The sequence below is a fragment of the Parasteatoda tepidariorum genome, chromosome 3, assembly GCF_982258835.1.
Source record: "Parasteatoda tepidariorum strain Cologne lab strain chromosome 3, Ptep-v5.0, whole genome shotgun sequence".
In the NCBI taxonomy this organism is placed as follows: domain Eukaryota; kingdom Metazoa; phylum Arthropoda; class Arachnida; order Araneae; family Theridiidae; genus Parasteatoda; species Parasteatoda tepidariorum.
Genome location: NC_141757.1, coordinates 5289259 through 5361347, shown reverse-complemented (window position 1 = coordinate 5361347; position 72089 = coordinate 5289259). Strand labels below are relative to the sequence as shown.

Sequence of the window (72089 nt, the reverse complement as noted above, 5' to 3'; positions counted from 1 at the left end):
GTTCAACGACGGTTATAAAATAAAATAAAATCTTAATGGTTCGAAGGGGTGACCGAAAATACGCTAATTAATCAATACAGACGTTATTTTAAGTTATAAAATATCAGAAACAAAAACTTTCTTTCTCTGAATAAACATACCTTTTTTTCAACTGATATGGATTTCTGACCCCAAAATATAGGGGATATCAGCAATCTGGGAAATGCGGTCCCACTGTTTTGGTCAGAAGAGCGAGGTCCAAAGTTTAAACCCCTTATTTTAAATTTGTTTTCTTTCTCTTTTTTCATTTTTTTTTTTTTTTGTGTGAATATTTTTCTATATTTTAAGAACTTTTAAAGCGATTTTACCACACAATTATAAAATTCACCTATCTACAGAGAATTACAAAATTATTTCGATTATTATTAAATAAATGAATAAAAAATAATAAATATTTAGTCAAAATTATTTTTAGTTATCTTTGGAAAAACAGATTTTATAATTGAGAGCAAAAATTTTTCGATTCGCTGAAAAAGTCCTCGAAATGTGGCAAAATACGCAAAAGAAAAAGAAAAAAAAATTATTTTAAAGAGATTTAAACTTTGGACTGATCTCTTGACCAAACTATTTAGACCATATTTATATGATTACGGCTATCCCTTCCCTTTTTCTTTAAGTTAAATAATGAAACGAAGATATGTTTATTCAGAAAAAATAAGTTTTTGCATCTGATTCAGTAACTTAAAATATCGTTTGGATTAATTAGCATATTTTAGGTCACGTCTTCGAACTGTTATGATTGAAACCTAGAACGTAAAGATCCGATCATTAAAGCAAAAGTTCTTCAAAGTAGTCTGTTTTTTTCCTTCTTTTTTTCGGCACAGCATGGAAAATAAAAAATATGCCACCTTAAATAACTTGTTCTAATCATCGAATTTTCACAAACTAAGTGTCAATCTTAATAGTTCAAAAGGGGGAATTAATTAATTGATACTTTTATTTATAATTTATAACCGTCGTGATTACATTCTTCAAATAATGTTTTATATTTTTCATTTTAAAAAATAAAATATTTTTTAAAGGGCGCTGAATCGAGATTTGTCACAGGCACTGTTTTTCGCTAGATACGTCCCTGAAGATTGCTCAATGAATTTCGACGATGATTCCATCTAATTTGGAAAAGAATTTGTAGTTATAACTTTATTACTAAATTAATTATATATATATACACTGGTTATCATAAATTAAGGAAAATTCACAAAAATCGCGATAACTCAAGAAATTACACATGGAATTTTATGAAACTTACCCACAATATACAACACATAGTAAGGTATTAAACAACATAAAAAGAAATTATCAGACATTAATAGTAGTATAGAAATTAGCACATGTATAAAATAAACAAATTGGAAGTATCGGTTTGCAATAGAAAAAGTACCTTTAATATGGAATATGATTGCCTCTAGAAGCAATACAGCACAAACAGCGATGTGTGATGCTTTCAATTATGCGGTCTATCAGTTCAATAGGAAGTGAGAGCCATTGCTCTTGTAAAGCAGTTGCAAGCGTGGCAAGGGTCTGAGGGGGCGGATTGATGGCAGATACACGCCTCCCTAGAGCATCCCAAACGTGCTCGATAGGATTCAAGTCCGGGGATCGAGCTGGCCACTCCATGCGAGTAATTGTTTCCTGTTGAAGATAATCATCAACAATGCGAGCTCTGTGTGGTCTTGCATTATCGTCCTGTAACAGGAAGCAATCACCAATTGCCCCGGCATATGGGCGCACATAAGCATCAAGGATGTTGTCTCGATAAACCTGAGCATTCACGGTTCCCCTTGGAAAGACATGGAGGTATGTGCGCCCTCCTAAGGATATGCCTCCCCAAACACAGACACTGCCTCTTCCGTATGCATCTCTTTCACGGATGTTTGATGGATGATAACGGGTCCCAGGTTCTCTCCATATCAAATAACGTCTACTGTCACTTTCTAGACTAAACCTGGACTCATCCGTAAAGAGAACAGGCCTCCATTGATCTGACGTCCAGTGGACATGTTGTCGGGCCCACTGCAAACGGTCTCTCCTATGGCGTGATGTGAGCGGCACGCAAATGGCTGGTCGTCTCGCATACAGACCACCTTCGTGGAGCCTTCTGCGCACAGTTGACGTTGACACCAACCTTCCGGTGGCTGCAGCAAGAGAGGATCTAAGATGTGTCGGAGTAGCGGTTCTATTCCTGCGTGCACTTAATGTCAAATATCGGTCATCGGCACTGGTCGTAACAGTTGGCCGTCCTTGACTGAACCTCCTAGATGCCGAATCTGTGGTTTGAAATTGCCTCCAAAGTCTATGAACCACAGATGGACTCACATTTAGCCATCTGGCCACTTCTGATTGACTCTGCCCTGCCTCTAGTCTCCCGATGGCTCTCCATCGTAGTTCTTCAGGCAAATGATGCCTAGAGGTCATTATTACGAATTGGCTATCTCAGATTTTCAATGTCGCAATCACAGTAAAATTTGTGTGCTTTCTCTCAAACTTGGACTTTTATGCTCCAGGCAGATGACGTAAGCCGAGTGCAGCGCCACTAATTTGCATATTGCAATTTTACTCAGCTACTCTTAGTGGACAACATATGCAAATTTTGCACGGTTTGGCTTACTTTTGAAAGAGTTATCGCTATTTTTGTGATTTTTCCTTAATTTATGATAACCAGTGTATATATATATATATATATATATATATATATATATATATATATATATATATATATATATATATATATATATATATATATATATATATATATAATGTGACTTTAACGTTATTGCAATTGCTCACACTCTACTTCCCCCTTGTGAGCAAAATTAAGCAAATCCCACATTTAGTGCTTACGCAATGTTTGAAAGATCAACGTGCTTTGGTAATACGTCTGAGACAAAAAATTTAACTATAAAACATTTGAGCATACTTATTGGCCCATTAGAAATGGCATTTTTTAATTTAAAATTTTTTAATCCCACTGGGGGGAAGAGAAAAATTTATATAGTGTAATCAAATTAAATGAAAATAAAATAATTTTTTTTACATTTAATTTTTTAAATATTAAATCAAATAAAAAAAATATTTTCACCAGTCCTCAGTCAACTATCTGATAAAACGGTAAAATGTTAGCAGTTTCATTTACCCCAGTGTGATACAGCTTGGAATAATACAACTCAATATCTGCCCAATTAGGTGGCCCAAAATCAACGGAATCCACCGCCTGCGGTGGGCGTGTCGGCGCATGCTCAGTATCCTTTTACACATGGACGATTAGACAAGAAATAAACGCCGGGGGAATGGAGAAATGATCTTCTTTGTATTCTATGCCCTTAACACATACTTTTAACGCTTAAAATTATTCAGTAACCAGGACTATGAATTCTTAAATAATGTAACTAAAAATTACAATAAATGACCTTAAAATGAAAAAAAATCCTTATAAAATTTCGAAAACAAATTTTATGTAGGTTTTTTTTTAATCGAAAATGTTATAAGAAGTTGTAACTTGTAATTATAATATTTAGTAAAATAAAAAGTAATAATTAAAATAAATATGTAATTTATAAATAAAATAAAATGTACTAATACCAGATAAAGATAAATAGGAATTTATTAATTTTTTGTTACAATTTACAGGAATATCAAAACATGCATTGTGTTTTCTGTTGCTTCAGGCTCATAAAATGAAAAATATCACTCAAAATTCATAAAAAATCGAAGAAAAATAGTAAATAACTAATCAAGTATACTAATATAGTAACTAACATTGTAACTAATAAAGTAAACGGAAATATCTAGCCCTGCTAATATCTAATTTTTGCCACAATATTTTAAATTAAGTTTAATAAAATATTTGAAAGTTAAAATTAGTCTTAATGAAACAAATATTTAATTTAAAAGAAATAATCAAATAAATGTTAGTTGGTTTAATGACACAATTTTAACATGTTTGAAAGATTTCAATTAAATAATATTTGAATTGATTTGATTTGGATGGAGTTAGAAGTAACGTCAGAAAAAATTAAGCAACTGAATCCCTTTCAAATAAATACTCTTCATTCAAAATGTGTTCTAAATAAACTAGCTTTAAGACTAAATAGTTTTAAAAAAATATATTCCTTTCATAACTTTATTCTTTTATAATTATCAGATGGAAAATGTAGTGATTTTTGCTTATTTAGATTGAGACTTATGCAGCGCTCAAAAAAATAAATAAAATAAAATAAAAATATATCACTTTGAATCTAAAGCAATGAGAAATTTTTTTTATGCACGTCATAAACACATTCGCTTATTCAAAAATAATATCATAAACAAAAAATTTTTTTATTATTATTTTATTTAATAAGAATCGGAAAAATTTTAAATTTTGAGGCATAAAATTTTTTAAATCTGCGCAATTTAAAATCTAAACGATGGCTTTTTGAAATTAGTAGCAGTTCTCCTGGGTGGTGAAAATTCAGAGAAATCACGATTGCAGCTTGATTGAAAGTATCAACCCATTAATTCCCCCCTTTTGACCTATTAAGATTGACTCTTAGCTTGTGAAAATTCGATGATTAGAACAAAAGTTATTTAAGGTGGTATCTTTTTTTAAAATATTTTTCATGCTGTTCAGTATGAAAAAAAAAAAAACTAATTTGAAGAATTTTTGATTTAATGATCGGATCTTCACGTTCTAGGATTCAATCATAACGGTTCATAGGGGTGACCTAAAATATGCTAATTAATAAATTCAAACTATATTTTAAGTTACGAAATCAGACACAAAAACTTACTTTCTCTGAATAAACATATCTCCATTTCGACGGACTCATAAATTTAACTTAAGAAAAGGGGGGTATCCGTAATCTGGAAAATATGGTCTAAATAGTTTGATCAAGATATCAGTCCACAGTTTGGGCATCTTTAAAAATTATTTTATTTTTTGCATATTTTGTCATATTTCGAGAATTTTTTCAGCGAATTGAAAAATTTATGCTCTCAATCATATAATCTGCTTATCCAAAGATAACTAAGAAAATAATTTTTACTAAATATGTATTATTTTTATTCCTTTATTTAATAATATTCGAAATAATTTTGTAATTCTCTTTGGATAGGTGAATTTTATAATTACGTGCAAAAAAATTTTTCAAATCACTTTAAAGTTCTCAAAATATGGAAAAATATTTAAAAAGATAAATAAATAAATAAATGAAAAAAAGAAGAAGAAAAAAAAGAAAGAAAATTAAATTAAAATATGGGATCTAAATTTTGAACCTCGATCTCCTGACCTAAATAAAGGGGACCGCATTTTTTTTAGATTGCTGTATATATATATATATATATATATATATATATATATATATATATATATATATATATATATATATACAGTAGAGTCCCGATTATCCGAGCCCCGGTTATCCGAGTTTCCGCTTTAACCGAGCTATCAAATATTTCAAGGATTTTTTTTTTGTTCTAGTTTATTTTTAAAAAAGCCGCTGAAAAATAAATCTGAATTTTATCTTCCAAACACTCAGAAAAACAAAATCCAACAACTTGGTCTGATGAAATTATCGTTAATATCGTCAATAATGCTAATGAATCTAGCGGAGATGATGAAGACAGTGATTATTAAAATCAACATATAAAAATCTCTCATACAGATGGACTAAAAGCTATCGAATGTGTACTATTGAATATATAGAGCAACAAAAAGAGGCGACACCAGCCTTCCTGTTATCCCTAAAAAAGGCGAAACATTACTACAGAAAAGCGCCTAAGTTACGTAGAACGAAAAACGATTAAGGACTTTTTTTAAGTAAAAACTATATAATTCTCGTAAAGTATGCTTTTTAAATGTTTTTAAGTAAGCTTTTTAATTATAATATGAATTGTATGTGGTATTCTCGTATACATTTCGTATTTCTTAAATATATTACATATATACCTTCTCTTTTTCTTTCCGTTTTTATACTCTTCGCTTTAACCGAGTTTTTCAGTTATCCGAGTTTGTTGCGGTCCCCATTAACTCGGATAATCGGGACTCTACTGTATATATATATATATATATATATATATATATATATATATATATATATATATATATATATATATATATATACAACAGTTTTTAGGATCACATACGTGCACACACATGCATGAGCGTTTATGGATATTTGTATTATTTTTATCACTATCAAGTTCGTCCCATTTCTTTCGCCATTTTTTTTATTTTTTATTTTTTTTCTTCTCTGGTGTGTCCTCTAAGATTTAATGAAAAAATTTTTGCATTCGAGATTTTAAGATTTAAGAAAATTTACGAAATCACCACACAAATAGATCATTAAAATTTTGCTGTTTCTTCGAAATTATGTTATTGAATGGTTCTAAAAGCAAAACAGTTTTCTAATCAATAAACTATAATAGAACTTACGGTAAAAATCACACTTAAAATTACCTTTATTAAAAATTTTTATTTATATCAATTTAATTTACTTTACTTTTACAGAAGCTCTCAAATTTTTAAAAAAAAAACGCAATTTAATTCATTGTTGCCGAATTTTCGAGTTTATTTTTTTTATATATATTATTTCTCTTTTCATTAAATGTTCAATCAATTGTTATTATATTTTCGCATCGTTGGTCGTAAATTAATTTATCTCGGAACGCAATTACTCAAAATTTAATTCATTATTCGTCTATCAATTGGTTAGCATTGTAATGCAATACGTTAGAAATAAATATAAATAGGAAGTATATAAAAAAATCTCCTGAATAAAAACCCATTACATGCATGCTTAAATATAAAAGTATTCCATATAAACTTGTGCAAAACATGTCATTATTAAAACACTATAATGCGCCTAATGATTTCATCTAATTAGTATAATATAATACCTGATAACATAAGTATTCTATAGTTGGACCTTTATTCAATGAACTTCCAAATAGCGAAGTGAATTTTCTATTTAACGAACTTTTCTTCGCGAATCCGCTTTCCTTATTTCCCAAAATATTTCGGGACATTTCAAATTTGTTAACTCATTTTATGGGGGAAATGACTTTGAATTGATTTTTGCAGCCACTTAACTTTTAGAGAAAGCAGTAAAAAACCTTTTCCTTTTTGTTTGCATTTCAAACGAAATTAAAGGATTTTATCAGTAGAAATTAAACTTAAGAACGCATGTGGTAATGTATTATTAGAATTACTTTTATAATAAACGCAGCTCTAATTTTATACATAAATTTAGCTTTTTTTAGTTGAAAATGTATGTAGCATGATAGTGTAACACTGGATAATGTTTTACTTCGTTCTTGCCTTCCATGTAGATTTCTTTTCTGGTTAAAATTTATAAAATAAATAGTAGATACTAGTTAACAAGACAAAGGCGTAATCATTGCTATTTTAATTATGTCTAGTGTTTATGAAATTATAACCTGTTTTGTGTTGTTTAACACTAGAAAGACGGAAAACTAGTATATACCTTGCCTAAAAGCAGTCAAAATGACTAGATTGTAAATGCGTAAATAAATTTGTTTTTAAATTAATTTTTAAAATTTTTTGTATTATTTACAGTTATATAACAAGCTATTAGTAAATATTAAGAATAAAAAAAATTATGTGTTGTACAAAAAGTCACAAAATTCTAAGAAATTGTGTCATTATATACATCATTGTTTTTCTAATTGAAATTAAAAGCAGTCAAAATGACTTCCTTAGGCAATCTAGTGTTAAGAACTTACAAAAGTGATTTTCTACTCAACGAATTTTCCATATAACGAACTTATTATCGGGATTTAGCGACTTCCTTAAATAGAGGTCAGACTGTATATCATTTAATTTAACCAATCGTAGAATCGTTCAATTTAACCAATACTTTAAAAAAAAAAAAAAATGACGTAATTTGATTTATTGTTGCCGAATTTTCGAGTTAATTTTTTATTTCTTTTTTATTAAATGTTTAATCAATTGTTTCGCCATCGTTTGCTGTAAATTAATTTATCTCTGAAACGCAATTACTCAAAAATTTAATTCATTTCTAACTGTGGTAAAGTTTAATGATGTCTGCAAACAATAAACTTTTATGAGAAAGCTGACCCCTAAATAATAAATGCTTATTATAATTGCAATTTCTTCTATCCATCTCCTGACATCAGACAAATTTCCCTTTCTCTCCTTAATTATCCCCCAATTACAGACAAATTCCCTTTGACCACGTCCAACAAAGAGCAAAGCAGTTTTCTCTCGGAGTAATAGGAGGATAGTGACAGGACATATTAACATGGGTGCCTCTTGACCCCTCCCCGGTCACCATGGTTACCGCATGGCATCTTTAAAAGATGGCCCGCTTCTCTAATTGGACGCCACTTTACAAGGAGTCCAACGCAGACGATTTGTCGAACTCCTTGTAGTAGGGAAAAGGAACATGCCTTTTAGTTAGAACGACAAACGATGTTTTAAACGAACGATCTCCCCCCCCCCTTTCCCCTCATGAGGGGGGTGGGTTAAGAATCTCCGTCGAATGTCTCTGAAAGTAGGATGCCGATCATTAATTTGCGAGTTTATTTCGACACAATAGAGGGAGGGGGGGGGGAGAGATTGGAATTCTAGATTCGGGAATTTGTGTTCTCTGATGGAAAACGAGAAATTGACATTTTGTTCCTTTGAAATTCGGAAGATCATCTCGTGTGACTTAACGCTTCTATAATTAACCATATCGTTCTATGGTTAAAGAAAAACTGAATTACATTTTGAAAATAGAATATTTAATTAAAAAATATAAATAAGACAAGCAATAAAAAAAAAAATAAAGTCAGTTCCTACTTACAACAAATAAAAACTTTATTGTAGTTACTTTTTATTTAATAATTAAAAAATTTTCTCTCATATAAAAGTAAAATTAATGAATTAAATTTAATGAATGAATTAATATTTGAAAACACTGTATTAACATCAAGTGTCATCCACTACAAGTTTAAAATAAATGTATTTGAATTTGTAGTGGATGACTAAAAAGTATTTTATTTAACGATTGAACATTTGAATGAGATATAGGGAGAATGTCAACTAATAGTAGGAATTGAAAAATAAATTATAAAAAATTATATTTGTTTAGAAGACAATACCCTTATTTACGAATACCGTACTTGCCAATTTTAATAGCATATAACTCAGTTAAGAAATTCGAAGAATTCAAATAATTTTTTGTGAAAATAAGCCCTGATGCATTTTTACCTAACCCAACTTTTAAAAGTTTTTTTTTTTAAATTTAAATAATAAAATAAAAACTAATTTTTTCATAATGTGCTAACCGAGTTTTCAAAAATGTATTAAATTTATGAAAGTTACTAAATATTGGAGCAAACATTTTCACAAAAAATGTTAAATGAAATGTAAATCGAGGAATTGCCCCCAAATTAAAATTTTTATTCTGTTATTTTTTCCATTGAAATTCATTGACTTAAATATTTCTTTATTGTTTAAATGAATTCTTTGAATACCGCGAATTTTTCCTCTAATTCGAACGTGAATAATTTAAATTATTAGACAATTCGAATGATTCCTCTAAAGTTAATTGAAATGTTAATTTTAGTAATAATTAGAACTGTTTTCTTTTTTCCAGAGAGAAAGAGGGACGAAAGGTTAATTGGACCTAAATTTTAAATAATAAATAAAATCCAAATTTTTACAAAAAGTTTTTAATAATAAATATAATTTTAATAAGAAATATAACTCTTAAAAATAATTTAATAATAAATATAATAATAAGTTTTTAGCTTCGAAAGGTGGATCTAAACTTTGAAGCTGTGAAAACAATTAACTTTAATTTATTTAAAAAATTTTAAAGAAAATTTGCATTTATGTGTATTGATAGGAATTAACATAAATTATTGGAAAAGCTTTTTACACGTACGTATCTTAAAAGATTATTATTTTTTAACAGAAAGCATCGAATTTGGGCATTCCTGATGAGCAAATGTAACACTTTAGAAACGCTTATATTTATTATTTTTATAAACAGTTTCCGGGTGTTTAAAAATAAAAATAAGAATACTAAATTTACTATTTAACGACTGCTTGATAACATCTTCAACGAAAGGTAGACCTAGATTTTCTTTTTTAAGATTATATAAAAGTAATTAAGTATTATAAAAAGTAAATAAGATATTATAAAAAGTAATTTTGTATTTCTAAAAATCTTAAATACATATCTAGATGTAACGAACGAAACAGCATGATTATTTTAACGGAGGAAGAAAAATCAAATATATACTTTAAACAAAATCTTTCATTGTTTTAATATTATAATGTTTCTTAAAATCTTTTTATATCTATATATATATATATATATATATATGTAAAATCTCTCTCTCTCTCTCTCTCTCTCTCTCTCTCTCTCTCTATATATATATATATATATATATATATATATATATATATATATATATATATATATATATATATATATATATATATATATATATATATATACTATATATATATATATATATATATATATATATATATATATATATATATATATATATCATAATAAAACAATACAAAAAGGACAAAGAGTAAAAATTATTAATTGCCAACTTCTTTAAATTATCCAGTATAATATTACTTGCACACTTTCATTTTCGGACCCATCCTTGGTAACTAACGAATCAAACGCACTTCAGTGCTGCAGTAAAGAACGCACTATAAAACAAAACACCTCTATTTACGCTTTTACCTCAATTTGCGCTTCTACTTTCATATTTTGAAATCTGGCAATCTTGTTACGAAAATATTTTAAATCATTCCTGAAAAACTTCCTATTCATGTAAGTTCATTTAAATTCGCCACTCGCTTTATGAAATTGTTGTATATTTTGTTCTGTTTTTTCTTTACATTTTATTTTTTGTTTTTACATGATATTTTTACTAAATGTGTTCTATTTTATTTGTTGTAAATTTTTTTAAAAGTGCTCCTCACACTATTGTATTGATATATTTTGCTTTGGCTATATTGATACAATATTCAGAAGCTTTCGTTTTTTTCCGGATTTGTATTATTTTTCTTTTTCTCCTTTTTCCATTGTTTTGTAATTTTTTCCATGTTTTCTCTACATTTTGATCTAATATATATATATATATGTGGGAAAAAAATCAAATAAATACTTCAATGTTTTTATATATCCTTAAATTAATTTTTAAAATATTGCGTACTATTTTTTAAAAATTATTTTTGCGATAAAGTGCCAGCTTTTTTAACACATGAAATTGCGAATAGTCCAGATTAACTCAATACCCATAGTTTCTCGATGAATTAATCTTTTTTAACCTCCTGAAATCAAACTTTTAACGAACGACTGAATACGCGATTTTAACTTATGTAGCTTCAAAGAAGCTAAATTCATAATTACTATTAAATAAATTTTTTTAATATAATAAACTAAACTAGATTCAAATAATAAATCCCACAGCAATCTCCGAAAGGTCTGACCTTTCCTATATTTTTTCATTGTAGTTAAAACCCAGAGCATAGGTGTATCTTATAATATTGTTACAGAGATTTTGTTAATGCAAGGAAAAAAATTATTTTTTAAATGATTGCCATTATATTGGAGATAATCTAAAGCCGCCATATAAAAACAATTGAAATCCATCCCGCAAAATTTTTCATAATTTTTCTATGAATGGAAGTAATATAGCGAAAATAAAACAGATTCAAATACATGTCATAATTGGAAGACGAAATTTGCATAAATCAAAATGTAAAAGAAAGTAACTTGCAGCGACATCTGTCGAAAAATACTGGAACTAAAACTCCGCAAAAGAAAATGTATGCACAGCTACATGAATTTACAATCTTTTTCTCTTTTTTTTCCTTCCAATTCCTACTATTAGTTCACACTCTCTCTATATCTTGCTCAAATTTTCAATCCTTAATAAAATACTTTTTATTCATTCACTCCAGTTAAAATTCTTTTTTTTTTTTTTTAAACTTGTAGTGGATGACACTTGATGTTAATACAGTTTTTTTTAAATATTAATTCATTCATTAAATAGGTTGATGGGTTATGCATTAGTCATTGTTTTACATTTTACTATAAGCAATTCAGTTTTTCATATATTTTGAAGATAACATCAGTGATAATTTCTAACTTATAGCTCTATTTGAACAAAAAAAATAGTTTTTTGCACACATTTAAATATTTAATATTCGCTGGTTCAGATAAATTCAATAAAGAACATTACGTGGTAGCATGTGTGGTCCACGTCATCACACTCTCCCTATATATATATATATATATATATATATATATATATATATATATATATATATATATATATATATATATATATATATATATATATATATATATATATATATCAAATTTCGCTCAAATTTTCAATCGCTAATAAAATACTTTTTATTTATCCATTCAAGTTCAAATGCAGTCTTTAAACTTGTAGTGTATGACACTTGACGTTAATACAGTTTTTTACAAATCTTGATTCATTCATTAAATTGAATTAATTTTAGTTCTATACGGGAGAAAATATTGTAATTATTTTATAAAAAGTAACGAAAGTAAAATTTTTATTATTATTATCTTTTCGTTCACACATACTAATGAAACAAAATACAGCCAGACTTGTATTCAACGAGCTTCCATTTTGCGAAATGATTGCGATTTTTTTCCGAGGAACCAAGAACATTTTGGAAATATCATGGAAAAATAATTTCCTAATAGCGAAGTGAATTTTCAATTTAACGAACTTTTCTTTGAGATTCACTTTCCCTATTTCCCGAAACATTTCGGAACATATCAAACTGTTTAACTCATTTTAGGGGGAAATGACCTGGAGTTGATTTTTGCAGCCATTTTTTTGAGAAAGAAGTAAAATCCCCTTCCCTTTCTGTTTGCATTTCATACAGGAATTCATGCCTAAAATTAATTTATGAGAAGGGATAATAAAAATTTATAAAGCATGGATCTATGATGTTCGTAACAGTTTTGCTAAATCTTGATTCTTAGTCAACGCAGAGGACGAGGTTGATATTCCTTTAGAAGAAATTAAAAAAATATCAGTGCAGCTTAGAGAGAACAGCGAAATTAACGATTATATACTGATTAATGATTTTCTTTTTATTGATTCTGAAGCTGCAACCACAGAAACATTAACTGATTCGGATATTTTGGACAGAATGAAAAATAAAAACAATTCAACAATAAATTGTGAGGAAGACGGAAATGATGAAGAAATCACCAAACCTTCGAATGATAAAATGTTAAAATCATTCGAAACATTTCGATAGTAGACAATAATTTACAAAACAAAAGTGTATCCATTGCTATTTTAATTTTCTCTAGTCTTTGTGAATTTGAAACCTGTTTTGCGTTATTTAAGTATTTCAGAAGGTAATTTTTCTATTTAACGAATTTTCCACATAACGATCTTTTTATCGGGATTTAGTGCACGTTTTTCTTTTGGGCAGGGCTCGAAAAACTGCCCGTCCGCCCGTCCTCGGCGGTCAAAAATTACCCGCGGACAACAAATTTCTCGAATTCAGCGTCCGCGCGGACGGCCATTTTCCCGTTAATGTTCTTGATACATTTTCAATATTTGTTATCTTACAAGAGTCTAGCGCCTCACTTCTAAAATGACCCTCTAATCTCGAAAAACAGCAACATGGTGGAATTGATGTTTTCTCTGTCCGGGAGTACTGCAGCGGTTGAAAGGGGCTTTTCAGCAATGAACTTACAAAAAAACACATTACTTACTGGTCTTAAACGGGAAGCGTTAAACGCATTTATGAACATCTACCTAAATGGAAAACCTCTTTCAGATTCCTGAGCAGAAACCTCTGTAAATCATTGGCTTGATTATGGTACTGGCAAACGTTATATTTGATTCATTTAAAAAACGCAGTACCATCGGATGAATTGACATGATAATTGACAGATAACTTAACCTTTGTTATTTAAATTATTTCATCAAAGAAATAAATTATTTCATACTAGAAATACTATGTTTTACTATTAGTAACCTAGTATTTCTTTTATTACTGTATAATGTAATCCTAGTAACTACTAATTCATTGTGCAATTTATATAAATGTTTGTAATAAATCAGAGAAAATTATATTTTTATTTATTTAGAAGCGACGGGTTAGTTTCAAAGGAGGACGGGTACATTGTTGGACAAGCCGTCCTCGGGGACGGGTAAAATTTCTGAGTTTTTTCGAGCTCTGCTTTTGGGAATTTTGTTATCTTCTCTTAAGTAAACGAAAAAAAAATTAAGTAATTCATCGGCGAAATATCGTACTTAGTTCTCAAATATCATCATTCCATTCAAGAATAAGGATGGAATGATGGAATAAAGATGGATGAAGTTGTAGTTCTTGCCAAGAGACAGTTTCCATAATGCGAGAAAAGAAATTCCTGCTTTACGTGACGTCATTTCCGCATGAAACTTCATTCCAGGGAGCTCATGGTAGGTTCCCATGGGGAATTTACTGATTCCTAGGGGGGAAATGAGGTCAGTTTCATTACCCTAGCTTACTACTCGCTATATCTTTAGAAAATGAAATTTACAGAAAATTTTCCTGAATTCTTTTTAAATGAGAAGATCGAAATCCCTCAGAAACTTTTTTTTCTGTTGGTAATTCTGTTGGTTCTGTTGGTACTAATAGTAAGAATAGAAAAAAAGTCTAAAAAAATAATTTAATTTTGGTTACATGATTTAAGATTTGAAAGAATTGCATTTCAGCAATAATATAGTTTGTCTATAGTTAGAACTCCCCTCTCCCCAAAGTCTAAGGCTGTGGAAACAAGGATAGCGCATTTTTGAGAAGGGGATCTTCGATGATAGATTTGATAGGAAGTTGGCTGACTCAGCTGCCAGTAGGAGACTTATTTAATAATAATTGCGCTCGCCTCCATATGAGGAGACCCGGGTCCAATCCCCGATTTGATTTCCGCACAAGGCTCTCACCGACCACAAGGCTGACATAAAAATATCTTATCCTCTGTGGTAGACGGATCATGGTTTAGAGTCCCCTTACCGTCAGGCTAACCGTGTAAGTTTTTCGTGGTTTTTCTCTATATATAATGCACGGAGAGTCTTCTGCCGGCGGGGATCGAATCCACGAACTTTTGGACGTGGGCCCAGTGCCCTACCAACCAGGCTGACCCGAGGCTCCACCAATTTTATTTTATTTTGTAACCGTCGCTGAACAGCCGAACCAATTTTATGGGTTTACGACTACTAATGTTCAACTCCGTAACATTGTCCTTTTGATTCCAATTCAGAAGACAAAGGAACTCTTGGCTTAAGTATTGGGAGAAATTTGCCTTCGAGGAGGACTTTCTGATAGAATTAACCCGCATTTGCGTTACATGGAGAGGAAGACCACGAAAATCTGCCGTGGTTAGCTTGACGGCAAGGGAACTCTAACCCATGATCCGTTTACCACTGAGGATATTTCACGTCAGCACTGTGGTCGGTGCAAGCTGGAGCCTCCTTCTTTCGAGGCGACCCTGGCTGGAGGCGGAATTCGTATTGACCAGCCATCGCCGGGATCGAACCCGGTTCACCTCATTGAAAGGCGAACGCTTTATTCCCTGAGCCGCCGCGGCTCAAGGTTCTGCCAATTGCAATTGTCACCGAATGTGGTATATCTCGCTTAGGGTCTCTCTAATCACTGAATAAAGTCATTATTTCGTTCGCTCTGTCGAACAAAGAGGCCATATCTTGTTTAAGGACGCATTTTTTTTTTTAAAACTGAAATTAGAGGGCAAACACACAATGCAGGAGAGGAAATGACAAATGAAGAAATAGGTTTGAAATACACATATCAAGAGCAATAAGAATCGATATGCTATAGTTATTGAATACGCAATCAGTAACGTAACATATCAAAAAGATAATCGCGATATATTCTTTAATATTAATATTTTCTTGACAACGAATTGCGATATTAAGTTTTTCACTTATTTTTTTTACAGAGACCAATGTTGGCGATCACTCGCCAACTCATAATCCCTTTAACCTGTAAGTACCGAAATTTCAGTGACGAACTTTTTTCTCTTTCTTTTTTATCCCTTTTCTTAAAAACACAAAATCGAAATTTAAAGGGAGCCAATCACGTAACTTAAGATTCAACCATTGAGTTCTTCAAATAAGACAGAAAATGGAATGAGAAAGGGGTTGAGCATCTCTCCAAGATTTTTTTTTTTTTTATTCTAAAAAATGTTGTTTTTAGTAAACACAACAGAAGAAGAGCAGACGATGAATAAAAAAAAATGTGGAATCCAAAATGTTTTACTCGGAATGAGAAGCAATATTTCGTTAGCGGCAAAATGCAGCACGCTTTCCTCGGCATTTTTATTTATTTATTTATTTATTTTATTATTATTATATTTTTTTTGTTGAAAAATAGCATCTCCAAGAAGCATTCTTTTTCATAGAAAACTTTTTGAAAGTCGGTATAAAGCAATTGGTAGGGGAAAGTGGAATTCAACTAGGTAAAAGAACGGTACAAAATATATTAGAAGTTCCTTTCCATAACAATATGCGGGTGGGGTGGGGAGGGGTGGAAACGAAGTTTTTGTACCGGGTCTCGAAGTGAAGTGAAGTCAATCCAACAAGTAAAAATCGTAAGAGTAAAAGGTCCTCTCGTGCGCTGCAGTAAAAACGTTCTAAACCATTTTTAACTGGCAATTTAGGAACCGGGATGATATAATGGAAGGCCCCCCTAAAAGGTTTCGACGTCACTGGCGCAGACGATAAATTCGGAGTGACGGGACCCAATGAGGAGTACTAAAAGCCACTGATTAGGTTCGACGGATAAAGGGGAGTTGGTTCCGATTTTTCGAAGAACGTTGGAACATTTGCCGGGAATGTCAAAGCAGAAATCGGTTGGTAATATGCTTTCTGTGGACGTTATAGAATCTTTCCTTTTCCAAAAGAATCTTATTTTTCTGGAACCCCTTCATCCCCTCTCCTGCCGCATATCTTGCCGTGAAAAAGCTATTAAGGGAGAAATGAATTCTACCATTCTCAGAATGCTGCCTTAATTAAGTTTACTATCGCTTGTTTATTATCAGATAAGAATAGCCATTTTTTCCCTCCTTCATTTTTACGGGTGCAATTGTTTCTTTCAATGATTTCGAAATATTTTATCTCTTAATTAAATAGGAATTTATTCTGTTTACGAGACTAAGAGGGTAAGACAGTTTGAAATAAAGTAATTTTTAAGATCGAATATTACTAGCTTTTAAGAGTTATTTTTGACATATTTTCCAATGAAATTAAACGGAAAGTAATTTAAATTTAACGTGGCTTTAGGGTATGAATTTTCTTCCGCTATTTTTTATATTCTCATCCTTTAAAAGCAATCTATGATGTTTTTTCTCCATAAAATATTTTTTTTTAAAAAAATAAGTATACTTATATAACAAAGCTTTCAACTAAATTTAAATTATCTTTATCAAGATTATGCCATTAGTACAGTATAATACTCCCTTAAAATATAAAAATTGTCAAAATTATTTTCAAAATGAGCAACCAATATTTTCGTAATCAACATTAGGTAACATTAAAATCAAAAATATAATGAAAAAAATTGCGATCGCTTTATTGCTGTTACCCATCGGTCAAGTGCTTCCCCCCCCCTGTTTGACTCCGTAAAACGACATATTTCAAATCATCCCAATTGATGTTTGTCGTCGGATCGGTTTTCAAATCCTGGCTATAAAAGTGTTTCAAGACGTCACAAAATACTTTTCTGTGACGTATCCTTCAGTATTCATATTTATATTGAAATCACCGTCAAGCCAGTAATTATAAGTTAATAATAAAAAGAATATAAAAATACTTTAAATTATTATTATGCCTTAAATTATTATTATGCCTTTAAATTATTATAATAATTACATTAAGAATGACTGCCGGTGAAAATAAAAAAAAAATAAAAAAAAAGAAAATTAACAAACAGCTCAGTCGCCATAGCAACGCATACAATGGCGACGCATGCGCACTGTTTACTATTACTCTTGAACACAGTTGAAAAGTGTGATGAAGTCCAAATAAAATACGCACGCCATAAAACACAAAACAAGACCCATTTTGCTAATGGGTAATAAGCGCATCTGTGACCAAAGATGCATACTTGCAATAGATATACCATCTTTTTGTGTTACAAAAGAGGTATATTTTTAGCAAGGATTGGGGAAAAAAATCTTAAATAAGAACTTTATTCGCTTCAAAAATAGACAAATTGGAAATAACAGTCGACATGTTTCAAGCACTCAAAAATAGGCGGACATTTTTAAGATTTGCAAGACATGCATGAAAAGCGCCAAAAGTGATTCCAAATATAAAACGCAAAATTACCGACAAAAAAAAAAGACAAATAAAGGTGGGAAACAAAACTAGAAAAAACAGAGTAGCTAAGAGAGAGAAAAAAAAAGATGAAAAACAGAACAAAAAAACCTACAGTGGCTGAACGGGGCAGATCAGTCGTAAACTCTTAATTGGACTAAATTAAACAGTTGTTCAACGGCTCTTATAAAATAAAATAAGATAAGTAGACATAGTTCGTCGTCTATTAAACAGTTTAATGACTCATAATATTATCATGCAATTTAAAAATTGCCTCTTTAAAAACAAAATTCTTAGTTTAGTTCTAAAATTTCTTTCACATTTTACTTACAGTCGCATCTAAGAATGTGTAATCAAAAGTATCTATGATCATATCTATGAAAGTGTCAATGATATTATGTTCACGGTGCCATGCTTGTCAAAACATCAATCTAGTATTTAAACAAATACTAATTGAAATCAAACTATTAAAAGACCTCTCATTTTAGGTTAAATTTCTCATTATATTGAAATACATATTTTTTTTGTATTTTTAATGGTAACACAATATCTCTCATAAAAGGTGGATTAAATAAGACCTGGTTTTGAGTAAAACAGTTTTTTTTTTCTGAGAAAAACCGATTTGGATTAGCGTGAATTGCACAAAAACAAGGATAAATGAGTCGCTCAGAAGCCAATGCGGTTAAGTCCAAAACACAACAATTGAGAAAATTAATGTTTTTTGATACATTAGTTTTTAAAATTCTTGGTTTATTAATTTAATTAGAAAAGTGTATAAAGTCTTTTTTCGAGGTGTAAACTCTGCAAAAAAACAAGATATGTACAGGATGTGTAAATAAAAACGTAAGTATTTATTAAAATAATGACAGCATCTTAAAAATTGTAGGACTTATACCTTTTGGCAGCTGAAAAAGATAAGAAATTTATGCCTAGTAGTCTACTAGTACAAACGAACTTTTATTTTTCTCAATCATCACTAGATACAGTGACTAATAGAAAATAAACTGTTGGATTATTTCAAAAATTGTTTTTTACTTCAAAACTAGAATGGCATTTTTCTTTGTTTTAGGAAATGAAAAAAAAATTAAAAAAATTAAAAAAATACATTTTAAAAAAATACTGCGAAAAATACCATACCCCTTTTTTTGATCAAAAAATACTACCGTAGTATTAAAAATACTACGTCTGGCAACCCTGAGTTACTATGAATTTCTTGTTTTTCAATGTGACCAACAAATATCGAAAGAAGAAGAAGAATTTAATTTTTATTTCAAAGTTTATGTAAAAAAATATTGATAAAAGGTGGACTTATTCACAATGGCTTCTGAAATTATTATACAATATATTCAGAAGCTATTAAAAAAAGGGCTGTCTAACCTAGAAAAAAGTAACCAACGAGTAAATCCTTTAATAACTAAGAAGATTATTATTTATTTCATCAAAATTTCCAAAAATCAGAAAATATCAAAAAATGGACTTAACCGCATTGGCTTCTGAGCGGCTCAAATAACTGTATGCAGAATAGACTTTTCTGATTGTAGCAAAAAGCAGAATGGAGAAAATCAATTTATCAGTGGTTTATAAAAGTACTCCCCGCCCCCTTTTCAACAGTTGAGAGTACACCTCTTAAAAGGACGCCATACCACGGAAGAAAAATTTCCTTGCAAATTTTCTTTCTCCTTCATAACTAATTTAAAAGTAAGAAAAAATTCAGGCAAACCTAGAATAAATCTGAAAGTTTCAATTTCTGAAAATAATACTCCAAATTATTAAAATGCAAACAAACTATTAGAAGAGAACTTCCCCGCTGCGTAATCCTAAGTTATCATAATTTATTTTCATTTGTATATTTTAAAATTTTCTTTTCAGTATTTCAAACTTTCATGCCTTTCTCTAGGTTTGTCGTCTGAACTCACTTTTTCTACGCTTTAAATTAGTAATGAAGGAGGAGAAACAGAATTTGAGACGAAAATTTTCTCCCTTGGTATGGCGTCCTCTGAAGGAAGGAAGTATTGTAAACCTGTTTGATTACCAGAAGAAACTGAGAAAGTGTTTATTAGAAACCGTGTAGTGTGTCTACGACTGCAAAATACAATTCACTAGTATATAAGACATGTTAACTCGAATCTATGTCGGGGTTCCTTTTCATGGATGAGGGTTGACATTGTTGATAGTTACCATCCCCTCAAAAAAGAAGTAGTAAAATGTTACATTAAGATTCCCTTAACCCAAAACAGCACTGCACACGACTTTTTCAGTGCAGAGAAATAGGCGTTTGTTTACTAATATGTGACTTTTTGTTTTATAGATCAAGAAACCCCCCAAAAAGGAAATTTTTATGTCTGCTAAATACAGTTGGATTTCTATTTAACGAACTTCCATTTTGTGATTTTTTTCGAGGAGCCAAAAACATTTTGAAAATTTCTTCCTAAAATAACTTCCAAATAGCGAAGTGAATTTTCTATTTAACGAACTTTCCTTGGAGATCCACTTTTCCTGTTTCACAAAATATTTCGGAACATTTCAAACTTGTTAACGCATTTTATGGGGGAAATGAGCTTGAATTGATTTTCGAAGCCACTTAACTTTTAGAGAAAGTGGTAAAATCCCTTTCCCTTTTTGTTTGCATTTCAATCGAAAAACTCACACAAAATGAACGGATTTCATCAGTAGAAATTAAATTTAATAACACATGTGGTAATATATGTTTAAAATTACTTTTATAGTAAATTCAGCTATAATTGTATAAATAAATTTAGCTTTTTTTAGTTGAAAATGTATGTAGCATGATAGTGTCACACTGGATAATGTTTTGCTCTATTCTTGCTTTCCATGCTGATTTCTTTTAGGGTTAAGATTTATAAAATAAATAGTAGTTACTAGTTTACACGATAAAGGAGTATCAATCGCTAGTTATATTATGTCTAGTGTTTATGAATTTAAAACATATTTTAGTGTTGTATAAGTATTTTAAAAGGTGATTTTCAACTTAACGAAATTTCCATATAACGAACTTAATATCGGGATTCAGCGACTTCATTAAATTGAGATCCGACTGTATATGGTTTTATTTTAAAAAGAAACAAAAACTAAATGAATAATGCTATGAATGTGATAAATTAACGAAAATGTGATAAATTAACCCAATCCACTTCTGATATAATTTAGAACAATTCGGAAGAAAGTGGATTTTTTTGGCGCAATATTTACAGTGTAATTGACGATAGCATTTATTTATTAAAGATTCCCCCCACTTTTTTTTTTACTAAAAAAGTCTTTTTGAAGAGATCTGCTTTCACAATGCCTTGGCAACCTTTTTTGCATACTGTTTGCCCCGGGGGCCATCTTTTCAAGTTAAGTGAGAGTGAAAGTTAAAGTAAAGTAGCTGCCCCGGGCAATGCAATAAAAAAAAGGAACTTTTTTTATTTTTTATCTGGATTGATGATCCCGAGACTATTGTGAAATATTCCTTTACTCGAATCTTAAAAGTTGAATCACTTAACGGCTCTTTTACTGTCAGATACGCATTTCTTGATGACGCCAAATTGGCGTGGAAATTTAAAATAGATGTTGCCATTCGGGGAAAAGAAATCTGATTCAATAATATTTTCTTCCATTCTGTTAAGAACTTTAGAGAATGTTAAGAATAGATATTACTTTAAAGTGTTGCCTTTTTCACTTTTGCAATAAATTATTAAGTCAAAGAAATTTACATACGTATTGCGGAATAATCAATTCCGAATTTTAATTTACACAGGTTTCAAGCTACGAATAATAAACCTAGGTACATAATAGTAATACAAATCTGGCAATATCACGATCAATAATGATAACTGTCACATTTACACTTAATGTAAAGTGACAAATTAATATCTAATTTTACCTATGCTTTAATTTTTCTTTAAACGTTATTCCTTTTTTTCAATTTGGCAATTTTATTTTCAACTTTCTTGTTGACCTTTCTCACGGTCGTTGCGGTCATCGCACTTCCTGTGGGGAAAGTCAACCAACCCCTCTACTCACGCCTTTCCTTTTCTTCCTTTAATTTTAGGGGGGCTAACTAGCCAATCCCTTTACTTTAAATTTCAAACTCTCCGCCTCTTTAAACTTAATTGGTCGTAGTTTTTCTGGTCTACCCGAGTAAAGGAATTTTTAAGTGGACTTTGAAGAGATTCTCTTTCTCTCGAGCCTTCTGGCTGGTTCCTATTTTTTTCTCCGAGATGCGGACTTCGGTCCGTATCGAGGGATTTCTTTTTTTAAATTTTTTTTAACCTTTATCTTAAATTAAATCCATAGCTGTAATCAAATTCTGTAAATTTAAAATCAAAATTTTATACCTTTAATTTTTCTTTAACATTAAAAGCCCTCTCAAATTTAAGTTTTCTTTTCATATTTATTTTAACGGTTAAATTACTCGTTCTTTTATATTTAACTTTTTGCATGACGCCTTTGGTTTCTTTAAATTCTCTTGTCACCCATTTCCTTCTAAAAGATATATTTTTCCTGTGCCATATAATGTGTTGGAATCATATTGCTTGTTTGTTACGCAATAATCAAAATAAGTAGTTTTACAGAAATAAATGTTTAGTTGAACAGAAAGTTTTGTGTGATGATTAGTTTTACCTTTATAGCTACTATTTATCGCCTTTTTCCTTCTGTATGTGGTGAGTACTTTTTCTTATTGTTATGGGCATGCATAAGTGTGAAGTTATTAGTTTTTCTTATTGGAAACATCAGCTTACTGTAATAAATCATTATATATATTTTGGATATAGCATGACTTTACCTTATTTATCTTTAATATTTAATTTATTTTTAGTTTCGCCCTTTTTCCAAATTTGGTGATACCAAATCATCCAATTTTGTTCAAACCTCACACTTTGTGACCCTTTGAACCTATTGGGTTATTGTTATCCCACATTAGCATTGTACTACCACTTTCCTTAACGATCACATCCCCTTTAATTTAATTTAATTACCTATATATACTTTCGGCCTTAATTTGTTTTATCATGATATTTCAATCAATTTAACTCATTTTTAATCATGACTATATCCAATTACTAGTACATTTACCAAATATTTCATTCTATTAATAAACATACACAAATAACTTAACGTTATCTTATACGCACCAAAATAAAACTTATTCAACTCTTACAATAACCAAACATATCTAATGCGAAAAATATCGCGATCATTATTGATAACTCTGATAATCGAACATTACAATATCGCGATAATTATCGATACGTAAGCATAGCTAAGGTTGGCGATTTGCTTTTTTTTTCTGAAAAAAGGGGGTACCAAAATTGACAACAATGTACTTACGTAGCATTTGAACGGCCTCTTTGTTACAAACAAGAAAAAATAGAGCCATGATGGCTTAGGGGATAGAGAGTAAGCCTTTCTACGAGGTGATCCGGGTTCGAATCCTAGCGAAGGTGGGTCAATACGAATTCTGCGCCCGGCTTGCGCCAACCCCAATGCTGACGTGAAGCATCCTCAGTGGTAAACGGATGATGGTTAAGAGTCCCCTTGCCATCAGGATTACTGTGGGAGATTCCTGTGGTCTTCTCCATGTAACGCAAATGCAGGTTTGTTCCATCAGAAAGTCCCAAACGAAGATAAATTTTTCCCAATACTTGTTCCCTTTAACATGCATTGGATTAAAAAATCACAAGGCTACAGAGTTGAACAAGAAACACAAACGTAAGTCGTAAACACAAAATTAGGTCGGCTGTTCAACGACGGTTATAAAAAATAATTAAAAATAAATAAAATAATGTAGATAATGTTATACACAATAATTATTATTGAATATGAAGTTGTGAGTGATGATTAGTTTTATTTGGGTAGTGGAAATAGTGCTCAGTGTAAAAACAATGAGCTCTAGTTAACTTGAAAAAATGGTATATTAATTAATATGACAAATTTCTAAATTTTCACGCGATATTAAAATTCAGCACTTATCAGTAACTAGGACCAATGTTCATGTTGGCAGCAACTAGGATAAGTATTGTACAATCTACATTAGACATTGTCTATTAGACAACGCTTGATTTATCCATTTTTACCATAGCAAAGTTATATGCTAAAGGAGCTTACAACGAAAACCTAAATATTTACTTCACTCTTGGTCAAGATCAAAGTATAGTTTGTCTAAAGTAAGAATTCCCCATAACCATTTGTCTGGACCCTTGGTGGTGACTATGGTAACGATTTATAACTATTTCAAGGGCCATTGTTCTGGACAGGTTTTTGTCTCGGATCAGCGAGAAAAAGGGAATCTTTTTCTTCGGTCTTCTGTGTTACCTTTAGAGTGAAGAGAAGCTACCCTTCTTGAAATGCGCTATTCTTGTTTCCATAGCAGCAGACGACCTCAGACATTGTGGTGGGGGGAGTTATTACCGTAGACAAACTATAACTCCTTCCTTGCCTGGAATTCTGAGCTCGAAAGCGACAGTCCATTTGATCGTTTGGAAGCTGAACCAGGAGGCACTACACTTGAAATTCTACTTTACCCTCCTTTAACTTGATTTCTGGAATTTCGAACTAGTTATAGTAGAACTTTAACGGCTATTTTTTTGTATATTTGAAATCGACTGGTTATAGCAGTAGAGCTATAGGTAGTGCGTGAGATATTTCATTGATGAACTAGTTCTCGTTCTCTCTCGTGGGGAATTCGACAATGCAAACCTTCGTCTATCAAAAGGAACCCAAAGATTGAATCGAGTTAACATGTCTTATATACTAGTAAATTGACGTTTAATAATTGTAGTGGTATTTACGCCACAATACTTCCACGCCAGAATTCGCTGGATGGATACCACTAGTTACCGTACTTTGCGAAAGACCGAGAGAGCTGTATTATGTCCACCGGATTTTGAGCGCTTGTGGTGAGAGATGTATCAAGTTCACCGAATTTTCAGCGTCTGTCGTGAGTGCTGTCTTAAGCTCACGGTTGGTTATGGTTTTCTTTGTGTTCCTATTAGCAGTCGGTATCCCATTGTGTATAAATGAGACTGACAAGCAACAGCGCGAGGAGGGCGATGACGCAGTCACAAATAGCAAGTCAATTGTTCGATGCGGACCATCCATCGAAGTGGACGATACTTTCGATATAGACGAGTACATATCATGTCCGCAGGCCACCTATATGAGGATATAATTATCAACCTTCATCTATCAAAAGGTTCTTCAAGTTTGAATCGAGTTGGCGTGTTTTATATACTAGGGAATTGATGTTTAATAATAGAAGTGCTAATTGCGACACACTCTACGGGGGTAAACATTACTAATGATGGCAAAATGGAGTACGATAAATAAGTAATTGTGGTATTACTATTTTATAAGCATTTTCGATAACAAAGAAAGCAAGTATCTTCTTCGCCATGATTTGATTTCTCAGTTGATTTAACACTTAAATTGAACTGACAAAGCTTTAAAATATTTAATTTAACAATTCAAATTCCTGATAGTCAAAGTTCATCGCAATCATAATTGTAATTATCGAAAATTGTTACTAATAACAATAATATTTTTATAGTTATAACGAACTAATAACACAGTATGACAGAATCTTTTAATTTTTTTAAATGTTCACGGTGAATTGTAAATATTTTATCGGTCTTCTCGGCGACTTCACATTGTACAATAAAAAGGAGATTTATACATTCAAATCACCGTCAGAAAAAACTTATTGCCCTTAGTATTATTCAGTGTTTGTCATGTTTTACAAAAATTAGAGTTCTTTTTTTTACCAATTGGCAAAACGGTTGTTGTTCTGGGTTTCAAGGCGTGCTCACGTTATTCGGACGTCATCACACTTTTCAAAGGTGTTAAAAAGTAATAGTAAATTCTTCGCATGCGTTGCTATTGCGACCGCTGCTGTTTGATAATTTTTTAAAAATCATTTTCTTCACTTTTAATTTCGTTACGCATTAAGTTGGTGAGTTTATTTTTGAGTTGTGAATAAAAGAGAATTTCATCATTAGAACGATATTCTTGTTTTTATTGTTTTAATTAAGAATCAGAAATTCTAACACACAGTTCAAACTGGATCGATTTCAATACTAATTCAGGTGAATATCACGAACAAAAGAGGGTAAAAAAAAATTAGACAACAACCATTTTGCCAATGGGTAATCTGTGATAATCCCCTACTAATGTTTACCATATCTTGTGAAATGCTGCAATATAGATATGTATTCATTAATATCAACATTTTTTTTTTTTTTTTGTCGCTTGAAATTTTTCATTTTTGAAAAAGCGCTGACATGTTTTAAAAAGTGTCCATTGTTAAAAATATTACAACAGAGCAGTTGCAAAATTTCCTCATTTCGCCTTATACCCAAAATCTAAATATCTCTTTTTATTATTATAGATTATTAATTATTGGAACGTCATATTCCTAACTATCCTACTATGCAATAAGGAGCATTGAAGAAGACTAGCTACCAAAGGAGGTTATGTATCGAAGAGTAATATATTGAAGAAACAAAAAGAGGTATGAATATTGTTATTCAAAATTACTTTTTCATACTAGTTGATAAGCATTTTTTTTTCCAACTCAAAACAAAAGAGTTCCAGTCTGGTTATGGTATTAATGTGCCACTTGTAATTTTCAAGCTCAAAAAGTTTAAAAAACAAAATTCCAAAATATTTGCAATAACAATATAAATTTTTAAATTACTATTTCGATCTGAGTGAAGAAATGAATCTTGTACTGATAAGCATTCCAATTGTAATAACAGGGTGCATAGCGAAATCTTTCAACAAAAAATAAGCACCTTTTAAGTACTTTTCAAGCACTCAAAAAATACTTTTGAAGCACTATATACATTAACAAAATGCAGAATAATTGCCAAAGACTTTAAATGATCATGATAAAATAGCTAGTTTCTGACAAAGAACTCTTTTCTTGATTATATTAGCCGTTATAAAAAGATCGAGAGCTTTTTTGGCTCGATATCAGAGGGTGGAAAATGAAGCCTGAAATTAAGAATATCTTGCAAAATGCATGAGAGTGCAATAATCTCACCGAATCCATCTCAGTAGACGCACATACGAACTCGCAAGTATTTCATCCAACATATAAAACGCTTTCATACGCTATGGACCGATGGTATACCGAAATAGATTGTGCTTGAATTGTGAAAACGTTGAATAGAACAATGTGAAAAGCACGCTTTTGCATAATACGTAGCGAAAATCGACATGGTAATGAAAATAAAATCTCATTTTTGAAAAGGGAAAATTAAGCACGTTTTAAGAACACCCAAAGAAAAAATCACCTTTAAGGGCTTTTAAAAAACGAAAATAAGCACCTTTAAGCACTTTTTAAAAACGCTACGCGCCATGAATAATCATGTAAAATAATAAAAATTGTAAGATCATTAAAGTAATTGATGAATCAGACAAATAATGTTTTGCAAAGTATGCACATCCAGCATTGATTAAGAGAGAATAAAACAAACAATCTTAAAAATAAATATTAATAACTGACATTTAGTGCTTCTTCATATATCGCGCCCCCGCTATAATAAGACTTGAATTCTACTGTATAAAAATATAGCAATTCGCACAAAATTTAGCCATTTACTTCCAAAATACAAGAAAAAAACTGTTTCATTCATTTTTTTAGAGCATTTTTGAACATTTCTTCGTAAGTAGGCGCTATCAAAGAAAAATTAACGCTTAACATTGTCGCCAAACACTTCGAATCGCCAACTTACCACCAGTTTTCTAAGAGCATGGCACTAATGGTAATTTTTATCATTTCACCGTTAACGAAATCATCTTTTTTACCATTAATAGCATTTCTATCCTCTTCTGTTCGAAAAAAAAAAAAGGGTAAATGGGTGGTAGAAGGGAGAGCCACTATCGAACAAACATTGCCGGCCATTATGAGCGATTTGATTTCATTATGGGGGCAATTTCATCATTTTTCATGCTTTGCTCTTAGGCCTAATGGATGCTCAGAGTGTCGTTTTTTTTTTCTTCCATGCCGTTCTGCAGATTTCTTGCCCGGAAGGGATGTACGTCCTCAAATTCGATTAATATATGCGATGGAGTTTTGTTTCGGAAAAAGATATTCACTTCCCCGTGTCGTTTAGTGGTTCCATTGATTCAGAAAAATAGGTTAAATTTTCGTTTCTTTTATGATGTTTTTATTAAATTCTGTCGTGTCTGTAAACGATGACGAAATTTCGACTAAATAGGTTCCATGGAACCCTTATGGATAGACCTTCTTCAAGTGGAAACCAGATTTTTTTTTTATATAAAAAATTCATTAGTAATTAAAATATCGACACATTATTTTTTTTAAACAAGTAATACATATATATAAAAAAATTAAAGTCAATTCCTTAGGTCAATAAGTTAGTTTTTATTAAATAATTAAAAAATTTTCTACCATATAAAATTAAATTTAATGAATGAATAAATATTTGAAAAAACCTGTATTAACATCAAGCGTGATCCACTAGAAGTTCAAAAAAATTTGTTTGAACTTGAGTGGAGATGATTAAAAAGCATTTTATTAACGATTGAAAATTTGAACAAGATATAGGGAGAATCTGAACTAATAGTAGGAATTGAATAAATAAGTGTTTTATATGCATAATTGTTTTTTTTTTTTTTTTTTTCATTTCTTCTGATACCAACGGCTTTCAATTTTCTTCCGTTAATAATCGCTCTTCCTTCTTTTGACGGAATAATGTATAATGTTCATCATGAGCACAACCAGCAATCAAAGAATTATTTTAAAATATTTAATTGAATATACTATAGCCTACGTCACAGGTCATGTTCTTCTTCTTGTGCACTACAGCCTATGACAGGCCAAGGCCGCCCCAATAAGTTTTTGCCACCTTGATCTATTCATTGCCATGGTCTTCCAGTTCGTTATTCCTATTATCTGTAGGTCCTTCTCAACTGCGTCCAGCCGTAGAAATAACAGGTCGTGTTATATTTAACTTGTAAACAGCATTTTCGGCGAGCCTGATTTGTAGCAACAAATAAACTTTAAACGAAGTCGCCAGGCTGGAAATGTATTAGTCTAGTTCTTTTTAAAATAATTTATTTTGTTGTTCTATCTAAGTTTATGTACTTATTAAATATATTTAAAACTCAGTTTATTAATAGAACTAAAAGGTAAATATTATTCCTAGTAACATTTTTGAAGTGGTAGTAATTTTGTTTTTTTCATATTATACCAAATTTCATTGTTTTTTCAAGGTTTGTGTCACATAGTTCTGAATTTATTATTATTATTTTTTTTTGATGCATGCATATGCTGTACGAAGATTTTCAATTAATTTGAAAATAAGAACTAAAACCCGGATTTTGATGACATTTTCTCTTTTAATTAATTTTTATAGTTTTTAAATTTTTAGGGCATTCTTTTAATTATTCTGAGATTTAGTAAAAGATTTATTTTCAATAAAAGTTATTTTATTGATTCCATTTTTATTCCAGTATAATTAACATTTTATAATAGGAAAATAAATTCATTCTGACTTTTAATTTTTAACAAGCGAGCGGAAGAAAAAGCTTTTACGAGGCGAAAATAAAAACCGTTTTTTTTTCTTTCTAAATTTAGCCTTACTTGAGTCCAGCCTTACTCGGCACCCTACACAACCTTTTACTAGGCTGCCTTACACCGGCCCTGGGTATTAAAAAAAAAAATCAAAGTGGATACAGCGAATGAAGCGATCAGAAAGGAGTGGAGAGCTATAGCGAGCAGGGAGCGGATTTCCCTATTTTGTTTAGCAAAATTTTTTAGCTGTAGAATTATGTCTTTTGACTGTGAAAGAAGATGAACTACATGTTTATGTATGAGTTGCGATTGATCAGGGGATAGAGCGTTCGCCTTCCAATGAGGTGAACCTGGTTCGAATCTCAGCGATGGCTGGTCGATAGGAATTCCGCATCCGGCTTGCACCGACCACAGTGCTGACATGAAATATCCTCCTTAAACAGATCATGGGTTAGAGTCTCCTTGCCATCAGGCTAACCGTGTGAGGGTTTCGTTGTTTTACTCTCCACAAATGCTGACAAGTTCCCTCAAAAAACTCTTCTACAAAGGCAAATTTCTCTCAATATATCATCCAGGAGTTTTCTGGATTGGATTCAAAATGACAAGGCTACGGAGTTGAACACTAGTAGACATAAACACAAATTTGGGTCTGCTGTTCAACGACGGTTATAAAATAAAATATATGTTTGTTGTCCTATTGCATAGTTAATGATTTGCAAGATTTTTATTGAAATCTGGATTAAAATTGGAAAATATTAAGCGATTATATTTTTCGGAATGAAGTTTAAAATTAAACTAGAGCTTCGATCATTTTAAAATAGATTATAGTTATTTTAAATTATCTTACACAAATTAGGAGAAACTGAAAATTTTAAAAATGTTCTTGACGTGTAACTATAAAAAAAAAAAATCATTCTTTAAAATTGAATGATATTGTCTTAAATAAGTTTTAAGACAACTTCTTTAATAATAAAAGAGTCAAATTATTCAACCATTGAACATAAAAGTAAACACAATGTTAAATAATTATTACATACATGAATATTTGCATTTGACATATTAAAAAAAAGTAAACAAATATTTTGTTAACTCACCATAAAAGGGACTAGATTGCAAGAGGGAAAGTATTTTTTAGTGATGAGCCAAATCTTATGGCAAAATGACCAAAAGTTATTCCTTGTGATTTCATTCGAAGTCTATAGCTCGTCTGTGGTTTCTTCCGTCGTTGAACAGTCGACCCAATTTTGGATTTACGACTATTAATCCATAGCCTTGTAATTTTGAACCCAATCCCGAATACAAGGGTATTCTTGGATTAAGTAATGAAAGAAATTTGACTTCATGCAGGACTTTGTTTACCGCTGAGAATATTTTACGTCAGCACTGCGGTCGGTGCAAACCGGATGCTGAATTGGTATCGATCAGCCATCGCTGGGATTCGAATCCGGTTTACTATTACAAGCGATATAGATGTGTGTGCATATATATACTTATATTATTTCATAACCGTTGCTGAACAGCCAACCCTATTTGTTGTGTTTACGACTACTAATGTTCAACTCCGTAGCCTTGTCATTTTGAACCCAATCCAGATGACAAGGGAACTCCTGGATCAAGTATTGGGAGAAATTTGACTTCATGGATTACTTTTTGATGGAACTAACCCGTATTTGCGTTACATGGAAAGGAAAACCAACCACATTTTTTTTAAAACTTCTAGTGAATGACAATTGATGTTAATACAGTTTTTTAACATATTAATTAATTTCAATTTCATATGTGAGAAAAAAATTTTAATTATTGAATAAAAAGTAACTAAAATTTTTTTTTTCTTTGTAAACATAAGTAGGAATTAACTTTATTTTATTTCAGATAACTTGTTTTAATTTCAGATTCAAAGCAAAGTATCGCTTTTTAATTTATTTCTAAAGAAAGTAATCACGTTGCAACTGGATAGGTCCCCAGTTCACCCCTGTAAATTACGATTAGTGATTGGAGTACAGAAAGAGCCCCGAAGGACGAAGTTACGACACTGCATAGGTTGTGTTCGTAATTTATCTTTTAAATTTTACATTAAATGCACATCACAGGGATGAGAGTAGTTGGAAAGTAAAAAAGAGGAAATTCAAGAACGAATATATATATATCCTCCAACTTATGAGGATTTTGAAAATAATTCTTTCTAGTGGTAGCGAACCAAAGTAGAAATTTTTAAAGCAAATGGATCTCTCATAAAACTTTTATCAGAACTTAAGAATCTAGCCATATGGCCTGCACTTTTATAAGTAATAGTGGACAAGTTACGCTAAAATTAAGTTTTTTTTTAAATATTAAGACATTAATTTTGCTACCGTCTGAAAAGAAGATTTCTGAAACCACGGAAATTCCGTAGCAGTTGGAGGGTATGTATATATATATATACAAAAATTTGACAAAAAAGTGCAATTTTTAAACTTGTAAACCTTCTGATTATAAATCCCGATCATTAATTTTGAAATTGTATGAATATATAAATCACATGCATGATTCTAAATTAAGAGAATATGAATCACGAAATGAGGCTTTTAAATCACGTGAATATGAAACTCTATATCGAATTTAAAAAATGCGAAAATACAAATCATGATGCGTAATTTTTGGATCACGTAAATACGAATCACGATGCGTAATTTTTAAATAGCGCGAATACGAATCCCACTGTCTAATTTGTAAAGCACGTATAAATAGGAAAATCGATGTTTGATATTACAACAGCAAAAACGAATCACATTGGATTTGAAGCTCGCGTGAATACGAATCGCTACATAGGGTTTATAAACCGCGTAATTACAAATCGCGATATTGGATTTTTAAATCCCGTAAATAAGAATCGCAATGTACGACATTTGAATCACCTGATTAAGAATCGCAACGTTCAACTTTTAAATCAGGTAAATACGAAAATCAATGTTTGAGGGAGGAATGAGGTCTTCAATGCTTTCGCTTCGCGAAAAATTAAATTCCTCATAAAATATTTTAACTTGTGCAAAAAAAAAAAAAAAAAAAAATTTCAGCGGAAATTAGCGGAAAAAATGGAAAAAAAAAGCGGAAATCCGCGGAAGAATCACATCCCTGACATCAAAATCTTTACTCGCGATTTATCCCACATAAGATTATTGCTTATGAAATCAATCCGCACTCATCATAAATTATAAAAAACATTCACACACATTTAACAAATTTTTTTATTTTGCACTTAGTTTTAGAATATAGGGTTACATTTTTAATATACTATTTCATTTAGTTTAGTTCACCCTTTTTTTATTATTAACTTGGGACACAAATTAACTTAATTTATTAACTTGGGGTGCCTAGTGCTGCCATCTGTAGACTGTTATGGAAAACTAACCTTAGAAGTTAAAAAGGATATTACATGACCAACTGCAGTGGAAAATGAACAAGATAATCCAAATAACTGATTTGAAATGCGCGTGAAAAATGTTTTAAATATATTTTTTAAAATTATGAATAAGATATTCTAGTTAGTAGCATACGCAGGAATTTCTCAAGGAGGGTTTCAAGCAACTAGCGATATATATGTGTGCGTAAAATACACGTCGTTGAACAGCTGACCCAATTGTTTGGCGTTACAACTACTGTGTTTCACTTCGTAACCTTGCAATTTTGAACCCAATCTAGAAGATAAGGGAACTCCTGGATCAAGCATTGGGTGAAATTTTGTCTTAGCGAAGGTCTTTTTGAGGGAACTAACCCGCACTTGCGTTACAGGGAAAGGAAAACCACGAAAATCTCCCACGGTTATCCTGATGGCAAGGGGACTCTAACCCATGATATGTCTACTTTACCTCATTGGAAGGCGAAAGCGCTATCCCCTTAGCCACAACGGCTCTTATATGGATGACAAGTTTCCGACAGCCAGAAGCTAAATTTGTCCACCAAAGGAAATTTATCATTCATCGAAATTCCTACCGCTAGCTAGAGTTCTTAAATCTTAATTGCAGTTTTGTGCCTCTCAAAAATACAAGTTTCAAACCAAATCTATACTTTTATAGTTATCTGAAACCACATCTTTTTTTTCTTCTTTTTAAATCCTACTATTTATTTCACACTCTCCCTATATATCTTGTTCAAATTTTCAATTGTTCATAAAATACTTTTTATTCATACACTCAAGTTCAAATACAATTTTTTTAAACTTGTAGTGGAATGACACTTGATGTTAATACAGTTTTTTCAAACATTAATTCATAAGTTAAATTTAATGAATTAATTCTAGTTTTATATCAGGAAAAAAAAATTAATTATTTAATAAAAAGTAACTGAAATAAAAATTTTCTTTGTTGACGTAAGTAGGAATTGACTTAAATTTTTTTAAAAAATATATTACTTGTTTTGTTTATTATGTTAATTGCTGTCGCATATTTTGCACGGACCTTTTCTGTACGCTGTACATAAATGTAATTTCAGTTTTGCTCTACGGATCATATGAAATGAGATAGACTATATGAAATTTTTTTTTTTAATTATCATTCAGTCAAATTTAAATATTCCAAAGTAATATGATGATATTAGTTTTAAAGTATTAGTTTTTGCTGTGCTGCATATTTAACATTCGTGAAATGAAGACATCAAATTTAAAATGAATAATTTTCATTTAAACATGCTAAAAAATAATCCTAAAAAACTATACAATATTAAAACATCTATCGATAGAATTACCTTGAAAACAAATAATTTCATTTCAAAGAACATTACTTTTTATTGATTGAAAAAAACAACAACATTTTTTTAAAAGATTCATTAACACTAAAGTAGTTTAAATGAGTACATATTCCCATCCCTTGGGTGCAAAAATTATTTTACAACTCTTTGTTGAATTAAATGTTTGCAATATTTGCTCTAAAAGTCATATTAATGCATGAATGCTATAAATATGAAGAAAAAAAAAGAGTTAAAAATAACATATTAAAATAGTATAAAAATTAATATAATAAAATAAAAATTTAATCTGCGAAATGAATCACCTCTATGTGCAAAATACAATGATAATACGATTCAAAAACTGATACATCAAATTAAGGTAGACATTTAATTTTATAACCGCTGTTGGACAGCTGATTTAATTTTTGGGTTTACGACTACTAATGTTCAACTCCATAGCCTTGTCATTTTGAGCCCAGTCCCGAAGACAAGGGAACTCCTGGATCGAGTCTTGGGAGAAATTTGCTTTTGTTGAGAACTTTTTGATTAAACCTACTTGTGTTTGAGTTACATGGAGAGGAAAATCACGAAAACCTCTCGCGCTAAGTCAGGGGGACTCTAACCAGAGATCCGGCTAGAATTGAGGATATTTTACGGCAACACCGTGGTCGGTACAAAGCTGAATTCGGAATTCATATCGACCAGCCATAGCTGGGATTCGAACCGGGTTCACCTCATTGGAAGGCAAATGCTCGATCCCCTGAGCCAATGTTTCCCAAAGTGTGGTATGCGTACCTCCAGGGGTACGCTTTCTTATGCAAAATATCTTGCAATGAATGAAAAGTTCAATTTTTTTTTCATTTAAATTTACGATTAAAATTACCATGAAAATTTACGATTAGCTATTTTTTTTATTGGCTATTTTTTGCAGAGTTAAGAGTTAATAATTAGTGGTGTCAACAGCCAGTTGCGATTTTTAACTTTTGTGCAATTTTTTTATAGCAAAAATACATTCATTTTTTTTATTAGTGGTACACAGAGTTACAAAAAATTTAGAAAGGGTACACAAAAGTCATAAGTTTGGGAAACACTGCCCTGAGCCATCACGGCTCAACTCAAACTATTAGCACTCAACATACTGCAATACTGGAGATAGCACCATCTGTTGAGGAATAAGAGAAGTATTTTTGCTATCAGTGGATATTTTATCACCTAAAATTTCTTTACTAAATACATAGAAATTTGAGATAGTCGCAAAATACAGGAGTCTTTGTTAAAAAACAGGAGACTTGGCATGTATTCATAAATAGCTCTTAACTATTACAGATGGAAGTAATGTACAAATAATTTTGGTTATCAGTACTACTGGTATCGTGCATCGTGGTAATAATTGCTATTTTAATAAATACCAAAAATACAAATATAGATATTTAGGTACTTTATTTATGTCGCACTGGAGCTGCACAACAGGCTATCGGAGATGGCCTAGGGAACACCCCCAGGGATGATCTAAAGACATACCATAACAACTTTGATTATCTGTAAGATTTCATTAGTCATTCGTGAGGGCACTTCCTCAATTTAGGATATTTAATATGGGAATTTACAAAATATGTTTTCCAAAAGGGATTAATTATTTGATTGAGGTCAATTTTGACTATCATAAGGATTAGCATTAGGAGTAGATTTTTCTACTTCTGACAGCAACCTAAAAAAATTTCCTGAAAAAAAAAATATATATGCATGCAAACTTTATATCACTGCAGGTTTAGAAATCTCAATCAGGGTTCTCACTCAATTTCAGAGAGAAAAAAAACTTTTCCAGGTCAAATTATTATTATAATTTAATAAATAATAAAAGCATTATACTAAATGAGGAAACAAAAAACTGCAGTTCACCAAACAATGCGGCAGTAACAAAGTTTATGAAAATGGTGATCTTAAATTTTTGTTCTATCAGAACTATTTTTTATTCACAGAATAAATTTTCCTTTTTTCTAAAATACCATCTTTCATTCATCTGCTTTTCTGTTCCTGAAATGAAAAATAGAAAAAATATTCAGATTACATGATTTTTTTTTTTAAAAAAAGATAATAATAATCACAACAGTACATAGTTTATAGTTCTATTTTCTAAAGGTAAATTTAAAAAAAAAAAAAAAAATTCACGATGAGTAGCATTTTTATAATGTATAGAAGGTAAGGTTAAAAAAAACCACCCAGGAAAACTTTTGAACTAATGAAAACAAATTAAAAGGGAATTGCAATGAGTTGGAGGGCTACTTTAAATGTGCTTTATGTTACGAAATCAGTAAAAATAAACTTATCTGGAATTATTTTAATGAATACGCAAAGAAAAATTGCATTGTTTATTCGACCAATAACTTAATTTTTTAGTCATTTTTTTTTTAAATGTTTAACCAAAAGTAAAATTTAATGAAACACTGCTTTAACTCACGGTAAAATGTTTTTAACTCTTTTTAAATAAATTTAAGTTATCACATTTATTAAGCACACATAAAAGTGAAAAAATGTGATATACACTTTTTATTTTTCTAGCTCCAGTGTGATTTATTTTCTAGCCAGATTATTTATATAAAATGGCTCTTTCTTTATTGATTAACTTATTTTCTAAAACATTTATAAGCAACTGTGCTGCTAAATAAAAATTATAAATTTAGAATTATTTATTATAAATAATACTATTACTGGATAAGATTGGTTATACAGTCAAACCCCACAATAGTGAACCTTCAAAGGACCAAAATTTTGGTTCACTATAACCGGGACTTCACCATATCTGTTCCGCAAACAAATTGAAATAAAAATATATGTAGCACCAAAAATGCGTTAACTTTTTTTAATTTTTTATTATTACTTTTCGTCCTGAGTACAAAAAAAAAATAGTTAGTAATCTTTAGCTGATGAGCAATCCTCAACATCAGATACGATAATTTTTCCTCTATTTATGTTATTTCATTTTTTAAATTTAGCCACCTGAGCACATAAAAGTAGTCTCAATAAATCGCTTAGCAAATTCACTGGCTTTGTCTTCAAACATTTGTCCAAACATTGGAAGATTGCGGCTTCTTAGTATGCTGAACAATTCAATAATGAAGTAAACAAGAAAAAATGCTTATTGCAACATTCCCTGCTATTGATGGTTTAAAAAATCGGTATATACTATATATTTGGAAGTAGAAGTTACAAAATTATTAGGAATATATATTATAAATGAAGAAAATAAATCTGTCGAAGACATACAAAAGTTCATAAAATCCAACTTCCTCTTCTCTTTTGGTTCACTATATCCAGAAAAAATAACATACCTGGGTGCCAAGGCACGGGCGCGAACATATCATTCGCTATAGCAGGGTTTGACTGTGTAAAACAGTTTTGATGCCTGAGAAGTGAGTGAAACACACTGTCTGTGTCTGATCATTATGTTGCTACTCCTCCAAAAATTTCCAGATTTGATTGCGGAGAGAGGTTTTACCTAATATTTTTTTTCTCCAGATTTTTCTGGCATTTATTCTGTCAGTGCAAATTTTAAAATATATTCTTATAAAATATTTAAATTGTTCTTTACAGTTTAACTTGCTTATTGTGAGACCTTATTAAACAAAATTCCAAATCTAATAACGAAATATTTTATTTTAGATTATAGCCGGCCTCGAACAGTTGACCCAATTTTGGGTTTACAACTACTAATGTACAACTCTGTAGCCTTGTCATTTTGAACCAATCCAGAAGACAAGGAAACTCCTGGATCAGTACCCCAAGAGGTATGATTTGTTATGGGAACATGGAGGACTTTGTGACTCAACAGATTTAAGCGGTATCAGTCACCATTTACTAAACGAGGAGTCTTCAGCCGGCGGGATCGAACCCCCGACCTCTTGGACATGGACCCGTGCCCTGCCAACCAGGCCTCTCTTCTTGCAATGAAAGAAAAGAATTGGAGATCAAAGATAAATTTGAAGTCATTATGGAGAAATCTTCAGAGGAAGGCATTGGCCCATATCGGGCTGTCTGGCCAACTATGATGATGTGTGTCCCAAGTGCACAAGTGGAGAACCACTGGAGCCATTACATAAAGTCTAGTAGTAACACTATGTTGCCTGTTTTGACATATTGCGAAAGACATAGTTAATTTTTGGCTTACCTCTCTAGATACTCGTATGCCTATAAATAAGCAACATTTTTAAAATTTTGAATTAGTTTTGAGATATCAAATTTGAAAATTTCGTTTTCATCCTTTTTCATTGAAATTCATACATACAATTGCAACAAGTAAATAAAAAGTAATTTTCTGTTATTTTTTTATAGCAGATTTTTTGAAAAATTTGCCCTAAAATCCCGTCACGAAGTGACACTATACTAAGACTTTTGCAATTGGGAAATATTGGGATCTAAATTGGGATCTCTTAATGTTAATTTTATTTTTTGCGTACTTCGCCTTTTAAGTGAATTGAAAAATCTTAGCACATAATTATAAAATTTGCTTATCCGAAGATAATTCCATACAAAAAATAAAAAATTTAGTAAATATTTACTATTTTTTATAATTTTATTTAATAACAGACGTAAAATCCTTTGAATTGTAAGGTACATAAATTTTAACATAAGTTTAAAGTATCTATTTTTACATGGTAAAATACAAAATTTGAGAGAAATTAGTTAACGGTTCCTGAGAAATCTAATTTGAAAAATAAGAGTTTTTAAAATTCGATTTCTCAGGAATTATTCAACCGATTTCGCTTTGATTTTGTATATTGCCATGTAAAATTACCTAATTTAAAATAATGTAAAAAATTGTATACCTTATATTTCAATTTTTCTTAGACTATTACTAAATATAATAAAAAATATTTACTAGAATTTACTTTTTGCATGCATTTATCTTTGGATAAACGAATTTTATAATTGTGCAGAAAGATTAATTCACTTAAAAAGCTCTCAAGATAATGGAGAAATTTAAAAAAAAAATTAACATTAGGGGGTCCTAACTTTGGCTTGCTCTTCTGACCAAGGTACGGGAACCATATTTCCCAGATTGCGGTTACCTCCTATATTTTAGGGACCAAAAAACCAAATCTGTTGAAAAAAAGATATGTAAATTCAGAGAAAGTATGTTTTTATGTATGATTTCGTAACTTAAAATATTGTCTGCACCAATTAATTAGCATATTTGAGGTCACCCTTTCGAACCAGTAAGATAGAGTCCTAGAACCTAAAGATCCAAACATTAGGATCAAAAGTTATTCAGGGGGGCATTTTTCTCTTTATTTTTGCGCATAGTACATCAATTTCCCTTCAATACAGCCTTTTTGAATTCGGTCCATCACGGCAATCCTTCCCCCATGGTTTGTTACTCTGTTCCTGGGTATTAAGTGAGCAACTCTGGCTCTATTTCCTGATATTGGACTACTGTATCTTATGCAATACATAATATCTGGTAATTGTAGTGTGCCTACCACAACAAAAATAAAATTTCAAATCACTAGTATATAAGATATGCTAACTCGATTCTACTTTGGGGGTACCATTTCATAGTCAATACATTGGTGACTTGGACGTGATGTGAACACGCCTACCTAGACCGAAGTTCCCATTTGTACACGCCTACTTCGATAGATGGTTAACATTGAACAGTTGACTTGCTACTTGTGACTGCGACATTGTCCACCTCCTCGAACTGTTGTTACTCAGTCTCGATCACACAACGCAGGAGGGAACAAGGCCTAAATACAGCTGTCACGGCTTCTAAAAAAAAACAGCACCGAATCAACTATTGGAATCCATTCATTGAATATCTATCACAGATAAAATTCTGGTGGTAGAGTACTGTAGTGTACCTTCCACTACAAAAATATAATTCCAAATCACTATTATATAAGACATGTTAACTCGATTCTATGTCGGGATACCTTTTCATAGATGAAGATTGACATTGTCTATAACAACTCTCCCCACAGTAATTACGCTTTTTTTTTTTAAGACAGGTTTTAGAAAATCTTCTCAGCAATATTCACAGTATTGAAAAATATTCACAGTAAAAAATTTTTTTTCTCCGACCTGTGCAAAACCCTTCTGTGAATACCAAACTCATAACAATACTATTTTGTAGAAATTTCATATCAGCAAGCCTTAACACAAAATTTATAATTATATTTTAAAGACATAGCTCCATATTTAATTAATAACTGAAAATAAATGTAATTAAAAACAATCTCTCTCTGGAATAGGTCTCTTCAAGTTTTGTCCTACGTGGATGACAATGATATAATTGAAAGGTCAGAAAGGGATGTCAAAGAGGCTTTTCAAGTTATCGAAGCTGCTACCACAAATATGGCCCTTTCTATTAATGAGGAAAAGACAATATTCACGAAATTTTTGTCCTCAACCGTATATTACAGTGCCCTTTATGTATTCATGGTTATATTTTAGTAAGGGTTAACGAATTCAAATACCTCCACTGTTGTTAATGATCAAAACATAGTTAGAGAAGAAATCAACAATAGAGTCCAAATGGCTAGTAAGTGTTTCTTTGGGTTGAGGAGACAGCTAAGATCGAATCTTCTCAGTCGGAAAACAAAGTTAAAACTCTGTAAAACATTCATACTTCCTGTGCTGCTTTAAGGAAGAGAAAATTGAACCCTAAATACAGATATACAGCTGACACCTTCAAAAGAAAGATCCTGTGGAGCAAATCAAGAAAGTGGATGCTGGTGAACAAGATATAACTTCGAGCAGTACCGACTCTATAAGAAGCCCCAAATTACACAAATAATCTGCAGTAATAAACTAAGGTAGCTTGGCCATCTACGGAGAAGCCCTCAATAGCGTCATGAGCATCGTCACCTTTAAGAATCCCGAAGGGGTCATGTCCCAGAGAGGCAGACCCCCTACGATGGCTCAACAAGATCGAAAATTACCTGAAAACCCTAAAGATTAGAATTTGGATAGGAGGCACTGGCATTTGTCAGCTGTTAAGGCAGCCAAGGCCTGCAAGGGGCTGTTGAGCTGACAAAGAAGAAGATTTAAAAACAATTGGTCACATGCTTTCCAGCTCAGGTTGCCAAATACAAGATAGTTTGAGTATAGTTTTAATGAGAACAATGCTAAGCTATTAAGAAAATGTCGAATGCTGTAATGAAATCTATACAGTAATAATCTGATATTAGGACAATTTAGAAAACAATTTGTTATTGGGTCGGATGTTATAACAGGTTGCATAGCAAAAACCTTTCAACAAAAAATAAGCACCCTTTAAGTACTTTTTAAGCACTAAAATATTTTTAATCATCATATACATTAACGAAACGCAAAATAATTTTTTAAAATTTTACATGATTATAATAAAATAATTAGTTTCTGACAGCAAACTTTTTTCTTGATTATATTAGCCAGCACAAAAAGATCGAAAGATTTTTCGGTTCGATTTCAGAGGTTGGAAAATGAAGTCAGAAATTGAGAATATCCTGAAAATGCAGCAGAGTTGGACATGAGAGTGCAAGAACCACAGCGAATCCAACTCAGTGTATGCACATTTGTATTATGTATATGCAGTGCTTCCTCAAACATGTAACATGATTAGCACTTTCATACCCTACGGATCTCATATGCTACACCTTAAAGCACTTTTTTAAAATTTTATGCACCATGTATAAGGAAGTGCACACATTTAACGGTAAAATAACAATAAAAATAGGAAAGACCTACACGTATTCCATTTTATTTCGAGAAGATCAGGCTACTTCTGCCTACACATTGTAGACTGCACTGGGAGTTTTTGCAAGAATAAATGATGCGCAACAGCTTTTGACGTCATTGATAACACTGAATATTAATTTTAACAGTAAACTTTAAAAAGGGAAGTAATATAATAGATAAGCAAAACGTTTTTTGTTCAGAAGTGTGCTGCTCCTCATTTTTTATAAAAAGCAGGATCATTTTTCTGTGAGGAGGAAGATGTCTAGTATGTATCTACACATTCTTTATGAACATATGAGGTTAAGATTATAAGAGGGAAATAAGGTGAAATGATGTTTATTTTAAATTTTTCAGTGATGTTAGCAAACTATATTTTCTCTTTTGGCTTTTTTCTTACAATATTACTCTTTTAAAACAAAGAAAAATACAGTCGGACTTCTATTTAACGAGATTCTATTTTGCGATTTTTTCGAGGAACCAAGTACATTTTCAAAATTTCTTTGTAAAATAACTTCCAAATAGCAAAGTGAATTTTCTATTTAACAAATTTTTTTCTTTGAGATCCACTTTCCTAGCTATTCCAAATTTGTCAACGCATTTTATGGGGCAATGACATTGAATTGATTAACCCAGCCACTTAATTTTTAGAGAAAAGGTAAAATCCCCTTTCCATTTCATATAGGAATCCATGCCAAAAATTCATTAACGAGAAAGCATAACAGAAATTTCTAAAGCATGCTGAGGGTGAGAATTGTTTTAATTATGCAGAACTATTATCAACTCTAAGTAAAAATAATTATAGATATTATTTGAGTCAATAGAATTATGCAATCTACTACATCTTCTGAAAACTTTTAAAAATTTATTAGCATCATCTTAAAAACGGAATGAATTATGAGACTTTAAATGGTGATGAACAAACATTTAAAATTAAATATTAGTAACAGTTTGATTTAACAAATACACAGTTTCAAGTCATCCTCAAAATGACCTTATGACTTTAGTCACCCTGAAATTAAGACACAAAAATTGTATATTTTTAACAAGTTAAAAATTACTAGGCTTTTTGCGAAAAATTGTTTTGGGGGGGGGGGATACATTTTATGCAGCTTAAGAGAGAAATATTATTCAAAAAAGTTTCAATGGAAGAGATGTTTATTTATTTCTGTTATCAATACAAAAAAGGGAAAAACAAACTTTGTTTTCTTCTTATAGTCCTCTCCCCCCCCTTATTTCTATAAAGACACTGATTATATTATATTCTGCCTAACAAAAAAGAAAGCATTTTTTCCAAATCCTGCCAAACATTTCAAATTAATGCACCCTTTTTTTTTTAACCACAAATCTATCATGCTCTCTTACTTCCCTTTTTGACAACTTACTATTAAAATCAACATTCACTATTATTTGTGACATTCACTATTATTTGTGACATTCACAGTTACCTATTATCTATGAGACTGTAACACTTTCTTTCATTTTCTTCTTGCAAAAACTTGTAATACTAACATTCTTTTCAAAAACATTTTTCCCTTTCATAATAATACTGTTTTTAGCAATAGTTATTGACTTTCAAAGCAAAGCACATAAATATGTTAAAAACACTAAAATCCTAAAAAAAGTCCCTCTAAAAAAACTAGTTAAATATACATAAAATGTAGTAAAAATAAACATAAATTGTGAAACTTACAGAACTTCTGTGTAATACTGTTCATGATGCCAGTATCGAAAATCTTCATAATCTGTCCCAGTTAACCATGCATTCAAGAGGATTAAACCACCAGCAACAGATCTACAGACATTGAGAATGAATTACTTTTTTTCATTAATTGTATATCAATTCTTTTAATTCATTTTATGTTAGACATTATAAGATATTTTTTTCTCTCATTTTATTAAAGTTAATTTTTAAAAAAAAGCTTTGTGTGCATAGTTTTAAAGATTGATAATTTTGAATACATTGATAGAGTCGGGTACAGTAAACACTTGAATTTGAGTTGTTAGTTTTTAAATTATGCTTTTAAAAAAATCACAACCAAAAGAATGTATTTATTAACTATTGCATAAAATATGTTTTGTAATTTAGTGAAAAAAATTCAGTTATTTTAAACTAATGGATTTCTCAAAGAAATCACATTTGATATAATCAAAGATTTTTTAAAAAAAATTTAATTATATCATAATTTTAATTATAGTTTAAATCATGATAACCCTAGCTGCTTTATATAGATTTCCATCTCTAACAACCACATAAAAATAAAACTATTGATCTTAACATGAAAGACTCAGATAGGACAACTGACTAAAATTTGATTGGTACAACATAACATTATGAAAGTTAATCAGTGAACGGATCCTTTAATTCACATTGATTTCATTTACCAGCACCTAACTTCAGTCTCAAACCAATCCATGGTTTAGCTTTATCTGATTAGCTTTTATACACTCTTTAAAGTATATGACACAAAATTTACAGAAAATATAAAAATCTGGGGTTAAAAAAAAGGAAAAATTTGAAAATAGCTAAAATAATAGTAAAGAAAAAAAACTCAGTACATGTGTTGAAATCTAATAAATGTCATGATATTTTAAACATTCTCTAAAGTATATGATATAAAATTTACAGAAAATATAAAATCAAGAGTGAAATTTGAAAATAACAGAAAGAATAGTACAGAGAGAAACTCAGAGCTAGTGCTGAAATCTGATAAATGACGTAAAATTTTATACATTCTTTAAAGTACATGATACAAAATTTACAGGAAATATTAAAATCAAGGGTAAAAAAAGATAAAATTTGAAAATAACAGAAGAATACTAAATAGAGAAACGTAACATTTTATACATTTTGTAAAGTATACATAGCTGCTAACATGGATAGGGAGAAAAATCCAGTAGATTTCACGAATTCGTATAAATTTCATGATAACTGTTGCATAATGTATTAAATATTTAACACACAGGGAATATTAGGGATTTTTATAGTCATCAAAATAGAAAGACAGCAATATTTTCCAGTTAAAATTTACATTAAACATTCTTGAAATGTTTTGTGTAATGTTTACTCATAATTTCATACATTAAAAGGCATTTAATTTATCAAAAATAGTCAGAAGATTTTTTTAATTAATTTAAAAAGAGAGTTTCTGAATAAAAATAAACTGAATATTCTTAGAACAAAAGAAAAAGTTTTGAACTGATTTCTATAAATGAGGTTTACTTCATTATGTATCAGAGTAATACTTATTGAAATATTCTAGCAATAATCTGTACACAAATTCTGTTTTAATAGGGACTTTTTTTTTAAAGAAAACTTACTCACTTTTAGGGAATTTTCGAAAAATGTATAAAAAACCATAAGAATTTTAATTAAACCAGTAGAAACTGAAAAAATCCAGTAGTCTTCTGGAAAATCCAGTGGAGTTGGCAGATACGAGTATATGATACAAAATTTACAGGAAATAAAAAAAATCAAGGGTAAAATAAAAAAGTAGAATTTGAAAATAGCAGAAAGAATAGAAAAAAGTGTATGCGTTGAAATCTGATAATTTAATTTAATAGGTATTTTCATCACTATAAAAGTACATTATAATTTTATAAATAAAAAGTACATTATAATAAATTGGTACATTATAATAAACACATTCATCTAATGCGCATGATAATTTTTTTTTAATGAGAACATGTTCAACACCCTAACAGACCTAAATTAATAAATAAAAGATTGCTCTATTATGTTTAATATTTAATATATCCATTATCTATCAATTAGGAAAGATTTTTCAGAATTTAATGAATATTGTTCAAGGTTTCCATTTAATAGGCAGGAATTAGTGGTTTTAATATCAAGAAAAGTAGCTTTTCAATGACCCAGTTACACAGCTGTCATGATTTTTTTTTTAAATATAATTTCATACCTGCCAACGGAGGTTTTACTAGCGACATTTTTTAAGTTACGCATTAAGTTTTGAAACATCATGCAAGTCAAAAAGAAAAATTAAAAGTTGGAAATAATATAAACACTTACATTTAGTGTGAAGTAAAAAATAAGTATATAAATCTTAATCTAAAAAAGATTTCTTTAAATCATTATTTATGATTACTTAAATTATTTCATAACTGTTGTTGAACAGCCAACTTAATTCTGGGCTTACGGCCACTAATGTTAAACTCCGTAGCACTGTAATTTTGAACATAATCCAGAAGACACGGGAACTCCTGGATCAATCAAGTATTGGGAGAAATTTACCTTTGTGGAGGACTTTTTGATGGAAACCGCATTTGTGATACATGGAGAGGAAAACCACAAAAACATCCCACAGTTAGCCTGATGGCAAGGGGTACTTTATTAACACTCAAGATACTGTAGTACTGGCACTATCTGTTGAGGAATAAGAGAAGTATTTTTGCCATAAGGGGATATTTTACCGCTGGAAATTTTTAAAATGTTTTCAAAATATACGGAGTAATTTGAGAATATACAAGTAAAAAGGAGATAGTCATAAAATACAGGAGGCTTTGTTAAAAAAACATTAGACTTGGCAGGTATGTAATTTATAAATAAATTTTTAAGAGTGTGAATTTTTCCTTAAGTTTGTAAGTTTGGAATTACAGATCCCTTAAAGGCTTTATCCAAGGAAATAATGAAAGGGTTCGTAAGTATAATAAGTAAAATATTTGACACCGCAAAGAATGCAAAAATTCTTACTAAAGATTTTAATTGCAGTTTAAATGCCATCCGTCTTACAAACGGAAGATACAGTGAGTCAGGTGAAGAGGCTCTTGAGAACTACTCGAAGCACACTTCCCTGGATCTCATCCTGTGGAGAATGAACATCTACATTAGTTTTCATACCAAAACCAGGTAAGGAAAATCATTTTGAGGCTAAATCTTTCAGATCAATCAGCCTCATTTCCTGTCTGTTGAAAGCTATCGAAAAGCTAATTGACAGATACTTCAGAGACACTATACTCATAGATAGGCCACTGTCCTCCACACAGCATGCTTATCAACCTGGCAAGTCAACGGACACCGCACTATACGAGCTCTCCTATCTGCTTGAGAAATCAATCACAGATCAGGAAATTGCTCTTACGGTATTCATTGATATTGAAGGTACATTTGATAAAGTTCCTCTTGAGACTATCATCAATGCACTTAGGAACAGAGGCATAAACTATACAATTACCAGATGGATAGCTAATTTGTTATCCTCTAGGTATGTTTGTTCTTCTTTATTGGGCGCAAGCATGAAAGTGCATGCAACCGCAGGGTGCCCCAAGGAAGGGGTTTTGTCCCCTATCCTATGGTGTATGGTAATGGACTCCTTGTTAGTTCGGTTAACTGATCCTGGCATTCTCTGTATCGAGTGCGCTGATGACGGTGTTATTGTTGTCAGAGGCAAGCATGGTAAAACAATCTCTGATATCATGAATAATGCACTTCTAGAAGTAGCTAGATGGTGCTCTGACTCAGGCCTATCTGTTAACCCATCCAAGATAAGCTATGCAGCCTTCACACGAAAAAGGCAACTTGACCTAGGTAATGTGTACTACCAGGACTATAAATTGGAACTCATGGAGAAAGACAAGTTTCTCGGGGTTTATTTTGACTCCAAACTAAATTGGGGTTATCACCTTGAATACTGTTCCAGCAGGGCCAGAAAGATTTTCTGGTCTTGCAGAAATGCTATTGGTAGAACTTGAGGATTATCCCCCAAAATAGTTTACTGGATATACTCAATGGTTATTAGTCCTCTCATCACTTCTGGCGCAATCGTCTGGTGGTCCAGGACTAGATTGACATCCGCAAGGTCTAATCTTAATAGACTACAAAGAATGGTCTGTGTAGCCTTGCCAGGCTGTCTTAGGACCACTCCTACAGCTGCTCTAGAGAGCTTACTTGGGCTTCTTCCATTGAAGTTGAAGCTCAGACAGGCATAAAGTGTCTTATGCACCTTGGCCTATGGAAAGAGTATTCCGAACACTTGTCATGGGGACATCTTGTCTCACAAGTGGTGGATATACCCTCTTTTATCATGCCTAGTGACTATATGTAACTAAAATATGCTTTTCACAAGCCCTTTAAGATCCATTTTCCTACTAGAGAAGAATGGTTTAATTCTCCTCGGTGGCTTAAAGACAAATGTCTAATATGGTACACTGATGGTTCAAAGATTGGTGCTAAATCAGGAGCAGGAATCTATTGCTCCAATGATGGTATCAAACTTCACTTTCCCCTGGGATCTTGTGGAACTGTAAGACATTCCTGTAAGGTGTCTGCTGAATTTCAGCTACAGGGCTTTCATGCTAATCACGGGGTTCGGGTACAATAGACCTCAGGTCGACGTGTTCTGCTCGTCAGAGCTGCCCAATCTTTAAATCTTAATCTTAAAAACTGTAGATAAAACTTACAGAAACTAAAACTTTGTGTCAGGGATTAAACATTATTTAAAAACTTTTAAGTTACTGGAAGTCAAATAAACTTGCTGTGTAATAAACATATTTATATCTCTTTAGCTTATGTTAATTTAAATACAATATATAATTTATTCAATATAGAATTATATTCAAAATAAAATATTATTCAATATATAATTATATTCAATATAAAATATTATTCAATATAAAATTTATGTATATAATTAATTGAAAATTACTTTGTCAATTCATTGATTATTTGTAATAATTATATACTAATTCAGCCCTTTTTGTTTAAAATATTTGACACTTTGTTTATAATATTAGGCAATGAACACGAATTACCTACCAATGAGAAATATCAGACCATTATAGTAACTAATTTAAGAAAAAACTTCAATTAAGATTCATGATACAGGATTGTAATAACAATGTGAAAATACAAATTGCACAGCTGGATCTTTAAATCAAATAAATATCGCGATGCGTGAATACAAATTGCAATGTGTAGCTTTTAAATCGCATGTAAATATGAAAATCGAAGTTTTAAACTCGCGTGAAAACGGATGTCGATACTGATTTTAAAAACACACAAGTCAAAATGTGTGACTTTCAACTTCGCACATCAATGCTTGATATTAAAATCGTGTGAATATAAACTGCAAAATTAGCAGATTTTGGTGTAATTTCAAATATTAAAATCGACAATTAAAGAATCAAATTGGTGGAAGAATAACATTTATGAAAACGTCTAACGCGATTCAACGAAAGGTTCAAATTGCGAAAATTGGTGGAACTTTTGTCGGATTATAAGTTTTGATTTGTGGAATCAAAGGTCTTGAGATCAGAGGAATTACATTTGTGGAAAAATCACACGACCTGCTCCTAGTTTTTAGACCTGGAAGAATGATACAAAATACCCTAAATTCCGGGGTACATCCGGAATACAATCACCTTGATAATAGTAATGTTTTTAAATAATATAAATCATTATTAAAACATTTAATCAAAATTTTGATTGGTAAATACAACAATTAAAAAACAAAGTATATGATTTAAATAAAAAAATCACAAACTAAATAAATAAAAAAATCAATTTTTATAATTTCAAAAATTTTTGTCAACTTTGCCAGTTAGAGATATGCTGAAACTCAAAAAATTAGGACAGACAAAATAATATAACATAGCATAATTTTTTTATGGAGCTTTTCATCTAATTTTGCATTTTGAAAATTTCCACAAACTGTTATTATGACTGTATTAGATGAAAATAATTACAAGGGATATGAAAAATACATAAAATGTATTTTAACTGAAATAAACAGAAACCTGTAATAAAAATAGATTGAGAGCTTCATCTGGAAATAGTGAATATATGATTAAAGGTTGCTGAATCAAACAATAAATAAATTTTAATTTAAATAATTGACTATTTAATTAAAACTTTGAAAAATATGGAAGAATAAAGCTTTCAAGTATACAGTGCCACAATAATAAAACTATATTTTCATAAACAGGCATTTTAAAAAAAAATTTGATTCCAGCATTTTATATACAGGGTATCTGTTACATTTTAGATTTTCGAAATCATGACATTTCATGACTAATTCTAAGAATTTTTACTGACTTACCAAAGTTACTATTTTCTCCACAAAAACATAACAATAAATTTAAAAAAGCATTACAATAACATTACTTGAAATGATAAGAATAACCAAAACTGTTATACTCTGCATCTTCATATTTATTGATTTTAAACTTAAAAAACAGAGTAGTTGAAATGATAAAACAGCTGGGGGAAAAAATACGAAAGCAAATAACTAAATACTGTCAGATAGATGTAGTTATTTAAAGCTGTTTTTTTCTTTTTTATAGCAAGTGTAATATAAGAAGGCTAAACTAGAATTTTAAAAGATAATTCACTCAAGAAATGATGTTTTTTTCTTCTCATTTTTTAAAAGAACACTATAATTTTTAAAGAACAGGATAAAAAACCTTTTATATTTTAAAAGAATATGACTATGTGGGGATTTTGCTACAAATTTAGATTTGGAACATCAGAACACTGGAAAATTGGGGAGGGGGGGGGATAAATTCCATTATAATAATTAGATTTTTCGGAATAATGACTTTCATGACAAATTTTGTTCAATAGCAAAATCCATGATTTTCTAAGTGTGCAGATATACCCTGTATATAAAAAAATAGAATTAAAAAAAGTTCAAAGGGAAAAATTACCCTAAAACACCACCAAGAACAGTAGCAGCCAACATGCCTTTTGCACCAAATTTCCATCGAGAAATTCCACCTAAAAGAGCTATAATAAATGCAAAAATAAATAAATAAAATATTTCTTAAAAATAATGAATATTAACATTAAAAAGTACCTTTTTTGTTTATAAAATAATTAATTAATAAGGAAATACTTATTTGATTGAATATAAGTTTGGTTTAATATCAGAACTATTTAAGGAGACAAAATTGCCCTCCTCCAACAAAATCTACTTATTAGAATAAGTAGATTTTGTATTATATGCTTATTAGAATAGTAGATTTTATTAGAATAAGTAGATTAGTAGATTTTGTAAGATAAGTAGACTTTTCATGATTTAGATGTATGCACATTTTGCAAGATAGGTTGCATTTATTTTATTAGCATTTCAAATGTATAGATCGCCAAAGATAAAAGGGAGAAGTGTCAAATTAGAAGTGAAATTAAATAAAATTTGAACAACAAAATCATAAGTAACATCATACAGGATCCCAAACGTCTAACAAAAGTAAAAAAAATGAAAAGTGAAAAAAATTGAGCACATGGAACCCCATTTGTAAATTACACAGCTTATTATTATAAAAAGTTATTTATTGGTACATTTGACAAATATGCATTTATTAACTACACATATTATATTGGAAAGGCAAAATTTCTCCAGGTAGGCAAATTTTTGGATTTTTTTCCTTTCGAAAATTGAAGTAGGGGTTTGTCTAGGTTTTTTTTAAGAGGTACCAATTTTGAGAAAATTTATAGACATAATTTATGAAAATCAAAAATTATATTAAAAAATCAACAGAGAAAAATGGTAAAATAAGAAAACATTTTCAAAAATTGTCTCTACAAATAAAAATCATATATTTATTAATCATATTATGACTTGCAAATTTCTTTATATTTTTCCTCATATATTCAAAAACAATTTTGCTACTGTAAAATTTTGGGCTTAAAATTGTATCCAAATTTAAAAAACCATAAAACTCATCGTCCATAGTCAAATTTCAACTTGAATTTAATAAAAACATACATTTAATAAATAAATAATAGTACTAGCACTAAAAGTAATCTTCATTACGAGAACATTTTCGACTGGGTCATACAGAAAAGTTTCACAACGAAAAAAATGCTTGATAAAAAAAATAAAGGTCTATTCAAATAAAATTAGAATTATGTATAAAATAATAGTTCAAATTTCAACATCCTGTCAACATTAAGAGAGACAGCATTTAAAAAAACTCTGAGAAAAAAAAAAGCTAGCTATAACAACATGGCGCAAGTGACCGTTTAGGCTTACTACACTGCAGTATTTGACCAGACACATGCTAAGTATTCGTAGTGCTCTTTTTCCTCCCAAAACCTATCATAATAGCAATCCGCGGGACAATTCCATTGCAAATTAAAATGCGTAATTAACCCAGGGTTTATCATTTTTAAGGGAATACAACAAGAAATTTTAAGATGTGGGGGGGAGGGAATCTTAGAAGATGCTTTTTTAAACTACAGTTTTTCCTTAAGTTGGATTTGTGAGGGTATCACTAAAGGGTAGTAAATTTGCCCGACCAATGTTTCTGCACACTTATAAAATAATTTTTAATGAGGTTATAAAATCTTTCTCAATGAGCCTGAAATTAAAAACTGCATGATACTTACCACCTGTACCCATATGCTCCCAGATGGAAATTTTATTTCTATAATTTTCAACTGTCATTGTGGTTAATCTAAAAATGAAAAACAAACATTTACTACCACAAACACAAAATTACACATATTCTAAAGAGTTTTTTAAAGCAAAGGAAAACTATACATCTAAGGATTCATGATGCGATAAAATGTTTACATAAACTTTTTCACGCACAAAGATAATATTATTAATTAATTTTCAATCAATTAATAATTTTAATATTATTAAAACTTTAATTTTCAACTATTTGCATGCCTGCCAACATTGAAGAAATAAAATAATGGAGATTTTACTAGGGACATTTTTTAGTTTTACATCATGCATAATTATGTAAGTCAAAAAGAGAAATTCAAAATAATATAAGCACTTACATTTAGCGAGGTAAAAAAGATGAATATAAATCTCACTCAAAAAAAAGATTTTTTAAACTATTATTTTTAATTACTTAAACTACTTTATTTTATAACAGTCGCTGAACAACCAACCCAATTTTTGGGGTTTATCACTACCAATGTTCAACTTTGTAGCCTTGTAATTTTGAACCCAATTCAGAAGACAAGGGTACTTCTGGATCAAGTATTGGGAGAAGTTTGTCTTTGTGGAGGGCTTTTTGATGGAACTAACCCGCATTTGCGCCACAGAGGAAAACCACGAAAAACTCCCACAGTTAGCTTGATGGCAAGGGGACTCTAACCTATGATCACTTTACCACTGAGGATATTTTTACTTAATCTATTAACACTCAACATACTACATTCTTACTCCGTGCTGCAGCCCCTGGATGGGTTTTCGCCCTAACGCCGGTGTAATGACCGCAGGACTCAACATACTACAGTACTGGAAATAGTACTTACTATCTATTGAGGAATAAGAAAGGTATTTCTGCAGCAGTGGTATATACTTTTTTTGCAGTATTTTATCAGCGGATATTTTATAGTCAATTTTTTTTTTAAAAATTTCTTCAACAACTACAAAGAAATTTGAGTATAAACGGATAAACAAGAGATAATCGTAAAATACAGGAGTCTTCATTAAAAAAACAGGAGACTTGGCAGGTATGTATTTGTAAAATAAACAACCACAGATTTTGAATTAAATGACAATAAAGCTAGCCATAAATGATTTCTGTGAAAACATTAACATCATAATAAAAAATAGTGTGTCTTTAAGCAACATCATAATCAAATGAATATAATATGTTTTTTAAACAGGGTGCGTAGTCAAATACTTCCAAAAAAAATTAGCAGCTTTTAAGTACTTTAACTTTCTAAGCACTATATACATTAACAGAATGCAAAATAGTTTTAAAACAATTTACACGATCATAATAAAATAACCAGTTTCGGACAAAGAACTCTTTTTTTAAAATTCTATTAGCCCTTATGTCTGACATTGAGAATATCTTGCGAAACGCAGCAGAGTTGTACATGAGAGTACAAGAATCTCACTGAACCCAGCTCGGTATACATACATGCAGGCTCGTATGTATTTTATCTAACACGTAAAATAATTGGCGCTTTCATACGCTACGGACAAACTGTGTTTGAATCAGGGTTGGGTTCTTGACGTCAAAAAGTGGTTTTTGACATGACAAGGGTATAATACTGGTTTAAACCGTCAAAAACTGAAGTTTGCCAAGAAAATATATAAACTTCAAAACTACCAACAGTTGCCATGCATTATATTGAAATTTAATTATACTATAGGTAATCAGCAGGTTTTAAAATATTTTTAATTAAAATTAAGGTAAAATAACAGATTTAAAATCTCAGAAATTTATATTCAAATGCATGTGCAGAAAAATTTTGCACTAAAATTGTTTAAATATTTATATTTTGAAAAAAATGTTTTTTTTTTTGATATTTAAGAAAATTAGAAGTTGATTACTATGCATTTTTGCCATATAAGAAACATATAACTAATATTTATAAGGAACTTACAAGTTATGTTGTATAAATACAAACTTGATACAAGTGTATAAAAATTTTTTTTAAATGTTATACCGAATATCTTTATTATCCAGTATATTAATTTGAATTTAAAAGTAGTTATATTTATGAATAATGATAAATATAATTCATATTCTTTATTATATTTATTTATAATTATTACACTTATCAATTTAAAACAATTTTTATCTCTTAATTTTTTTCTCTCCACTTGTATTAAGAATACAAATAATGTATATGTTGAAAGCAAGAAGCAATTATTCAACAGCTGAATATTTAGATATTTAACAAAACTATATAGTATTCAGCAAATTCCCTGATTGTGAATGTTGCATGTGCCCAACCTGTTTAAAAGATTTTTCTTTAAAAGATGTCTAATGTACAAAACTGCTTATGTTTATCTTTAAAAATGTCTAATTTTTAGTATATTCTATACTATACACTAAATTTGGTTATTAATAAATTTCTTAATAATATCACTGCAGATTTTCAATAACACATGAAAATGAATACATAATATTGCAAAAGATGTGAGTTTTCAAAAGTACAAGATTTTAGTTACTATTCAAAATATAAGTGTTTCTTCAAAATTTTAAATTTATTTTTTCTAAAACATATTTAGAAACACTATCCTTTATAAAAAATATACAAGTTTTATGTATTAATTAACTTTCACATATGAATATAGGTTTTTGACAGTGAGGTTTTTGACGTGACGGATGATTTAAACCGTCAAAAACTGCCACATGTCAAAAACCTGCCAACCCTGGTTTGAATGAATTGTGAAAATGTTGAAACAATGTGATAACCAGGCTTTTGCATTATATGCGGCAAAAATAGACATGGTAAAGAAAAGAAAAAAAATCTCATTTTTGAAAAGGGAAAATTAAGCACTTTTATTGTTGACGTATGCCTGTTTAGGAAGAGCGGGTGCGATTGTTCTTGTTTTCCAGTGGCGCTATCTATGGCCAAGAATTTGACTTCTGCCACACCATACGTCGCACCCGTTTATAGGGCGGACCCATTCATACATCCACAGATCGTAATTTTGACCTGAATCAGAAAACGATCGATCTTCGATCCAGTACCCCCAGAGGTATTGATGTGTAATGGGAACATGGAGGACTTTTGCGTCTCGAGAGATTTAACGTGCACCAGTCACTCTACTACACGGGGAGTCTTTGGCCGGCGGGGTTCGAACCTACGAACTATCGGACGTGGGCACAGCGCCCTACCAAACAGGCTATCCCGGCCTTTTTAAAAACACCCAATAAAAAAGCACCTTTAAGGGCTTTTGAAATACAAAGCTGGAAAATAAACACTTTTTAAAAATGCTACACAGCATGTTAAAAAATAGGGTATGCAAAGATTATTACTTACAAATAGACAGAGCTAAACATCCCATATTGCATAGCATATTTATAAGCACCTTTTGCTCCAGCTAGAGACATAGTATCAACAAGAGCTCTCTGCCAAAGAATGTGAAAAATAATAAAAGATATTATGAAATGATATTTAATATAGAGATTTTGCATGTTCATCTTATAAACATGAATAAGCTTTATGCAGCCTAAATACTACAATGTAGGCCATTCTATGACCATTATTAAAAAATCTATACATCCCAATATTGGTACCTCGGTGCACGTTCTTATATTGATCCATATTGAACCAATTTTGAACCCAACTGGGGCCAAGATAAAATTGTTGCTAGGGTGTATTTGATATTTTGTACTTAGCACTTAAGCACATCTAGAACTTCAAATCAGGGTTTGCTGATTTAAATCAGCTTGATTTAAATCATGATTCAAATGATTTTTTTAAAAAAATAACTGATTTAAATCAACTGATTTTTTTTCATATATATTGATTTTAAAAGTTAAAAAGTAGTGTTTTAAATTATCGATACTTTTATTATTTTCTTTTCTTAGTTTAATTTATTTTAAATAAATTGCTGCATTAATTAATTTTAGTTAACGAAATTGCTTTTTTTCTTGGTATGTGTTAAATTCCAACACATTTGAAATTACATTTTTAAAAATCTATTGATTCTTGAGATTGAAAGTACAGATTAAAGTAAACATTTAATGCCGTCTTAACATAGACTTGCATAGCTGTAGAACGTAATTAATAAACATGAATTTTTTTCAAAAAAAAAGAATACAAACAATGTTAATTAAACTTCTACCGTTTGATTGAAAAAGCATGGAATTAAAATCTACATTATATTTTATTGATGCAGGATTAAAAATGAATATTTTAATACAAAAATATATACTAGATTAAATATTTATTTATTTTTTGATGAATGACTACATTTATGAACACAATCTGTTAAATTTTTTTTTGTCATTTTAAAAATCAAGAGGAAAAAAAAGAAACCACAATTTTAAATTAAAATTATGGTTTGCTAATTGAAACTTTGCTTTAATAGTTAAAGTATAGGGGTCTTTCCAAGCCAAACTTACTACCGTTTAGCGGAACCTTCACAAATTCAACTTCAGGAAAAACTGTAGAATAATTTTACAAAATACTTTTTCTTAAAAGTTTATTTTTGTGTCTCGTACGAAACGATAAATCCATATTTTTACAATATTTTTGTGTTGATTTTTTAATATAATTTTTAATTTTCATAAATTATGTCTAAATTTTCACTATGTCTCTCAGAAAAATCTAAACAAACCCCTGAAGTATTCTTTAAATTCTCTATTTCATCTAGTCTTTAAATTTCAATCATGCATTTGTTCCAAAATGGTTGCCATGTATTCAAAGCTATGTATTATAACGAAAAATTATTTTAGTAAGTTAGAGCTCCTAAAATATTGTTATAATATAGTTTTAATGTTAATTTAATTTTGATTAAACATTTATAAAGTTCTTTTTAATCATAAATTAAAGTTCTTACAGTGTATTTGAATTTAAAAAAAAATCTGATTAAAATAAAAAAAAATCAGATTTAAATAAAAAAAATCTGATTTTTTTGATTTTTTTTAAAAAAAATCACAAACCTGGCTTCAAATAAATATATCACGAAATAAAGTATTTAGTATCAATTAAATTTTCAAATAATAAGTTTAGTGAAGAAAAAAAAATTCTCTTCCAATTTGGTATCTTATCCTAATTTGGCAGAATCAAATACATTTGTATCATTTATCAATTGTGAATTAATCCAGTAATAATTAATTATAATATATTAGTTAACTTTAAAATAAATTAGTTATTTTAATTATGTTATGCAAATTAAAAATTATGAGAAACGGACTACTTTTAAATTTCTTCTTGCCATACAACTTTGATCTTAAATTAAAAAAAATCAATCTTTAAAATTTTAAAATCAAATCATATTGTCTTACATAAGTTTTAGCAGAACTTCTTTAATGATTTAAAAAAAATAATTAAATAATTAACACTTACATGAATTACGGTATTTGACATTTATAAAAAAAGTAAATGAATATTTTCTTAACTTACCAAAAAAAGGGACAAGATGGTGCGAAAAGTATTTTTTGTATCGTGAACCAGAGGTCTGTCCAGGCCGAATTAAATACCGTTTAGCGGTACCTTCACAAATTCAACTTTAGGAAAAACGGTAGTTTCACAAATTCAATTTTAGGAAAAACGGTAGTTTCACAAAATACTTTTTCTTAAAATTTCATTTTTGTATCCCTTAAGAAACGATAAATCCATATTTTTGTGTTGATTTTTTAATATAATTAATTTTCACAAATTACGTCTAAATTTTCACAAAATAGGTACCTGTCAGAAAAACCTAGACAGACTCCTGTGAACAGAAACTCTTTATATATAACAAACTCTTACAACAAACTTCTATTTTAAGTTTTCTGATATTTTAACACAATATTACAACTCATATAATTTAATTCTGTTGCAATTTTTTATTTATCCTTTAGAAAATATTTAAGACATGTAAAACTTTACTATAAATGTTTTGAAATGAAATATATTCCATACTAGATGTTAAATCTTATTCTGCACTGTAAGGGTTCTGTATTAATTAAGCATTTTAAACCCTATAAACTTCTTTAAATTATGGTAATTAGCTTGCAATTATTTTACTGTACTCAGTAGAATTTTTTTTTAAAAATTTAATTCTATAAACATTTAAGTTTTTGTTAGAATTTATGTAACAACAGACCTTTGTATTAGAAAATGAAATAAAAGAAAACCAGACCATTTCCCATTATTTTTATTTACTTTAATTTATCTGGGTTTTTTATAATGAAATGTTTTTTTTTTTTTTTTTTTTTTTTTTTAAAGTAATCATTTTTCCTGTCTTTGTTTTTAATCATTAAAATTTATTTAATTTATATGTTAACATATTACTCATTTAATTAATAAAAAGAATTTAGTACCCAGAACGAGGATGTTTCTATAACAATTACTACCTAAAATTGCTGTCAACACGTCTGTCTAAATAAATAGGCATGTAGCCGTTCAGTGGTCAAATCTCTTGCGCACCTTCACTCAAGAAGGTTGTGGCATCCCTAATTTAGCTTATCTAAAAATTTCTAAAAAGGCATGTTTTTTTCTTAAACTTTTTATTAATTTTGAATATGGTGTGGGAACGATTAATATTAACCAATTTTATAACTTTTATTGCATTTTTATTCTTATTGCAATAGCTTTTCTGCACTAAAGTATTTTGAAATTCTAAAATTCATTTTTTCGACCTATCTAATACACAGACTTGCAAACTTACCCTGGCAAAATGTTGGCTTTCAAAAGTTGATGCTACATTTCGACGCATAAAGTCTTCCTTGGCTTGTTTCATACTAGACATGCCACCATATATGCCTGCAAGAGCAAGGCAAAATGTTCCACTCTTTATTACATATCTTAATTCAGGACTCAAGAAGCCAATGTCACTAAAATAATGATAATAATAGTGATCACTAATCACATAAAATAAAAATGATTGACAAAATTATTATTTAATTTTTTAAGTGTTAAAATAGAAGTAGTAAATGAAAATATGTCACCCGATTTACAGTTTGTAGGCATAGGCCTAGTGTTATCGACAATGTCAACCTTCAGCTATGAAAGGGTAACCCGACATGGAATCAAGTTAACATGTCTTATTATATACTAGTGAATTGAAATTGTATTTTTGTAGTGGTAGATACACTACACAGTTGATTCTTACTTCATGATAAAGTTGGTCATGTTTACATCATAAGTCCCATTTAATTTTTTAAAAAAAATGCCTAACTAATCCTAGTTTCCCCAGAAATAAGATTTTAGTTATTGGTAGACTGCACATTTTTATTAAAAAAAAGTTTATTACTTAATCAAATAATATATTTTGCTCGAAAAATATAACTAAATAAAGATTTAAATTCACCACAACTGTAGTACAAAAATAAAATATAATAACGAAGACTAATTTGAAACTAGAGAGACTTGTATTATTAATTAATCATGTCATTTTAAGAGAAATTTGGGTCCTCTAACGATACCATTAATTAATAATCGACAATTATTACTGGCAGGAAGATTAAGAAAAAAATTTGCAGGCACTGATCAATAGTCACCAAAACTCGAGGGAATGATTGGTGAACTTACTGATGCAGAAATTTTTCATGAAACTTACAGAACATTATTAAACTTTAGAAAATTGAGTTCTACACAAAATATTTTATCATTAAAACAGATCTTTAACAAAATATTCCATTATCAAAATTTTCACATAAACTTTTTTCAAAATTTATATATATATATATATATATATATATATATAAAATTCTCTTATATATATATATATATAAAACTTGGTTTAAACCGTGGATTAATCCATTCTGCCATAAACATTGCCAAATCTGATTTAATGCATTAGAAAATATTAAAAATGTTTGTAATTGCCATGGTATAATAATTAAGGAAATAAATATCTTTAAAGGTTATTCGGCTCTTTTATAATTTTAAGAAATCTTCCAGATGATTCCTTATTGTTTGATTTGGGAAAAGGTGAGAAATTCTTCCCCCATTTCCTTTCTGTGATGAAAACTTTACAATGCATTAAGTTTTTGAATTCGATAAAGAAAGTTAACTCACTTAATTCAATTAATACTTAGTTTGCAAGAATTAAATAATGATATTAACCTCTTTATCATAACAGGTATTAAGAATCTCAATTGCAGTATAATGTTAAATAATATTGAGTATTATTTACACATTTTATCAAGAGTTTTCGCCATTAAACACAAAAATATAAAATTTGATTAAAACAAAATAATAAAAATCTGATTGAAATGAAAAAAACCAATGTTTGAGATATAGTTTTTAAACAAAACATGATTTATATCAACCCTGATAAAATAACTTAATGTTTCGATCAGGGTTGCTAAAACCCTCAGCATACCCCTAAGCAAGCAGTTCGAAGAAGTAACTGAGTCCTGCCCATGGCAGAATTGCAGCGACATTATCACAGAATGTTTCAGTTTTGGCAGAAAGATTTTACACTTGGGAAGTGAAATGTTTTTTTTCTTCCTTTCTGCATAATTTGTTGAATTTTTTTTTCTTCTTTTTCTGCAGAATTCTTTTTCAAAGAAGTCTTTCTTGCTCATCTAAGAGGAAAGAAATAATCATTCTTTCCTCTTAGTTTCTCAATGTTTTCTTTATTCTCATTTGAGATTTCTTTAGAGGAACAAAAAATAATAAATAACTGGTTTCAGCTAGATTTTTTAATTAATAATATAAAATAAAGTCATGAAAGTCTAAAAGATTAGTTTGGTCTAGAAATGATATCTTTCATTCAGTTTTTTTTTCTTTAAAGAACACCCTATTTCACATACACTTTTTTGAGTATCTCTTTTTTAGAGTCTTATTTGAATGATCTTTATTTTGGAAATTTTGCAAGGATTTTAAGATTTTTAATTTATGTACGAATTTTTGTCCATTTATCGTTTAATTTATTTATGAATTTTAATATGTTTAATGATTTACAAAATTCGAAATTGCACTTTTTTCCGCCTACAAAATGAGAGAAAATCGCCTACAAAAATATTACTTTTACAATTTAAAATTTTCATTCTGTAATTTCTTCTGTAAACACAACGCTTTAATTATCTTAAATTAGTAACTGTTTTAATTAAAAGTGGGAAGTTCGTCGCAGAAAGCCGGAAAAAATTCTGCAGCAGGGTAACTCTGCGATCTGCACGGTTCGAATCTCTGTGTTCAATACAGCTGGTCCATACGAATTTTGATCAAATAGGACCTTTTCTAACTAACGGCACAATAATATTAGAATAGCATGATAATAAAATATTATATATTTTGTGACAATAGAAAGGGGTTCATAAAAATTAAATGTTTGCATAATAATATCCAATAAGGAAAGCGAAACATAATACTTGCCTTTTTGAAAACATTCTTTTCACTCTCTCTTTTCCTGTTTCGTTGGACAACACATATTTGACTCCACTTTGTTCGATATATGTTGATTTCCCATCGGAACATTCTACAAATTTAATAAGAACCATGCTATAATGGATCCGGATGTTGATATGGAATATAGAAATCGTACGCTTCTGTGTAACTATTTTTTCATCATCATTCTTGCTCCACTTGTAACTAAAGGAGCATTCTCACTGAAAGTGGCTGCCACACCTCCGATCACCGTTCAGAAAACCGTATATATATATATATATATATATATATATATATATATATATATATATATATATATATATATATATATATATATATATATATATATATATATATATATATATATATATATATATATATATATATATATATATATATATATATATATTCCAATCATATTGAAACTCAGTAAGGTATTAGATTATAAGATATCATACCAAAAGAAACTATTTTTTAGACAAGCTATTGAACAAACAATGTGGAACAGTTACAAATTAGGAATTAGGGGGCGTGGTCTAACATTGCTAAGTCATAGGAAATTACGTAAAAAGCTTGAAATTAGTCGAACAGCGAAGTTTGACCAGTATGGTTAAGTAATAGGAAGCGAGCCGTGATGGCTCAGGGGATAGAGAGTTCTCCTTAAAATAAGGTGACCAGGTTCGAATCGCAGTGATGGCTGGTCGATACGAATTCTGCATCCGGCTTGCACCGACCACAGAAATGACATAAAATATCCTTAGTGTTAGACGGATCATGGCCTCGAGTCCACTTGCTGTCAGGCTAACCGTGGGAGGTTCTCGGGATCTTCCTCTCCATACAAGGAAAATGCGGGTTAGTTCGATTAAAAAGTAAGGTAAATATCTCCCGATACTTGTTCCAGGAGTTTCCTCGTCTTCTGGAATGGGTTCAAAATTGCCAGGCTGTGTAGTTGAATATTAGTAGTCGTAAGCAAAAAATTAAACTATATAAGCATTAAAATGAGAAAATTCGAACTCAATATTCTGTATTACAACATGGCCTCATATTACCCCTTAAAAGTGAACCATAATATTCAAATTAAACCAAGTATTATATTACCGGGTATTAGTGTACCCTACTTAAGGATATAATTATAAGAATAATAGGGGGAACACAATGCGCTCTTACAGGTCACTGTGCATGTATATACATAAGAGTGTGTGAAATAGCGTTAATGAGGTAATTCGAAGTCAATATTCTGTTTTACAACATGGCCCTATATTTCCCCTTAAAATTAACCCATAATATTGAAATTAGGCCAGGTATTATATTACTAAGTACTTATGTACCCTGCAAATGAAATAAATTATAGGCTTAATAGGGGACCCACAATGTGGCCCTATAGGTTACTATGTAAGTATATACATAATAGCATCAAACAAAGGAAATTCGATGTCAATATTCTGTGTAAAAACCATAACAATATATCTTTTCCTAATATTGACCCATAATATTCAAATTGCACCACGTATTATATTAACGGGTACTAGTGTATTCCCTTATGAAAATTTAAGGTATATTTAAGGTTGATTTGAGGTATTTTTGAGGTATTAAGGTTGTTTTGAGGTATATTTGAGATATATTTAAGGTTGCAGAGAAAACAGCAATAAAAATTATACCTTGTAAAGGTTGTAATTAAGGTGTACGAGGTTGATTTATATATACTTCAGCTTGTTTTGAGGTCGTTGTTTAAAATTCACTTCAAATCATCCAGACTGATAAGGAGATTTTTAAGGTATACCAGGTTTATTTTCTTACACTTGTAACAAAAGAGGTATTTTTGAGGCATAAAAATTTTTTACCTTATTTCAGCTAACGATAAAAAGGTATTTATTGAGGTATATGAAGTAATTTTATTTATACCTAAGCTTATTTTGAGGTTGTTTTAAATTCTCTTCAAATCATCCAGACTGATAAGATGATTTTTAAGGTATACAAGGTTGTTTTTCTTACACTTGTAACAAAAGAGACATTTATGAGGTATAAAAAAAATCAACCTTATTTCAACTAACGATATTGAGGTATTTATGAGGTATAAAAAAATATACCTTATTTCAACTAAAGAGAGTGAGGTATTTATTGAGATGTATGAAGCCATTTTATTTATACCTAAGCTTTTTTTAAGGTTGCTTAAAGTACACTTAATATTAACTAGCTCACTTCCCAGAGTACACTTCATATTAACTAGCTCACTTCCCATGCGAGCCGGCAAATGGCATGTGTGTTGACAATCGAAAGTCTATTCAAAATTCGGTAAGTGTGCTTGACATTTATTAATTTGGTTTTATCACTTTTAATCAAATATGCTTCAATTTTCAAACTTAAATTTTATTATTTTTGTTTTAAAGATGCCTCCTGATCTTAAATAGTTTAAGTTGGAGGATATTCTTAGAAGCTATTAGTGTAGGCTTAGCAATAAGAGGGTAACGTTACTGGTGAATCGTTACAGCAGGTTATGCACAGAATATTTTATTGTTTTTAATTTTTTCAAATATCTTTTCTTAATATATTCTTTTATTTTGCTTAAATGTATATATTTCAACGTTGCAGTATGCAAGCTGATTAGTTGAGTAAAATGTTCATAATTTCTCTTATAAATAAATCATTGAAATATCTTTAAAATAGCAATTTTGCTTTGAAATTCTAAGATAGCTGCATGCTTATCGTTTGCTCGGATATCTGTCGCAAAGTTTATATTGTTGTTTATGAGTCAAAAAAATATGTATAATAACACAGCATTTTAAATCTGACTTTTTATTTTTTAAATCTGCAACGTTCTGTTTCTTTTTCTTACATTTTTGTATCTATATATATTTACAGAGCTTATCCACTGTTCCCTGATATTGCTGAGATGACCTAGGCTGTAAATAGCACATGTGCAGCAGCGATGAAGAAGTGACTTGCAAGTTACTGCTCAGCCTTCCCCTAGGAAATAGTCCTGAATTCATACCACAAAGAAAAAGTAATCTCTCCTAATAAACTACAACATTTACTTAATTGTTGATAACAATTGTTAGTTAGATATTTAATAATTGGAAACTAGTAAATGTACTAGCTCACTTTTTTATGTTTGATCACACTGCTATTTTCACTACGTGTTATTTTTTCTCAATTTACCCACATTAATTATTTACTCAGCAGATTGTTATTACTCATTAAAATATTGAATAGAATTAAATTTAACCCGATTTCAAGTTTATATGACAATTTGTTTCAAGGTTATGACCATTTTTATGCAGCTGTTTATAGTTCACTACTTCAAAAATTAGCGACTTTCGGAAATCTTAAATGTTTTAGAAATGAGTCAGTATAGTATGCAATTTTAATCCTGAATTGAATAAAATCAATTGCAAATAAAAACATTTATCATTAAAAGTAATATGCAATTTTTTGAATTTCATCTTATGGGATGTGTTTTTATATTTAAACAAATGTTTGTAACAACTAGCTATTAGTTTTATTCTGCTTGGTATTATAAATTATATAGGAGATTTTGTACTCAACCTATTTTAAAAGTATTATTTCAAATCATTCTCTCTTAGACATTTTCCTCATATAAAATTTCTCACAACATTAAAATAAATGCTCCTTATCAACTTGTAATTTGCTCTATTCGATTGAGTGTAAAAAAAGAATAAAAATTGGTTTAATTTAATTTATTAGACGATTGTTGATTCTTGATTACATTTATTAAAAAATATTAAAATAACTATTTTTTAAGAAACTCTTATGTGATTGACAATAACGGAAGTCCTTTTCAGAATCAGCGTCTAAAATTTATAAAAAAGCTATTAGTTTCATAAAGTCTGACAAAAAGTTTAAAAATATATAGACTAGGTTTATTGAGTTTGAAGACTTGTAAGAAAAGAAAGAAAGAAAATATAATTATCAAACTTACAAGTACCATAAAGATACCAAATGTATAGAAGAATACAAAGTGTTAAAATTGCATATTAAGATTGGAATTATATCTTTGAATTTCTGTAAATGTTGTTAATGGTAGTACTGACTTCAGTGTACTTTATTTTGTGGCTGTGGTACCTGTCATGCTTTTTAGCTATGAGGATTGAATAGAAATGGCAGAAGAGTACTACTATTTATCTGAAAGAGAAAATTAACTTCATCCAGTTAATTTAAATCATGAGAAAAATAATTTCTAGTTTTTTAATAGTTTAAAACCTGCCACTATTATTGCAAATATGACTTACTTACTAATTCATTTTTTTTTCTTTTAGGTTCCAATAATTACAAGTTTCAACAGGTAGACGGAAACAGTATTTAAAATAATATTGATGACTTGTAAAAGAAATAAACTTTAGTTTTAAATAAAAGTATTTGAATTTCAGCTGACTAATTATTTAAATTTGTAGTTTTATAGCTTAAGAAATTCAAGCACATTAGACAAATATTTTCTAAAAATATGAGTTCCCATTAATAGTTTTTACTAATTGTAGAATTTGGATAAGTGTTATTTTAAGATGATTTAATTCAATCTATTAAAATTACAGAAGAATTATGCATTTAAAACCTTCTCTTATAACTTAACAAAAGAAGCAATTACTGCCGAAGGTTTAATATTAAAAACTTCAGATTGATAAAGAAGATCTCTTCTAGTGAAAAAATGTAATGACATACATTATTCTTCATATAATATAGATAACTAGGAGGCTCCGCCCCCTGATCGCTAACGCTCGCCAACCCCCGAGAGATGCTACGCAATCCTATGCGGTTCACGCCGTGAACCATGGCTCGCTGCGCTCGCTCGCCAATGAACACAATGTTCTAGCACAAAGACATAGTATATTATCATCAAAGACATAGTATTTTATCATCAAAGACATAGTATTTTATCATCAAAGACATAGTATTGTACTTATGTAGAAGAATTCTATCAATGTTCTTATTGGCTTTTAAAAAAGTATATTAGCTATTTAGATTGTACATGGTAAAAAAATCAAAACATTAGCTAAATGAGAAACATATTAGAAAAATAAATTATCATATATTGCAGTTACTCACCTAAATTCAACTAAATGTGTATAATAAATTAGTTAATGATAGAAATTCTGAAAGTTTTAGGAAAAAATTTTATTATTTAAAAATATAAACTTTAAACCCTAACTTTTCCTTGTGAGATAATAACCCTCAAAAAGTCTTTAATTTTCAAGAACACAAAAATTTGTTTTATCGCCAAATGAAACATTTTTTGGTGATCAGCATTATTGAAATCAAACTCTATATTAAATAACATTCGTGTACATAAGTTTCAATTAAATTTTTTCCAAGAAACCATTTCATGTAATGTATTATCATGTTTATAGGGCATGAATCTGAATTGAACAACTTGATAATGCTCACTCTGGTTATTGTTTCCGTTTTTAAAAGCGCTATATGTTGAGCCACCTCATCTTGATTTGCCATGTGACATTTTTAGCAGTAGTCATTGGTCGATTTTCTAACGTTGCCATTCGGGGAGTTGTAATGAGGCTTTTTTTTGGTGCCGTGTAAGAGAAATATATATATATAGATATCTTTATATATATATTATATTTTTTATAAAAATTAATCAACTAGGTGAACACCTCACATTCGTAAGTACTGAAAAAACAGCTTTAGGTTGAGCTACATAAGCCTGACGAGTAAAATGTCGCATCTTTGGTTGATAAATTAATACTTCTAAAAATACAAGAATATATACTTCAGGTTACGTAATAATAACTTGAGGTAGAACATGGAACACATGACGTTAATAAAAAAATAACCTTTCCAAGTGTTGAAAATACACTTCAGGTTGATTTATAACAACCAGAAGTGTAAAACGACGCCCCACAGGTTGATAAATATATACCTCTACAAACATAAAATTATATATCCGAGGTTGAAAAATAATTACCTGAAGTAGAACAAAATACACCTGAGGTTGATTTATAATAACCTGAAGTGTAAAATGACACACCTTAGTTTGTTGAAAAAATACTTCCACAAGTGTAAAAAAATAAACTTCAGGCTGATAAGTAATAACCTAAGGTTGAAAATAAAACACTTTAAAGTAGTAAATATCTACCTCTCCACAGATGTAAAATTAAACACCTCAGGTTGAAAGATATATATTTCTGGAGGTATATCTAAGGTATATTTGAAGTTGATTTTGAGGTAATTATTTGCACTCTTTTCAACCTTAACGACGTGTTTAAATAACAACCTCCTTTATACCTTTCAAATATACCTCGTTTATACCTCATTTGTACCTCGATTTTTTCATAAGGGTACGCACACGACTAACTCCGTAACTCCCTTTAATATTAACTTATAATTTTCAAACTCTGCCAGAAATTAGAGTTTTATATACCAAACAATCGTACCAAAGGGAATATTTATACACTAATTAGGGGGCACATAAAGAGCCAAAATAGATTTTGTTAATTAACCGGAAGGAAGCTCTTTTAGCTATATATTCGTGGAATCAACGTGCGAGTCATGGTGTGGTTGTTAACGCTAAGAGTAAAGAAGTTTGTAGACTGGGTGGTCAGGGGTTCGGTCCTGGTCACGGAGTATTTTTAATTTTTTTTTCTATTTACTTCGTTTTATTTTTTAAAATTTATTTTTCGATATTTCAACGTGATTAAGGTGTTATATATATCAGAAAAATTATTTTTCTTCGGGAAAGAGGGAATAATAGCTGAAAAACGGATAAATTTCGACTCCAGAGCTGCGCACACGACTCACTCCGTAACTCCCTTTAATGTTAACTTATAATTTTCAAACTCTGCCAGAAATTAGAGTTTTATATACCAAGCAATCGTACCAAAGGGAATATTTATACACTAATTAGGGGGCACATAAAGAGCCAAAATAGATTTTGTTAATTAACCGGGAGGAAGCTCTTTTAGCTATATATTCGTGGAAGCAGCGTGCGAGTCGTGGTGTGGTTGTTAACGCTAAAAGTAAAGAAGCTTGTAGACTGAGTGGTCAGGGGTTCGTTCCTGGTCACGGAGTATTTTTTAATTTTTTTTTCTATTTACTTCGTTTTATTTTTTAAAATTTATTTTTCGATATTTCAACGGGATTAAAGTGTTATATATATCAGAAAAATTATTTTTCTTCGGGGAAGAGGGAATAATAGCTGAAAAACGGATAAATTTCGACTCCGGAGCTACGCACACGACTCGCTCCGTAACTCCCTTTAATGTTAACTTATAATTTTCAAACTCTGCCAGAAATTAGAGTTTTATATACCAAGCAATCGTACCAAAGGGAATATTTATACACTAATTAGGGGGCACATAAAGAGCCAAAATAGATTTTGTTAATTAACCGGGAGGAAGCTCTTTTAGCTATATATTCGTGGAAGCAACGTGCGAGTCGTGGTGTGGTTGTTAACGCTAAAAGTAAAGAAGTTTGTAGACTGAGTGGTCAGGGGTTCTGTCCTGGTCACGGAGTATTTTTTAATTTTTTTTTATTTACTTCGTTTTATTTTTTAAAATTTATTTTTCGATATTTCAACGAGATTAAAGTGTTTTACATATCAGAAAAATTATTTTTCTTCGGGAAAGAGGGAATAATAGCTGAAAAACGGATAAATTTCGACTCCGGAGCTGCGCACACGACTCACTCCGTAACTCCCTTTAATATTAACTTATAATTTTCAAACTCTGCCAGAAATAAGAGATTTATATACCAAACAATCGTACCAAAGGGAATATTTATACACTAATTAGGGGGCACATAAAGAGCCAAAATAGATTTCGTTAATTAACCGGAAAGAAGCTCTTTTAGCTATATATTCGTGGAAGCAACGTGCGATTCGTGGTGTGGTTGTTAACGCTAAGGGTAAATAAGTTTGTAGACTGGGTGGTCAGGGTTTCTGTCCTGGTCACGGAGTATTTTTTAATTTTCTTTTCTATTTACTTCGTTTTATTTTTTAAAATTTATTTTTCGATATTTCAACGTGATTAAAGTGTTAAATATATCAGAAAAATTATTTTTCTTCGGGAAAGAGGGAATAATAGCTGAAAAACGGATAAATTTCGACTCCGGAGCTACGCACACGACTCGCTCCGTAACTCTCTTTAATATTAACTTATAATTTTCAAACTCTGCCAGAAATTAGAGTTTTATATACCAAACAATCGTACCAAAGGGAATATTTATACACTAATTAGGGGGCACATAAAGATCTAAAACAGATTTCGTTAATTAACCGGAAAGAAGCTCTTTTAGCTATATATTCGTGGAAGCAATGTGCGATTCGTGGTGTGGTTGTTAACGCTAAGGGTAAATAAGTTTGTAGACTGGGTGGTCAGGGGTTCTGTCCTGGTCACGGAGTATTTTGTAATTTTTTTTTCTATTTACTTCGTTTTATTTTTTAAAATTTATTTTTCGATATTTCAACGTGATTAAAGTGTTATATATATCAAAAAAATTATTTTTCTTCGGGAAAGAGGGAATATGAGCTGAAAAACGGATAAATTTCGACTCCGGAGCTGCGCACACGACTCACTCCGTAACTTCCTTTAATATTAACTTATAATTTTCAAACTCTGCCAGAAATTAGAGATTTATATACCAAACAATCGTACCAAAGGGAATATTTATACACTAATTAGGGGGCACATAAAGAGCCAAAATAGATTTCGTTAATTAACCAGAAAGAAGGTCTTTTAGCTATATATTCGTGGAAGCAACGTGCGATTCGTGGTGTGGTTGTTAACGCAAAGGGTAAATAAGTTTGTAGACTGGGTGGTCAGGGGTTCTGTCCTGGTCACGGAGTATTTTTTAATTTTTTTTCTATTTACTTCGTTTTATTTTTTAAAATTTATTTTTCGATATTTATACGTGATTAAAGTGTTATATAGATCAGAAAAATTATTTTTCTTCGGGAAAGAGGGAATAATAGCTGAAAAACGGATAAATTTCGACTCCGGAGCTGCGCACACGACTCACTCCGTAACTCCCTTTAATATTAACTTATAATTTTCAAACTCTGCCAGAAATTAGAGTTTTATATACCAAACAATCGTACCAAAGGGAATATTTATACACTAATTAGGGGGCACATAAAGAGCCAAAATAGATTTTGTTAATTAACCGGAAGGAAGCTCTTTTAGCTATATATTCGTGGAATCAACGTGCGAGTCATGGTGTGGTTGTTAACGCTAAGCGTAAAGAAGTTTGCAGACTGGTTGGTCAGGGGTTCGGTCCTGGTCACGGAGTATTTTTAATTTTTTTTCTATTTACTTCGTTTTATTTTTTAAAATTTATTTTTCGATATTTCAACGTGATTAAAGTGTTATATATATCAGAAAAATTACTTTTCTTCGGGAAAGAGGGAATAATAGCTGAAAAACGGATAAATTTCGACTCCGGAGCTGCGCACACGACTCACTCCGTAACTCCCTTTAATATTAACTTATAATTTTCAAACTCTGCCAGAAATTAGAGATTTATATATCAAACAATCGTACCAAAGGGAATATTTATACACTAATTAGGGGGCACATAAAGAGCCAAAATAGATTTTGTTAATTAACTGGAAGGAAGCTCTTTTAGCTATATATTCGTGGAAGCAACGTGCGAGTCGTGGTGTGGTTGTTAACGCTAAGAGTAAAGAAGTTTGTAGACTGGGTGGTCAGGGGTTCGGTCCTGGTCACGGAGTATTTTTTAATTTTTTTTTCTATTTACTTCGTTTTATTTTTTAAAATTTATTTTTCGATATTTCAACGTGATTAAAGTGTTATATATATCAGAAAAATTATTTTTCTTCGGGAAAGAGGGAATAATAGCTGAAAAACGGATAAATTTCGACTCCAGAGCAACGCACACGACTCGCTCCGTAACTCCCTTTAATATTAACTTATAATTTTCAAACTCTGCCAGAAATTAGAGTTTTATATACCAAACAATCGTACCAAAGGGAATATTTATACACTAATTAGGGGGCACATAAAGAGCCAAAATAGATTCTGTTAATTAACCGGAAGGAAG

At 30.3% G+C, this 72089-nt stretch overlaps 1 protein-coding gene across 1 annotated transcript; it reads right to left on the bottom strand.

The window, feature by feature from the left end:
- Positions 1 to 36468: 36468 nt before the first annotated feature.
- 140up (RPII140-upstream gene protein) lies at positions 36469 to 62262 on the bottom strand. Its single transcript, XM_016062626.3, has 7 exons — positions 62055 to 62262; positions 59401 to 59566; positions 56061 to 56149; positions 52701 to 52768; positions 51017 to 51095; positions 44049 to 44150; positions 36469 to 36676 (listed from the first exon to the last, which is right to left on the bottom strand). The coding sequence occupies exons 1-7, from the start codon at positions 62177 to 62179 to the stop codon at positions 36655 to 36657; spliced, it is 651 nt and encodes a 216-aa protein (XP_015918112.1). The 5' UTR covers positions 62180 to 62262; the 3' UTR covers positions 36469 to 36654.
- Between the last annotated feature and the right edge of the window lie 9827 nt (positions 62263 to 72089).

Excerpts from the sequence above, each read along its gene's own strand:
- 140up (XM_016062626.3), bottom strand. The coding sequence starts at position 62,179 with ATGGTTCTTATTAAATTTGTAGAATGTTCCGATGGGAAATCAACATAT. Across the intron at positions 51,096-52,700 it reads GGAGCATATGGGTACAGGTG|CTCTTTTAGGTGGAATTTCT; the intron begins GTAAGTATCATG and ends CATTTATTATAG. Across the intron at positions 44,151-51,016 it reads GTTCTTGGTGGTGTTTTAGG|ATCTGTTGCTGGTGGTTTAA; the intron begins GTAATTTTTCCC and ends CAATGTCTGTAG.